At 38.9% G+C, this 70,034-nt stretch overlaps 6 protein-coding genes across 10 annotated transcripts; 3 read left to right on the top strand and 3 right to left on the bottom strand.

The window, feature by feature from the left end:
- Positions 1 to 19,955: 19,955 nt before the first annotated feature.
- LOC112556154 (heparanase-like) lies at positions 19,956 to 28,000 on the top strand. Of its 2 annotated transcripts, XM_025224879.1 has the most exons (10): positions 19,956 to 20,672; positions 21,456 to 21,645; positions 22,390 to 22,563; positions 23,309 to 23,482; positions 23,825 to 23,875; positions 24,578 to 24,784; positions 25,040 to 25,151; positions 25,761 to 25,870; positions 26,157 to 26,294; positions 26,944 to 28,000. In XM_025224879.1, exons 5-10 carry the CDS (start codon positions 23,832 to 23,834, stop codon positions 27,092 to 27,094), a joined length of 762 nt encoding a protein of 253 aa, XP_025080664.1. In that variant the 5' UTR covers positions 19,956 to 20,672; positions 21,456 to 21,645; positions 22,390 to 22,563; positions 23,309 to 23,482; positions 23,825 to 23,831; the 3' UTR covers positions 27,095 to 28,000. The 2 variants fall into 2 exon arrangements, with proteins under 2 accessions (XP_025080664.1, XP_025080665.1); XM_025224880.1 differs by lacking the exon at positions 21,456 to 21,645.
- On the top strand, positions 20,509 to 23,451 carry LOC112555823 (heparanase-like). The gene is made up of 4 exons (XM_025224353.1): positions 20,509 to 20,676; positions 21,456 to 21,645; positions 22,390 to 22,563; positions 23,309 to 23,451. Exons 1-4 carry the CDS (start codon positions 20,509 to 20,511, stop codon positions 23,449 to 23,451), a joined length of 675 nt encoding a protein of 224 aa, XP_025080138.1.
- A 126-nt stretch (positions 28,001 to 28,126) lies between the features above and the next one.
- LOC112556155 lies at positions 28,127 to 34,910 on the bottom strand. Of its 2 annotated transcripts, XM_025224883.1 has the most exons (6): positions 34,658 to 34,910; positions 34,331 to 34,421; positions 33,704 to 33,874; positions 29,895 to 30,116; positions 29,149 to 29,323; positions 28,127 to 28,880 (listed from the first exon to the last, which is right to left on the bottom strand). In XM_025224883.1, exons 3-6 carry the CDS (start codon positions 33,740 to 33,742, stop codon positions 28,762 to 28,764), a joined length of 555 nt encoding a protein of 184 aa, XP_025080668.1. In that variant the 5' UTR covers positions 33,743 to 33,874; positions 34,331 to 34,421; positions 34,658 to 34,910; the 3' UTR covers positions 28,127 to 28,761. The 2 variants fall into 2 exon arrangements, with proteins under 2 accessions (XP_025080668.1, XP_025080666.1); XM_025224881.1 differs by lacking the exon at positions 34,331 to 34,421.
- A 2,389-nt stretch (positions 34,911 to 37,299) lies between these two features.
- On the top strand, positions 37,300 to 56,757 carry LOC112556149 (phosphatidylinositol 4,5-bisphosphate 3-kinase catalytic subunit beta isoform-like). Its single transcript, XM_025224873.1, has 24 exons — positions 37,300 to 37,452; positions 38,283 to 38,439; positions 38,636 to 38,731; positions 38,997 to 39,129; positions 39,594 to 39,694; positions 40,568 to 40,696; positions 41,377 to 41,556; positions 41,753 to 41,822; positions 42,259 to 42,425; positions 43,051 to 43,242; positions 44,569 to 44,698; positions 45,087 to 45,190; positions 46,605 to 46,658; positions 48,068 to 48,250; positions 48,473 to 48,597; positions 48,952 to 49,095; positions 49,319 to 49,490; positions 49,792 to 49,910; positions 50,292 to 50,401; positions 50,806 to 50,884; positions 51,379 to 51,543; positions 51,901 to 52,018; positions 52,343 to 52,485; positions 52,778 to 56,757. The coding sequence occupies exons 2-24, from the start codon at positions 38,299 to 38,301 to the stop codon at positions 53,037 to 53,039; spliced, it is 3,117 nt and encodes a 1,038-aa protein (XP_025080658.1). The 5' UTR covers positions 37,300 to 37,452; positions 38,283 to 38,298; the 3' UTR covers positions 53,040 to 56,757.
- On the bottom strand, positions 56,611 to 60,618 carry LOC112556150. Of its 2 annotated transcripts, XM_025224875.1 has the most exons (6): positions 60,321 to 60,618; positions 59,913 to 59,940; positions 59,364 to 59,567; positions 58,558 to 58,671; positions 57,754 to 57,849; positions 56,611 to 57,302 (listed from the first exon to the last, which is right to left on the bottom strand). In XM_025224875.1, exons 1-6 carry the CDS (start codon positions 60,414 to 60,416, stop codon positions 57,277 to 57,279), a joined length of 564 nt encoding a protein of 187 aa, XP_025080660.1. In that variant the 5' UTR covers positions 60,417 to 60,618; the 3' UTR covers positions 56,611 to 57,276. The 2 variants fall into 2 exon arrangements, with proteins under 2 accessions (XP_025080660.1, XP_025080659.1); XM_025224874.1 differs by lacking the exon at positions 56,611 to 57,302 and having other exon boundaries at positions 57,503 to 57,849.
- Positions 60,619 to 62,755: 2,137 nt separating this feature from the next.
- LOC112556151 lies at positions 62,756 to 65,658 on the bottom strand. Of its 2 annotated transcripts, none has more exons than XM_025224876.1 (5): positions 65,169 to 65,658; positions 64,844 to 64,950; positions 64,087 to 64,170; positions 63,666 to 63,757; positions 62,756 to 63,381 (listed from the first exon to the last, which is right to left on the bottom strand). In XM_025224876.1, exons 1-5 carry the CDS (start codon positions 65,342 to 65,344, stop codon positions 63,289 to 63,291), a joined length of 552 nt encoding a protein of 183 aa, XP_025080661.1. In that variant the 5' UTR covers positions 65,345 to 65,658; the 3' UTR covers positions 62,756 to 63,288. The 2 variants fall into 2 exon arrangements, with proteins under 2 accessions (XP_025080661.1, XP_025080662.1); XM_025224877.1 differs by having other exon boundaries at positions 65,238 to 65,658.
- Between the last annotated feature and the right edge of the window lie 4,376 nt (positions 65,659 to 70,034).

Genomic DNA, 70,034 nt, shown 5'->3' with positions numbered 1-70,034 from the left:
CACGATGTTGTAGGCCGCTATGGGCATCACCAATCCGCCAGCAGCAGGTCGGCCACCACAGCGACAGGGTGGAAGGTCATGGAGAGGCTGTAGGACGAAGGCCTGCCCTTGCCCAAGGTCAAGGCCAAAAACACGATGATGTTATTAACCAGGGTGACGACTGTGATGAGGACCAGCGTGACGAGGACCAGAACATAAGAGCTAAGAGAGCGATTCACGTGACCACTGCCTTTGAACTCGAGAAACTGTTGGCACCAGTCGGAAGTGGTGTTGTTGTACTCAGACATTTCAATTCTTCGTCTGAAAAAAATCCCCAATAAAGAGACATTTACTAATACTCTAGTCCCTGCCACCACAGTCGCCGGGGTTGGCAGTGGTGAAGTATTTTTATATCAACAAGTTGGATGCAGGAGGACATTTTAATATCCGACACTATTAATCTTTGTTTCGTGCCAATCAATGAACAGTCGAGTAATAATATTTATTAGCTTTTTATATTATTAATATTTATATTATGACGGTTCACAGAACACACTTATTTATTGGCCTAAATTGTTGTTCAGAATGTCCAATAGAAAAAAGGAAAAACAGACATTGTAAGCAAATATGTACACGTGGAAATAACTAACACCGTTTTGGCCCGGGGAGACTTCAGTAAACGAACAAGGCGCTGTGAAAAATGACAAATTGGAGCAGTATCACTATAGCGGCAATCGAAAATGCAATTAATAAGACACACGAGCTGTCAAACGGTTGGGAGTTTTATCAGCTAGGTTCTGGAGAAAGTGAATTGAAACATACTGATTTGACCGGTCCCCATCTTCCTCAAAGGGACAGAGAAACGATATGCAAGCACGCACGCACGGACATACACATACAAATAAACACATATACTCAAATAGAGAACACACGCACACACAGGCGCGCGCACACACACAAACACACTGGTTAAACAGGTTATTGATGAAGACATAACATTTCCCTTTCGTTGAACAGCTCTTTCTGCCCTGAAGACACAGCACTACGAGACATTGTTTCGAAAATCAAAGACGACTTGACTCCCCTACCCTCATCCCCAACCCTCCACTCACTGCGCAGCATCCTCACCACAGGCAGCAGTCAAGTGAGGAAGATGGCGCCAGACGCACGGCCTCCCTCGTAAACTCCTCCCTTCCTCGTCTTTGTCAAGTGTCGGAAAGGTTGCGGGAGTGCAGTTGCTTTCTTTTACAAACTTTCCCCGACTTGCATCGCGAGAGTTTAACTCTTTGCGTTCTGTCTGTACACTTCTGTCTGTCTTTACTTTTTTGTATTTTACTTTTTCAGTCTTCCTCTTTGTGACTAGAAATTCTGTGATCGGAAGAAACATCATGCCTCCGTCTGTCTTTTATTCTGTCTGCCTGTCTAGTGTTTCTGGGCTCCAAGCTGACTGTTGGTGATAACGAAGCTTGTAATACTCATATGGAAAGCAGTTGTGACGAATGTTTATGGAAGTCTGCCCAGAGCACGGAGGTATATTTGTTCGTGCCCCGAGCGGTTGTCAGCGACAGCTTATTGACTTATCTTTCATTTTCAGTCCTGCCTTGAAGGAAAGTATTTATGGCATTAGTGATATTTCCTTCAATTATTTCCTCGTCAACATTTCTTCTTGTAAACAAGTATTTTCGGCTGCAGTCTCTGCCATACACAAGCTGGTTGGTTGATTGAAATGTGGAGGGGATTTCGCACAGTGTTGGGAGAGCAAGGGATTACTGGAAGCAGTGGTACCAGGAGCACTCCATCCCCACAGCTACCCTTGTGAACAGGTGCCACGTTCAGAGAAAGATTGTTTGTCTCGGATCCAGATCGGTCTTTGTATCCATGTGCCGCCGAATCGTCTCGCGCAAGAAGTCTACAACTGTCAAGGCTAAAATATTTCTTTTTGGAATGGTTTTATTTTGTCTGTCTATTTATTGAATCTTAAAAACGACGAGCATGGATTTAATATAGACCTGCTTCAATTGCCTGCCTGGTATAAATAAATTGTATAAATGTATGTGTCCAGAAACAGCAGCGTGACTGCAGGACGACGACAACAGTCTTGTTATCGGAAGGTCAAAGGTTAATGGCTGATTGTCTGACCTTTGATATTCATAGTTCAAAACACACGCACACACACAGAGGTAATGTCTTATTAATCTGTCGAGGTGACATGAGCGGCTTATTGTCAGCCAGTGTTTCACGCCTTAAGCAGACTACAAAGAAACTTTCCTCGGATTGAAAGGTCTAGGGACACTACGAATAGAAGGGCAAAGGAGAAGATAACAGTAAGTCAAGAGGAGGAGAGATCCAAACTGTCGATCCAACATTTAGAGAAGAAACTGCCAAAACCTGCTCATCTTCGGACTGAGTGCATGCATGCTTGGGTGCGCGCGCGAGTGCGTATGTGTGTGTGTGTGAAGAATTTTTTTTTCTGCATCTCACTTTGTCTCCGCACACGTTTCCTTATTATATTGTAATCTGTCCATTTTTCAATGTTCTCTTTGTTCTATACATTGCTGTGAAATCACTGTGTGAAACTTTCTCTTGTTTGGCAGGTCTCTAGTCCTTGTGCGCCATCTAATGTAAATATCCCACTAGATGCTCCCTTCTCCTTTAGATATACAGATATTCTGCTCTGGGAATATGGATAAATTGATATTCCTTTTGATATTTCTTTGACAGAAAGAAGACAAATAATCTAGCTTTTCCTAACCCCATCAAACATAACATAACAATAACAAAATCATAGTGAAAGTACAAACCCCACAATCAGCTGACAGAATCCATTGAAAAATTTTCTATTACAATATATTTCTGCTTTAGTTCTCTGGAATCGTCCGTCTCTCTGACTACCATACCTGCCTTTGGTGCACATCGCAACATGGTCAAGGGCTTCATTCCATCTTCCTTATTTCTCCTTTCTGTGAATCTAGTCTATGTTTTATTGGCTTTGCGTCGGTTTGGGTTCGCGGTTCATGGTTCGTGGAATTTCAATCACCACCAAACACCTTGGAGTAGACAACGAGTCGGTTTGGTTTTCTTGGCTTGGTGTGTCTGCTTCCTTCACCCCGATAGATAACCGCGACAGTAAATGAGAAAACAGATGGTGCTATCACAAATTCCTCGAATGGTATTTGCCTTACCGGCAAGTTTGCTGTCAGAGACTTTTTTATTTATTTATTTTTTTAGATTTTGTTCCTTTGGCTCTAATGTATAGTTTGAAGACCCTGTATTCGACCTTCTGATGTCGACTAAAACACACTCAAACGCTTGGCTAGATACCAACTCTACGTATATAATCTCAAAAATGTATGTTCCCATACTAGTTAAATAATCGTATAATAAAAAGAAATTATCAGAATTGAAAGGAATCCTTACATCTCATTTCCCAACCAACCAACCCACCAACCCTCTCTCTCTCGTCATCTCTTTTCCTTTTCCTCCCCATCTTCTTTGTCGCTCTTTCTCTCCACTCTTTCTCACCTCTGTCCCGCGCCTTTTCTCTACTATCATTACACACGTCGTTTATCGTTGCCCCCGTCGAACTAATAGGAGACAAGGGCAACGATGATGATGTCGGCCTGGTACAATCAGGCTGCAGCAGGCCATTATTACCACCCGGACCCAGAGACACGGATTGAATAATTTAACCTCGTGCAGCTATCGTCTCCCTCCATGAAGAAGCTGTTAACGTATCAGAACCTAACAGTTCCACACTACCTCACCACCGTCGTCCAAAATGTTACGGTTGATTGAACCTGAACGGTACAGTAAGCAGTTAATGTGGTGTGATGCTGAGGGATTTGGGGATGTACTGGGGGGTGGGGAAGGGAAATGGGGGGAATAACGGGTATCAATCCTTGAAACGACGAGGCAGATGGCAGACAGAGACAGAACTCGATTAAACACAGAGAAACCGATGAAAGTTTGTAATTCAAAGTTTTCCGAAAACTGTTCAAATGGGCCGCTGTCTCTTTAAAATAAAAACTTTCGATGGTTTGTAGAAGACAAAAATGTTTCAGTTCAATTTCTGCTTAAATACATAAATATCTAGCAAAAGCTTTTCACATTACCTTGAATAATACCTGAAGTTTTATATTAACATCTTACAATGTCCTCAAGACGGGAAAGGTTAAAAAAAAATTAAAAAGCGAACTGGAAGTTTATAATAGAAACAGACTTCAAAAAAGTATAATTTCAGTAAATATAGAAATTAATGCACAGAAACCAATAAGTGAAAATTTACAGTAATGAAGAAAACTTACCTGCATCAACAAAACACAAGAAAGTCCAGAGAGATTCTAATCGTTTTCACTGCTCACCATTTCTTGTAACACAGAGACCGCAGTGGTGATGATGAGAGTCTGGCGTCTATCAGACCTGGTGACCAGCAGCGCCGCCAAGTTCCGGTTAGTCCTGGAAACTGCGCGTGCGGCTCGTCACAATCTCCTCCCGGAGAGACGAGCGCTGGACGGTGTGCGTGCTGGAGTATGAAAAACACGGCTAAATACCCTCTGATTTCTTCTACCAAACCTACTTTTGTTATAACAGGTTGGCGTTTGATATAGATTTATCATGCTGTACCCTTCCCTCACAATTCATATCCTGATTTATTTATTTTTCTTTTTTTTATTCATTTATTTTATTTTTTTTTTTGTTTGGCTGAGGCCGGGGGTTATGTACAAGGCACGCGCCTTCTGTCAGGGGCAGCAACGATGCAAAACAGTAACCTTTTTACACATGCGAGGGCTTCTGGAACAGATTGTTATGTCCTGGTTTGACAGGTTGACTGCTCGCTTGACTGCCCCTGTTGCTGAAGCCTGCAAACGCTACAGTTTCGGAAGAGTGGTGTCGTAGAGTTCCAGACAGTCCGGAAGAGGAATTCAAACATTTGTGATGCACGTGCCTATTTTCAGTGTGTGTTTTGGAAGCTGAGTAACCTATCTGTGTGTGTGTGAGTGTGTGAGTGTGTGTGTGTGTGTGTTTTCGGGTGTGTGTTTAACACTAAAAATAAGCTGAGGTGGACGTTTATGAGATAGGAGGTGCCATTTGTCAGAGGTGTAATATTTAGTGTAGATTGTTTTCTGGATCTTGTTTTATTTAACGCTGTAAATAAGATTGACCCCAGAACTTAAGTATTAATAAACCTCTTTAAATGCATAATGACAGCATATCATTCGTGTGATGTCATATGTACTAATGTTTTTTGTCTGTAGAGGATAATTCGTATTTTTGAAAACCGGTTTTTACACTGCAGGCGGAAAACATAGCTGACTTGCTGACTGTAAACTATTCTTGAATAATAAATCTGTTATCCCTCGAGGGATTCAGATTTCTTCAACTTCGTTTTAAAGGATTTTTATACTTCGGAGGACATATCAGATCGCATAAAAAGCCCCACAGTTACGCCAGAGTGTGGTAAATGATTTAGACCAGGGATGTACAACCTACGGCCCGCGGGCCATATCCAGCCCGCGACGCGGTGCCATCCGGTCCGCGAAACTTCTGCCCACAGTGCAGCAAATCGGCATGTTAGTAATAAAAGAAGACCTTAAAAAAACGAAAAAAAAAAGGAAGAAGAAGTATTTATCCCCACGTAGGGGCGTCTCTCAATCTTTTTTTCGATGGACGAACATTTCGATTCAGTGCTCCGACTTGGTGTCTCTACGATGAGGCCGGACATTCAGAAGTTGGTTTCGGGAAAACAACTTCAAATATCCCACTAATTACTACATAATTAATGGTAAGTACAACTTGCTTCTAATAAAAAATGGTATCTGCTCTATTTTTTTTTCCTTTTTGTATTTTTGCGGTGAATTAAGTGGCCCGCGACACGGTTGTCCGAAATGGATATGGCCCGCGACACGGCTGTCCGAAATGGATATGGCCCGCAGGCCGAAAAAGGTTGTGCATCACTGATTTAGACTAATGTTTGGAAAAAATGTCACGACAAAACCTCACATAAATTTTACATAAATTGAATAAATAATTATTGAATTTTTAATTTAAGCCTGTAACCAGACAAAAATCTCTTAATATATAAACGATAATAAAGTTATTCATTCAAGTCTTATCAAAATGTTCGTTAGACGCTGATTTACAACGGAAATAACAAACGTTTCAATCATTTAGTCCACGCGCATGCGCAGTAAGAGTTCTCACGACGTGGAGAAAGTGAGTTTCCTCAACAAACTCCCTTGCCAGAGTTTTAAAGTGTCAACAATAATAGAGAATTTGAAAATTCCATAAAGAACATAGTCAATGAATTTCACAGGTAGAACTTGAACCCTCTTCCATCTTCTGATTCACAGACCATCAGACCATCACAGACCTCGATTTTCTCCCATTTCATCGCAATTTCCGTGAAAAACACGTTCCAGTTTAATTTCAAAATTCGCTGATAGTGGAAATTGTCTTTTTATAGTTAGCAATGGTCATACTTTGCGAACTGCCACACCTGCTCTTATCCTGTTTTTTTTTTTTTTCAATACGAGTTTTTTTCTTCGTGCAACTGTCGATTCACATTCTCGATTTTCACATCACTTTCAATTTTGTTTCTAAGGAAATAGCCATATGAGCCTACTTTGAGTTAGCTGAAATGTTTTCGAGTTTAGCTATATTTTACATCTGTGGTGTATTTTGAAAGGTAAGGGGTAAAGTAAACACTAAAATATAAGACTTGCCAGTGACAGGACAAAAGCAGATGGCTGACAAGTGGACAAACACTTCTTCTTAGAGCCACTGTCTGCCAACATGACCTCGGTGCTGATATATTTCTAGAAATCGTTTGCGGTTACAAGAGCCTGAGATGATTCGAACCTTATCACTTGGGGTCAACTGAATCACATTTGCGGGTATTTCTGCACGTCCTGCGCTAGCTTCATTCACAAATTGTTACTTACATTTTTTCCCTTTTCGCATATTGTATTTCATTTTTTAGAATTTGCTTAAACATGAATAAACCGCAGATCGACTATAATTAGTTACATAATTATGTATAATTACTTTAATTAGAAAGTTCTCCTAACGTCTACCGTGGTTGATAATCGTACTGAAAGATCAATCTAAAACACCCGCTTACGGTATAGACGAATATAGACACCATAGTGACGTCATCATTTGGAACTTTTCTGGGCAAAAGATTAAAAAGTCAGCAATTAATGGCTTTCAGCTTGATAAATGGGAGGATATTTGCACACATTTTGAGGAATTAGCATGTCGTAATGAAGTCAACACACATTTGATATGCACGTTCTGCATTCCGTTTGGTTACTGAGGCAACACGCTCGCCCTGAAACCTTATCCGAATGATGTCAGGGTTAAACATTTAAAATAATCTGTGTTCTCTCTTGGAAAGTATCCAAAATAGCCAATACCTCGTAAGATGCTGTTAAGATCAGCACAGTCTCCAGTGCCGTATTCATGGCCATCATCGACTTACCCTTTGGGTAAATTGTCCTTACTTGGATAAACGGGTAGAGTTAACCTTTGAGACAAACTAATTTCCGAGTCATGAGAGACTGAATAGGTGAAGTTTACTAGCGACTAGAATAGTGGAAATTCTAGAAAAATGGTAAGAATGTGCATATGTTGTTTGGTCGAAGCCAAAACAAAAATTACGACAAGGAACAAGCAAGAAACTGTCGGAAGCCAGTTCTATTCATTCGTACTAAATAGTCCTTTGGAGCAACAAAAAGTGCCCGCGGGTAACAGATTCATCCAGTCTTAATAAGCTAATGTGCTGTGTATAGGTTTTGAATTAATAGCCCAGCAATCTTTGACCTGATGACCTGATTGCAAAGTGATATCAGCAGGGTCACTCTCTCTCTCTCACACACACAAACAAACAAACAAATAAACAAACAAACAAACAAACAAACAAACGAACAAACAAACACACACACGGGACCTCAAGTATCGGAAATTTCAGCACTTGGGTCCTGTCAAGAAATATGTCGGACAAGGAGGACACTCTGGTTTAGACTGCATTAACAACAAGAGACAAGAGATAGCGGAGAAGCATTTACTAACGAGCCAATAATGAGAACACCAGATAACACAAACCATGCTAATAACAAAACCAAGCCCAAAACAAAGTTAATGTTAGGAATTGGAGGGGGGAGACCTCATTACGGATCGAGGATGATTACAAGGCATTTCCAGCTCTTCTGCAGGATGTTAGGAAGAGATAGGACAATACATCACCACAACCAGTAATGTAAGTTCTCTGTATGTGTGTGTTTTTCTTTTCCCCCACTGTGTCTAAAACATTTGTCTAATTCGATCTACACACATGCATGCACATGTACAAAATCAGAAAGACGACTTCATACTCTGGAAATAATTATTTTTAAATGTTATTATTGTACAAGAGATAGGGATGAAGTAATTTTGGAAGTGGTATAATTTGTAATAAAATAATAATTAAACTAAAGCTCACCAGGGAACTATTTTCCTAATGGGCAAGAAAGAAAAGCCTACGAGGATTGCGTTGTCAACACTTACTGATTCATGAGAGAGCGACAATTTTTACAGGTGTCGTGGGGATCTGGGGAGTACCAAGACATATTTTGCTATGGCTTATAAACAAGGATTTTAAAAATGCATTTTAATGATATGATCGTTTTTAAAGAACGCCAGATACAAATGTCATACGGTGAAATATTTAGAAAAGTTGCTCTTCACGCAAATAGCCTTCGGTCTGAATCGTTAGAAGCACCAGCATTTATTCTTAAGCTAACTGAATTTCTCTGGAAGCGAAAAGACTTTTTTTAAAGGTTCTAAAGCATAGATAGATATTTGATAAGAAATAGTTAAGATGCTTTTAAATGACTAATGATTTCACGGCTGTGTGTGTGATTTTACAAAGGACTTCATATTATCTCCTTCAGCTTGCTAAGAACCCCCTAATTATTAATTAAGTAAGCCTCCAGCGTGTTTTCATGTTGTGTACAGAAGACTGTTATTCCACACTTTGATTCTTACTTCACGAAAGTTAACCTGACGTGGCATGACACGATGTCACATAATATGAAGTATAATTACAACTTTGATAAACAACAACAACAACAACAACAACAACAACAACAACAACAAACTCAACACACAAATGCAGCTCCTACAGGAAGCCCACAGAATGAGTTCTCCTACAGAATCAAGCCCATGGCCAGAACACAAATACATAAACTTAATGAGCAGCGCATATCGGAGGAAGCTGAGTTTATTCGTGTTTTAAGGAATAATTTTGCCGAAAGGGAAATAATCTCCCGTTCCGGGAAAATCTTTGCTCGGACACTTCGAACTTCGTGCGTGCGTGTATGTGTGCGTGCGTGCGTGCGTGTGTGCGTGCATGCGTGCATGTGTGTGTGCATATGTGTGTGCATGTGTGTGTGCATATGTGTGTGCATGTGTGTGTGCATATGTGTGTGTGTTGAACTGTGGGGAATGCCACGTGTGGTCTGAGGTGTCGCACGACCGACGCCGTAGTTCAGAAGCATAAATGCTATGCTCAGTCCTCGCCATTCATCTTTCGCTTTGATTACCTGTGCTTTTACAGACGAATATTCCAATTTTTTAAAATTGTGAACCGACTCTTGTGTGACATCGGAATCGATAGTAAAAGGGCAAAAGGCAAAAGCTACTTTCTGTCACAGATTTTAGTGTAAGAAAAGGCTGTTTTGTTAAAGATCATAAACATTTAAGCCAGCGAGGAGGCTTTCAATTCTGCTATTGAAAGTCTGGCGATTTCTGAGAGAAATAATGTATCTAAAAGCTGAAGAAAAAGCCAGGTGACAATGAACGGCAACTACGGAAGTAGAGCAAACAGAACATGTGAAAGTCTGTAGAGAACTTTCAGAGATATTTGTTTTTGTTTTGGTGTATATGCACGTCCCTCTGGTTGTAACTTATTACTTACCAAAAGTTTTTCATGCTACTGCAGGAAGTTTGGAATAGTAAACCAATATTTCGCAGTACGTGCAATGCATCTGGTTAGTGGGAAACATTTGTCGTTGATAATGCAACCTTCAGATATGCATTTTCTTTCATTTTCTTCCTCTTCTACCTGCCGAATCAAGGCGATAATAGGTAACATAAAAACAGAGTGAAAAAAAAGAAGGAAAAGAAGGAAGGATTGACTGATATAACGAAGAAATAAAGGGGGAAAGGAAGAAACAGAAATAAATAAAGGAAGGATGAATAGAAGGAATATAGAAAGAAAGGAAAGATGAATGGAAGAAAAAAATGAAAGAACGGAGGAAAGATAATGGATGGAAAGAATTACAAAGGAAATTATGAGAATACGCAATAGCACGTGAGCAAGAAGCTTCAACAGGATCTCAGGCGGTGCGTGCAGTTGGTGCAGAAATCTGGACTCGGCTCCTTTCCTGTGAAAATGAAGTCGTGGTCCCGTCCAAGTTTGACTTCTGCGTGTAGAACTTTATCCATCACTTGTTGTTCCTGAGCTCTGCTGCAGTCCGTAAATATGCATGTGATAAACTTCTTCTGACTCTAGAAAGGAGAGCAAAAGGTGTTCCTTGCAGGTGTTCCCGTCCATTTTAGGACGACCAGCCCCACTGCCGCCCTCCTCCACTCCGCACACCCCACCCCTCTCTTCCTCACTGATTACTTTCTCACTTCAAATGCGGCACCGTAACCTCAGATGATGGCGCTTTTATATAATATTTGTACTGAGAAATTCGAGTGGTGAAGTCAACCTACAAGCAGAAGAAAGGTTTCCTGCTAACGTAATAATAAAAATTGACGATTTTTCCCTAACATCCATCACCATTAAAAAACAAACAAACAAAAACTAATAACATCAAGCAAACAGCAGGCCGTCCTTGCTTCCCCCTCATTTCACTCCCCAGGCGACTGTCCTGTATCCATTAGATGATTATGGCTGCCATCAACAGTTCTGTCAGTAGAAAAGGACATCATCAACTGTTACCAACCAGTCTATACTCAGCTTTAAAGACCTACATAGTAAGGGGACTGTAGTGTGAAAATACTAAATATATCGGACGTTACTGGGACAAAATAGAAATACTTGTTTAACTACTAATTATATAATTTATGTATTGGTATATGTAAATTTTTCATGAGTATTTTTTTGTACAAATCTTCTGTTTCTCAGAACTCAATTATTGGTTAAGGTTACTGATCATTAGATATGTTGCTCTGTCCCTGTATGTTTATTTGTATAACCGTAACATCTCTGTGCCTGCTGTCTTCACGCCATCCGTCCGTCCATCTGTCCATCAACCAGTTTTCTAGGCACCACCACTCGAACTTAAACCTTTCCCCGTCCGACCAAACGCCGTAGACCTATACCCAAGGGTCATTTTCAAAGACCAGGTGATGCTGGACCGAGGACTGGCGCTGCGCTGTTCATTCCGCCGAGCTCGAGAGAAAAGTCACATCTCATGTAAATGGATGGCAGACGACCGACAATGTGTCACCGCTCTAACCAGCCAGACATTGCTTGACGGCCGGGCTGCTTCTGATCAGAAAATTATCGATTATCAAGCAGAAAACAGATCGCGGATGTGTCCTTCGTCGACTGAGTTTGCATTCCGCAGCTTTAAGTTTACGTCCAGATGATTTGGGTTTTTTTTTTCCTTCCATCTTTTTTTATTTCTGTCTGTCCTGCGCCCATCCTGTCACTTGCTAGCCGTTTGACTGGTGCACGCAATTTTTTTTTCCCCAATTTTCGGTGCCCGACCGCAGGGTGGTCAGACTGGTCACTTCGTTGTTTGTGTGTGTGCATGTTTGTGTGTGCGCTTGCTTGCTTGCAGGAAGAGCTTAAAATGTGTTGTTTATCATCATCAATCATCATCATCATCACCACCATCATCATCATCATCAGTAGCAGCAGCAGCATTTTTGTACCAACGTGTTCATTTACATACAGACTTTCACACTTGTGCATAGGTACAGAACTCACAGGGGTATGCGACAGTCTGTCAAGACCACGAGGCGCATGCTTGCGATGCACGGCCTGTTGTTTCCTTTTAAACCCTCGTTAAAGGCTCCGGCTTGCACAACCGTTAGCGCCACCTTTTGATACATTAGACTCCCTAAAACTATCACGGGATGATCGAGGATGAATAGCACCTTTCTACATGCAATCGATTCTCAAACCCTCGTGCAACCTACCCCGTAACTATTTTCGCCATTAGCTATGACTATAACTCAAAGCCAAAATAAAAGGACATAATAAACGGCAGACGCCCAAAAAGCTATTGTTATAATTATTGTTGTAATTTTTTACTGGCGCTTTCCAAAAGTTAGTGAAGTAGCTGCACATTATAGTCAATTGGGGTAAGGTGGGGAGGGGATGAGGTGGGCAAGAAGTTACGATGCCCTTTACAGCACGGGTAGGTGCGGAAGCTGAGTAGCAGGGTGAAGATTGGGAGGCTTAGGACGCGTTGCGTGTGAGGAATAAACTCCGAGATGAGCTTCTTCCCTTCGGGGTGACAAAGCAATGACGCTCGTGCACTCGTTCTTTGTACGGCTTTGCATGCGAGCGCGAGCACACTTTTTTTGTGTGATAGTTAAAGGGGGAACAGAGTGACCCGAGAACACCGTGTCCCACTAAATCCCCTTTTACAGGTCTTTTTTAACAGAGTGAAAACTCAAATATTATACCATATTTTTTTTTTTCATTGTCTGGAAAACTGGTAAACGGAAAGACAAGGAGGAATAAATGAACAGAAAAAGTCAACTTGTGCATGCTTCCTTTTCCAGTGTGATTTACTTGTAAACAAAAGTTTCTTCAGGATGAATCTTGATAAAGATAACAAAAATTCAGACAAATTGAAATAAACAATGTAAAACAGTGAGAGACTAAAAAAATTTTCTTCTGTTTTAATATATTTAATATTTTTATATCTGTATTTTGGAATGACAATATACCTTAAACGCTTTTTATCTTGCAGGGATACTGACAAATGTGCTCACATACAAAAATAAACAAAAGAGTAAAATTAAAGTAAGCAAAACAAGTGCTAGTTACAAGATATTACAAGATAAGAATAATGTTGTGTGTCAGGGAAATGTCTTATTTCCCGTGTAAGCGTAGTTCGAGCGTGTGTCTACTGCGTGAGAATAAAAGAGAAAAAAAGGGTTTAATCCAAAAACCCCGTGCAGGAGCATCACTGATGACACGTGACACTAGTGACGACAGTTCACCTCCAGGTTTTTCGCTTCGTGAGCAGTGTGTGACATTCCCAACGCAGCCGCCGAGGGGGATGGGGTGGGGAATTGGTGTTTTACGCCGTGCCAGCAGCTGAGGCTATATTACCTGCAAGGCAGCCAGCCCTGTAAACAGATACCACGTGCAGAGAAAGAACAGCGTGCCCGAGACGAGAACTGAACTCAGGGCAGCCAACCTTCACTGTATCGGTGACAGGCGTTGCACCACCGGACCGCTTTAACGCAGCGGCCGAGACGGTTGGTCCTACCTGTACAGGTGTGAATACAGACAGGGGAATCTGTGCATTTAGTTCCTTGCCGAGTAAAGGTAAACAAATATGTTTTTATATATTTTATATCCTGAATTCTAAATTCTGATTTCACGGCAAAAGAATTGTTAAATTGTTTCATGAGAAAAATCTTAACGCTCGATAAGAAATCACGTGAGGAGTTTAACGGGAGGGAGACTAATAGTAGCAGTGAATGATAGAGTCTCATTAGTCACTAAGTTACAGGAACTAATGTGGAGGAACAGTTAAGGAGGACCCGCTGAAATGGATCCCTAACTATAGGAGGGCCTGAGAACCTTCTTCCTACACCGGACCCACCCAGAGGTGACTGTCAACCGATGGACGACTGGGTACGTCGAACCGATCCGGGTAGCCCTGGGGTTTCTTCCCTTGTCGGTCGCCGAGGAATCGAGCACCCTGTCGACGTTTCCACGAATGTCCTGGCCAAAGATTCTGGAAGTGTCTACCAGCATTGGTGTTGCCATGGAAATATGTGCAGTGGCGTGTTAGTGTAGTTGCTAGTGTGTCGGCGCACCTGCCTGGCAGTGACAGGGTGGAGGAAGAGCATTCCTGGCGTGTTGTAGGTGTGCATAGGAATGTCTTGCCCATATCTCTCATTGCTGTTTATTACAGAGAAATTGCCATTGTGGGCTTTATTGTGTATACTGAGATTTGGATTTGAAATGTGTGTACACTCACTGCTTTGATTGATGATTAAGTATAGTTGTTTCCTGAATTGTTTTGATTGAACTACTTTGAAGTGTTTACAACTCTGTTTGACTTAGGGATATTTTGCGAATCATTGTGAAGGCACGTTTTGATGCTGTGATTACATTTCTATCCCGATTGTATTTGTGAGATAATTTTAGATGATTTATTTTATTATTATTTGCTATCTGTGTGCAACATGGATCCCCCACTAGTATTTGATGTGATCTTATGTGTTTTGTTGTAAGTTATGTAAACTTTGTTGCCCCACCGCAAATCTGCCATGATGATGATGATGATGTTTTATGATTGATGATGGATTATGTTTGTATGACGATGAGTGACGATGAATTCCGTCTTCGCCATCCGCCAGGGTGGGGGCTCTTGCCCAGGGGGCGCTAGTCCCTCCGTTCCCTGTTCGTGAGGTCTTTCTTGTCTACCAGGTCGCGTCTGACACATAGCATGTCAGCGCCCGTGTCACGTACGGCAGTAACCTCATGACCATTGAGGCTCACCTGCGTGCGGAAGTCAGAGTACGTATATAGTACGTTTACAGCTTCCGCCCAGCAACGCTCCGCCCCTCGCCTCCCGATCCACCGCCCTCACGGTAGCCAGAGTAATCGTACTCACACTGGCGACCTTGTCGTCGGTGCTCTTGTGGAGTTTCGGACATTCCTTCCTGAAATGGCCCTCTTTGCCACAGTGGAAGCACATCTTGTTTTCTTGCTTCTTATCCTCCGTGACGCGGGGCTCACTTGGTTTTTCTCGCTGCTCGCCCTCCTGAGGACGAGTGGTGGGGTGTGCGCGATGGCTCCTCGCTGCCTCTCTCGCCTCCGTAAAGTGTTGGGCCAAAGTTGCCGCGTCATCTACGTCCTTAGGCGTTCTTTCTCTGATGAACGTGGCCAGGTCCAGGGGCACACTGTTTAACAGTTGCTCCATCAGCAACAAGTCCTGCAGACTTTCAAAAGTAGTTGCCTTGCCTGCCAGTTCCATCCATCGCGCAAAGTACAGGCGGATCCTGGCTACGTATTGCCGGAAAGTTTCCCCTCCTTCGCGCCGGGAAGCTCGCAGTCATCTGCCAGGGTGGGGGCTCTTGCCCAGGGGGCGCTAGTCCGACCGCCCACCCTTGCCACGCTGTCCCCCCACGTTTGCCCCTCGCCACCTGGTCAGGGAGGGTTAAGCGGTGCTGAAGGACTTCGCGAGAATCGAAGCAAAATAAAGCAGTTGATAAGACGTGGAAGACAATTCCTAGCGGGGAAATTTGTATTATTAAGTTCAGGCAAGCGCTAGGTAAGAGCAATAGGCATCTGAAATCTTTTGTGCCATCAGCAGTCCAGCTGCTCAGTCATAGATGAACTGTCAGCGATGTGTGCGTGTGTGTGATGTTGTAGGTGAGCATAGAATGTCTTGCCCATATCTCTCATTGCTCTTGTTAGTGTTAATATCTCTATCCCACTGCATCGTAATTGTAATAAAGCAGAGCACACCTCCCACTTAAATTGCCCATTGGGACAAATAAAGTTGGCTATTATATATTATTGTATTGTGTTTTATTGTATTTGTATTGTACTTGTATATATAATAAGACCGATGAAATTAAAGACGAGTAAGAGGAAGGCGAAGAATGATGAACAATAAGGAATAAGAGGAAGAATAAGGAAGAATGACGAGGAAGAGAATGACATCTAACTCTTATAGTTGAAATGTCACCACATGTCGATCCCAAGAGTTTGTTCGTAACCACTAGCATACAGACACGTTGCTCACATCGCAAGGTCGCTGACGTCGCGCTTCCAAATGCTCCCCAAGTTGTTCCCTTCATTGAGACCTTTACAAAATAAATAAATAAATTAAATAAATAAATACATAAATAAATAAAATAAATAAATCAGCTAGCGGCCCTGGTCAGAGAAAAAATCAGTGGCCACTTCGTCCGCCAATGTCAATAAAACCAAGAGGTGGCCCGTGATATTCTCACTAAACATTGTAATGCTACATATAGCTTACTGCTCCAACTCTTAGTCAATACAGCGGACTAATTAACAAGAAACACAATTATAATACTACATACAGCCTACTGCTCAGACTCTATGAAATTAATACATCTTGCGGTAGATCGTTCCTTGTATATAAAGCTTGTATTTGAACATCGTTTCTTAAATTTTACCCTGTGACGGGGTGGGGATAAGATGGTACTTGTCCAGTATGCAAAATTCTTTTGCAGACTACAAACCAGAGCGAGTCGATGGTCCAGATCACATCCAGAAGTCATTTTGTTTGGTTATTATGCTACATGGTCAAATTCGTAGTGCACCAAAATTCAAGGATTTTATTTGCCACATTTTCCTTTGTCTTAACACAGCACAGCATAGCAAAGCCTAGCATGTCATAGCATAGAATAATCATGTTGAGCCCTCGCGCAAACATGCACTCGTACACATAGACAAAACAGCAATAAGCATGCATCTCCAACATGTTTTCTATGCAAACAAGACCTTAAAAAAAAAAACCTCAACGAGAACCTCGTTTGTTTTCATGTCCCACCTCTCCTACCTTCTCTCCGTAGGCTAGGCGAGCAGTGTAATCACACATAAAAATCATGTAAATATGGTAATTCGCGAAATGTTGCTGCAGGAAACTTCGCAATTTTTTTTATAAAAAAACCTGATTTCTATAAACACGTCTATCCCCACTCCTTCCCGAGCCTCCTCCTTATAAATAGATGTCAAAGGTCAGTTCTAGAGGTTAACAAAGAGCGATAACGAACAGCCTGGTGCTTGCCTCCCCTCACCATCCTCCCCTCCCCTAGTAACTTCACACACAGGCAGAATAATGAGAAGCGGACAGGCGCTCTTATTCTGCAGCATCTGGCCAATGACATAAGCTGGAGTGCTGATTGACCTTCTTCATCAGGCCGTTGAGGCACGTGGTTATACGCCGAACGACTTCAGGGATTTGTTTACCAATGTGTTGACGTAGGTTGTTGAGCTTGAAAGGGGAAAGTGTTTTTCCACCTGAAAACGATTTTGCAATGTGCTTGTACTTCTGAGACAACCTGCTAAAATATTGAGCGCTGCATGCGTTAATTATAATTACAATGCCTATCACCTCTCTCTGTCTTCAGCTAGTCCACATAAGATTGTTGGATCTGAACCTTGTCGAGTGCTCCATACGAAGCATGTGATGTGGCTGGCGAATAGCCAAAGATGTATAGCTCATTCGGGCCTGTTTCTGAGGTCTGACTCTTATTAAATAGTGTGCACTTAATTATTGGAGGAAGAGGATAACCCGCCACACACACGTGCAACAGCAAATCTACTTTATTTTCCTGAAATATCCGACATGCGTAGAAACGCGCCATGTCATTTGCGACGGGTATATTGTTGACAAAATAATAGTAAACTGTTTTCTGGTTAGCAGATAATGCGCAGATGAATAAAAAAGAAAGGACAAAAATCAATTGCTGTTTTTGTCACTCCAAGATAAACAGGTACAATCATTTTAATTAGGATGATGAATGTTTTATGTGGCTCTGTAGGAATCAGAACAGACCCAGAGGGGGAAAAACAACATTGATCGGTGTATTTATCACGGGGTGGGATACACTGTTTTGAATTACGTACCTACAAATTGCATATTAACATCCGAAATAAATGATGTTGTATTCATGTTGTTTTTAAGATCATTGCAGAAATAGGATAACTGTCACAGTAAACGGCATCAGACGAAGTAAAGTCTGTCTACGGCAATAAGAAAACAAGACAGTGAATGACGCTCACTCCATTCGGGTAAAACTGCAAAATGAAGTATGTAAAGTACTCTAATATGTGGTATTCGTGTGGTATATGTAAACTGTGTCAGAATGAAGTCTGTAATCAATGCTTTTGCAATTTATGGGATGACACCGAAGCCTAATGAGAAAGACAGAGCAGGCAAGAGAAAGACAGAGCCAATTTTGAAACATTGAACAAAGCTTTTAGGTTTTTTTTCCTCCAGTACAATGCAAATAATGATCTTAACGTGTCGCTTGCGTGACAGTAATCATAACTGTGCGAAAGATTTCCAGAACTTTGATCATGTTTTATCATATGTTTGGGAACGAAGTGTCGTTCTTCACGTGGGAACCCTGACGGATTGAGACGCGATGCCAAGATATAAGCCTTCATGGGTGGTTTCCGGGTATTCCATTTCACGAATGTTTCTGATTCCCTAAAGCTTGTCTCGACCTCTGAGTTCATTCTTTATTTCAAAACAGCCACATGATACATACACTTTAAAAATACAAACGTTCTTCGTCAAACTAAAATACCTACAAATAATTAGATGTATGGCTTTGACCTGCACTTACTAGCACCTAATGTCTTTAGTTAACATGACAAATATGAACAAACGTGGGACCAAGTTTGTCAAAGTTTGTATATGACTATCAAACGTATTTGTCCGATTAGTAATGGTTTTTATGCATACACTAAAGTGCCTGTAAAACTATTGAAAAACATCTGCTGGAGAAACGCCGCAGGCCTCCTTAATCTAATTAATCTGATGGCCTTGATGTATAAGCTCGATCGGTTGGTGTGACAATAACAAAGGGGAAAACCCAGCTTCAGGGCGTGGACAGCCAGTGAGGAAAAACAAAGGGATAAGAATACCCATATGAATCAACCTTGGACAGGGAGGCAAAAGTTCTTTATGTTTGAAACTGAATTACGCATTCCAAATTGGATGAGCGTTCCACAACAGGAAGCAGAACCATCAACAATCAGTGCCTCACCGATAGCATTGATCTACTTGGTGACAGAAACAAAACAACAATGATTAAAGACTACAATTAAAGTTTGTTGACTTGCTGCAAGTTTGAGAGCAGAGCTTAAACTAGAGGTGAGCTCAGCGAACTAAGTCGGGGATGTAGGAAAATTGACACTAACACGACCATCACTGTGAACAGGAGCCGACTGGAATAAGTTGGAGTTTTCTCCTTCATTGACTCATCTCTCATAAAGGATGACAAACAGAGTTCAGGATGAGAATTGTTCAGACTACAGCAGTGTCACGGACACACCCAACGCTTGCCACATAAAACTAAGTCCACACATATGGTCTTTCATTCAACAAAACAGAGACCTGCCAGTGGACTTCCGCCGCTCCCCTAAAACATCAGATTTAGTTTAAATTCTTCATTTAAATTAGTATAACACAGATATTCATGGATAAGCATTTGAAATAACTGATACTGCTATGATCCGGTAACAGGGTAGCATGCTCGGAACTGGCTTATGAATATCAAAGAAAGGACTATAGTCGTCTTGTACGTGCATGTAGCCAGTGTAGCACCGATCACTATCGCCCAAAACAAGGATTGGCAGACCGTGACTACTGGTACCAGTCAAGGGGGCGAACGGATGAATAAATGAGATTCTCCAACACTTTTTTTCTCGCGTTGTTCTCCCAGCGGTGCCCTGCCCTGGACTTGACGACCGTATATGATAAAAAATTAATAGAGATCGTCTCCCATTCTCTGCGATACCGCAGTTTTATTTCCCCAGGTAAAACGTGCAACGCGATCTCCGTCAAATTTTTTAGGATCATAAGCAATAAACAAAGACGATTCGCTTCGCCTAAACGGTTCAAACGAAAGCTGGTGGCATCTATTTAGAGTGGTAAGACTTGGCCCGACAAAGGACATGTAAATGACGATCGCTGAGGGATAACTCCGAATGACTAGAAAGTTTAGCAGAGTGACTCCGCTTGCCCCCAGTAGGCACTGACATTCAGCGAAATAGTGGTGTGGTTATGTTTGAAACTGGCAAAGTTTTCTTTTCCTCATTAAAAGTTTCCTTGAAGATTAAAAAGCAATTGAGCAGAGATAACATCAGTGTGAATTTTGTGTGCAATTAACGTGTGTGTCATTTATGTATTGAGTAGTTAAGTTTTCTTCGCAGGAGAAAGAATATCGCAAACGAGATATCGGCGTTATCTACAGTTTAAATAAAGGGTTAAGTCGACGATTGGCATCTGTCAGCGTGAGCTATGATGAATTACTGGGTAATACTACCGAGCGAGAGCTAAGTCTTCATGAACTGTGATAGTACACATATCGTAAATCTTAATTATGGCGGAAGCGACGTTTGTTATTCTAACGGCAATGTTGCTGGCGACGATTGCAGACGGTCGTACATTTTTTGTGGAAAAGATGAATATGAAAGATACTTATGATTCTGTCAACGTGAAAAAACCATTTTCAACAAGACACACTGGTGTGTCAGTGCTTGTTTCAAAAGTGCCTGCATCTTCGGTTAAGATGCCATTAGCAAGTGAGCCATGGGAAGGATGGACGGCTTTGGATACGATTTTTAACATCTCGGCTGATCTGCAGCATCCTGTCAGTATCACAGGGCCAAAGTTTGTGGGCATAACTCTAGATCTCAGTTTCATGCGCAGAGAATGGAAGCAGTTTGATATTACGTATGTATTTTGTTTGTTTTTATATGGGTATACACACAAGCACTAAGTTTTACAATATAACCAAGAATATATTAATTAATGGTGTCTAAGTATCCATTTGAACATCAACTAAAGCTTTTTGGCAACTTTAACTCTAATGAAATATAGGAGAGTAACCGATTAGCCCAATCTTTTTGAGTTGTTGCATCCTTTTAGGGGATGTCTCCTAGCTGTTTAAATGTTGATCATTCTGTGTCCTATAAAAACCTTGTATGTTTGAGAGTCATGTTGGAGAGTCAAGTCACATTTAACAACACATTTTTTCCTCGAGTTTCAGTTTTAGGTGGATATTCCTCATTCTCTGTATCCTACCTTCCCACTCAATTATATCCTGCATGCTCTGTCTTGCATACTTTTTTTCGTTTTTATTCACCTTTCAGTTCTTGCATTTTTTTGTTTGTTTTTGCAACTGTAATGTGTGTTTGGAGCTGCTACTATAAGAGGTTAAACGCTTTTTATTCAGCTATCACCATTATCATTGCTCACTAACTGATTCTGTACCCATGTAAGCATACTTCACCCAGCTGACCCACCTGTTGAATAGGTACCTGATTGGGGTTGGGGTAGGAAAGGCAGGGATAGAGAGATGGGTATCAACCTCACAAAAAGCTGACCTCAAGAAAAGTGCAGTAAATTAAGTTTCTAACACCTTACCCTTCATCAATAAAATCTTAATTAACAAACTGTCTTTTTTGTTGTCATCATCATGAGCATTACTAACTGCTTGTGCAACATTCGCTACAGATCAAAGTCTCTGCACTCCCTGGCTACAGCACTAGCACCAGTATTTTCCGTGTTGGTGGTACAGCTGCAGATTTTCTTATCTTCAATTCAACAGCAACCGATTCAGATGCTGATGCTGGTGGTAATACAAACAGAAGTGATGATGAAGTCCTGGATTATTCTGTTAAAGTCAAGAACTTTACAATCAATGGTATAGAACTTTTGAATTTCAAAAGGAATCTTCATGTAAATTCATTCTTCCCCATCCCTCTGAGAAGAGATTGTAACAGTAATCTGATTTTAAGAAATAGGATTTATCTAGTAAAAATTGATGAAAAGAGTGCATTTAGTTGTTTTTTTGTTTTGTATGCATGTAAGTTTTATTTATGCTTGATACTTTTCCTCCAACAAATCAAAACACTGCCAGATACTTTCTTTTTGTTTTGTTATCTGTACTATCCTGCCTTTTGCTGACCATTCAAGCATAATTTCTTTTTTGTGTCTTTTATCTACATAAGAATATCACTTAGGCTGGTTTATTGACTCAAAAGCATGAACTAGACTTTAGGCAATGCATGTATTTTAATTACAATAAAGAAGAAATTGCTAAAAGGACAGCTGCTTGAAACGCTTTATCACAAGAGACAACATTAGAATCATTTTCGTCTTTGGAACATTGTTACTTAACTTGACATCTGTCCACATTTACCAGTCTTTAAAATTATGACCCTGTTACAATTTATTTTCAAATAGTAAATATTGTTCTTTGTTGTGGCCCTATGCTCCTTAAGGAGTAACAAGGACTAAACAAACAGGTATCATTCTTAAAATTAAGCAACTACATCTTAAATGACACATTAAATAATTTCCATTTAAGCCTAAAAAGAGCTAAGGTACATGAAAACTGTAGCTTTAAATGAAACATCATACTTTTGTGGATTTATTTATTTTTCAGGCACTGATTGGACACGACTTAATGAGCTAGTAAACCTTGCCAAATGGGATCTCATTTTTGACTTCAATGAATTTTTGAGACAAGGTGATTCTTGGTATCCAGACAATGCTCGTGAACTTCTGAAGTTTTCACAAGAACAGGGCTACAGAATCCCATGCTTCCAGCTTGGAAATGGTAAGGTTGATGAGCTGCATAGGGCATTACTGTTCTTGATTCAGAAGTGTTGCAAAGTGTGTACTGTGTAACTTTAATAAATCAAATCAAACCACTTTTTTCCAAAGTGGATATTTGTAAAGAACTTTCCCCTTCATTTGAACATTTCACAAAAAAAAATTATGTTTAAAAAAAAAATTGCGATATATTTGCTTATTTGTTTGCCTTTTAATTCTGCAGCTAGTTTTCTTGATAATATGTCCACTTGCAAATGATATATAGAAGTATGCTTTTGCAAGAATGATCCCTTTTAGATAAAATGTTTAGCTGCAGCTTGCTGTATAAGATCATTTTTCTCTGTCTCAAATTCACCATCAAGATTATTATGTCTATTAGTTTATGTCTATCATGTCTGTTTGTGAGTAGTACAAATTTAGTTTTTAGGTATGATAAATAGGTCAGTGTGAGTCTACCACTTCAGCTTCAGCCGCCATCAATAAGTAATTAGCAAAGCAAGGTTGCATTAGCAAACCGTGTCCCCTGGTTAGGACTCAACAAATCTTTTGTCATGACAGTGTACTGTACTTGAGTAAATATTATGTATCTATGTATGCAGATTTCTCTATGATAAAACATTGAGTATTGTGCATGGGTAAAGGTAATTAGAAACTTGGAATCATGACAATAAATGTTGTAATCTATGAATTTATCCTCTTTTTTTTAGGGTGTTTCATGATGTTATATCTCATGCTTTTTTGTGCCCCAGAGCCAAATGCCTACTATTTAGTTGCTCATCGCAACATAAGTGCAGCTCAGTTGGTAAAGGATATGCAAACATTGAAGTCATTGCTGTCAGAGTTTCCACTCTATCAAACTCCTGCATTGTTGGTCCTGATGTCACTAAAGTAACAAAGAACTCTGCAGCAAACTACTTAAAAGAGTGAGTCCTTTCATTTTGATTCCCATGATTATTTTTTAAGAAGGTATTACATGTGCTTAAAACAACTTAATTTTTTCGGACTGCCTTCTTTGCAAAGAAAGCTAATTTTATCATACTGAGGAGCAAATGGTGAGACCATCATATAGATCTTAACATTTGTAATTATATTCTTCCTTCAGAGCTACTTATTCTTTCAAGACAGTCCGTCTTTATTTTCCAGAAGCATTTTCATTGCAAAGGCTATAATGGCTTAAGAAAAATCAAACTGCAACCATTTTAGTTTAGATACTGAGAGATAATAATATAAGAGGAAATATTGTTGGTGTGTTATATGACTTTCAGATTTCTTATGTCAGGAGGACAGAACATTGTCTCTGCTGTAACTCTTCATCAGTAAGTTTAATTTGGGGCTCAGCTTCTGCCTGTGATGCTTTTCAAGCCATAATTTTATGTCTGTTGATAATGTTTAGTATAGTAAGTTTTTTCTTACTATCAAAGTCTGACAAAGGGATGTTATACCTGCTAACTTGTTTAAAAGCAATTTTTTCAGCTCACACATATTCACTGTCACAATCAGACTGTCACACTGTGCGTCAGATTGATTGCAACTCAGACAAAGCAAATGTGATGCTGCTGAAATTAGAGAAATTCTGGCACAGAAAACATTCAGATTTAAGACAATTTTTTGGAAAAAGATAATACATACCCATTGAAAAGTTTATTTAAGACTGTCTGTTTGACTGCTCAGTTAGCAGGCTTTTTTTTTTTTTTTTTTTGAGGAAGAGATGGAAATGCCGTAGTAGTCAAATCTGTTTTATAGGCTTTTCTAGGATTATTTTACATGCAACCTCAAGATCTTCATGTTAAAAAAATATAAAGAGCTACAAGAGAATCTCATGAATCTAGTTGAATATAAAGAGCACCCTGAAACCTTTATAAATCTCGTATCCAGCTTTGACCCTTAAAGTAGACGATCTTTCAGTTTGTTGATCTATTTGTCTGCATATCTGCATCTGCGATAAGTTTAATGTCTATTCTTGTTGACACATATTACTTGATGAAGAACCTTTTTTTTGTTTTGTTTTTGGCATTCAGTTACTACTTCAGTGATGAGGATAGGAGAGCCAGTATTCATGATTTCGTGAATGCTTCTGTACTGGATAGTCTGAAAGATGAGCTGTACAAAGGAACCTTGATTGCACATACTTATGCGCCATCACTTCCTGTCTGGCTGTCTGAGACTTCTTCAGTGACAGGCAATGCACTGCCAGGAGTGACAGATGGCTTTGTTGCAGGTTTCATGTAAGTCATCTGCCATGATGTCTGAAAAGAACTAAAAAACCCAAAATAAATCAAAAAGAAAAGAAAAAATATTGGGAAACATCACATCTAAAATAATCAAGTGACATTTATGGAAAACACTATTTTTTTATGACTGTGTAACATTAAGACAACATGTCTGAGTTTGAGTTGAAAATATTAAAAGTATGTTTACAGTTTGGATGTTTGTGCCATGGAGCTATGATCAGTTTTCTGAGCGCATATTCAATTGATCAGGTGGCTGGACAAGTTAGGTTTGTGTGCCCTTTATGGCCTTCAGGCAGTTGTTCGTCAGACATTCTACCATGGCACCTACCCCCTTGTTGCAGATGACTATACTCCTAATCCTGTAAGCAGTCCTTTAATTATTAAGAAAATACTTTTCTGCTTGGTATCTTGTGAATCCTTCTTGTGTAATGTTTAAGTACAGCTTGGTAGACAGTATTTTTATTTGGATTTTATACTAGTTTTTTTTTTTTATATCACTCAATTGTCCGTGTACAAGTCTACCTTCACAAGGTTACAGGCCTAGGTCCCAAAACCTTTTGGCTTCATGGGTATGTCACCCCTCTCCTTCTGCCATAACTTATTACCTTCCGTGAAAATCGGACCTATCACAGCTGGGGTCTAGATAGCTTTGTAGTCACCAATCCAAATGAGGTTCAGTGTGGAAACCTGCACCATAGCTGAGCACACTAACCATAGAACTACAAAGTCTCTTAAAATTAATGCCAAAAGATATTTTGATAGATTGGCTTCCATCCTTTTTTGAAATTACATAGCTTAAATGATTACCAAATTAATTTTTTAAGCCATGAAAATAGTTTGCCAAATATTTTTGTGTTCTTTTTTGAGGAAGAAGTGTTAGTTGTTTATGTAAATTTATGTTTATTTAAGTGAAAGCAGCAAATTTGAAGAATACACATATTTTTAACTCTTCTTTCTTAATGATCTATAGGATTACTATCTGACTCTACTGTTCAAGCAGCTAGTCCAGGGACCAGTTTTTAAAGTTACTGGTGCATCTGAAAATGTTCGTGTCTATATGCAGTGTGCAAACAGGGAAAGGTAACTTCTACCACTCTAATCAGTTTTCATCTCATTAAGCATAACGCAGAAGGTATATAGTTGGTAGAGGTAACAGCAGACTCAGAAGTTGTTGAGCATGCCATTATTGCTGCAGGTAGAGAATGTCATGTAATCGCTTTCTCAATAGCTGAAACCTACCAAGTTTGGTATTAAAAAAAAAGCTGAAAACAAATTCTGTACATGAAGATGTACTTTAATTAATTATGTGGTAGGAGTTAATATCTTCTTAAAATCATATTTTTGTATTGATATTACAATTTTTCAGTTATCCAGCTGGGTCTTTAGTGGTTTATGCACTCAACGTCCAGAAGAAGGCAGCAGTCCTTAACCTGACTCAGTTTGCAGAGAAATCACTTGACGTGTTCCTTCTGACTCCAGGAGATGAGCAAGGGCTTAAGTCAAAGTGAGTTTTAAATTATTGTTTACACACCTAGGCTTTAGAAGCTACAGAGTTTAGATTTAACTGTAGCTGTTAAACATCATTAAGTTTTAATTAAACCTCAATCATCATTTACATCTTGTCTAGTTATAGAGATTTTTAGCATTTCAAAGGTAGTGGTGTTGACTATTTTTCAGCTGAAAATACTTCTTCATAATTTTTCTGCTAACTTATAATTACTTATTTTTTACCAGAAATAATACAAATTGCAGATTAAGAATAAAGCAGTAACACAATTATATTTATGAGCCTAATGTTTTTTAGGTCTCTGCCTATATATATGCCCATGTCAAACACTTTGTCCGCTTAGTTCGTAAATATGCTCATGTTTTGAATAGTCAATACTTGCTTACAGCCAAACATGCTACACTAATTTTTCTTCTGTGAGAAGGGGAAAAAACTATCAATGTTTCCATTGCTCTTCTGTGGTTAACACTTCTGGAGTTAAGAGTTTTTAACTGTAATGCAAAGTAAAGGTATATAACTGTACTTGCAGAAAGTCTTAGGCATCCTGTGTTGTCTTCCTTGCTTTAGAAAAAAAAGGGGGGGAGGGACCCCAGAAAACCTAGATCTTTGACATAAATGGTATTTTCAAAAACTGAATTTTTTGCAGGTATGTTGCATTAAATGGAAAGAAACTTGAGATGGTTGACGAAGAATTGCCTCCCTTACTACCTCAGACGCACTCTGGGCCAGTAACCATGGCCCCCTATTCCTTTGCTTATATAGTCATTCCTGATGCAAATGTAAAATCGTGTTACTAAAGGTATTTGTCTCCTGTATAGTATGCATGTAGATACATTTTGATTATACTCATGTATTTGTAAACCTCTTCCGAATACAGTTTGTGCAACACGTAGTTCATCACATGGGTAAATGGTTTGTTTGACCAGCTTTTAATAGTTGAAAAATGAGCAGCCATTTGTCTACAGCAGCAAGCACTTCGTTTGGCAGGCCTCCCCTCTCCCACCTGCACGATTAAATACTCGCTCGTTGTACTGAGGTTGCATCTAAACTGGTGTGTAGTTAGGTGACAGTCATGGCTTAGGATGACTTGTAATTTAGTGTATGCATTTTTATTTCATCAGCAACCTGGTGTAGATTGCATTGGTAAGTAAATGTGGAGGAAGCAGGAGGATAAGCTGGATGCACTAATGGGCTATAACACTTAGAATGTGTGTATGAGGGAGAATTGTTTACTAGACTTTCAGAGAACTTCAGATATACCTGTGCTGATGCCAAAACTGCTAATTGATAAAAAAAACCTTAAGCTTTAATTTCTTTTTTTGGGCAGAAGTCTTGTGAAAATAGAATTTGTGAAAGTCTCACTCCATTTATTCTTCTATTTTGCTGTCAATTTGAATATACCATGGTGCTTTTATATTCCAAATTGTGTTATATGCAAGACATGGAAGTGCAATACATATTTATTTTTTGCAAAAATGTCTGTAGAACCTGTTTTCAGTATTATTGTATCAGTTTAGTTTCAGTCATTTTAGCCTTTATTTTAAATACATTTGAAGAATTGCTAGATTCATATAAAAAATATAGTTATAGAATAAAAGCTTTTTATATGGAATCTTCTTGTGTTTTTTAATTTGACTTGAGAGGTATGGATCTTTGTAGATCATATAAACTTATGTGATCAAGTATTTTAAGAAGTGATGAGTTTTGGCATATATATAATTCATTTCATCAACTGCTTATCGTTGACAAGTATTTGTTTTTTCAGCATAAAGCTGTATGCTTCACTCCATTGCTCTCCAAGTCAATATTGCTAGTTAATACCAAGTTACTTCATTTTATCACTTTAATTTTTTATTTACCTTGAGTATCTACTACAGCTGATCTTGAATGTATAAAGCTATTAATCATTTTGACAACAATCTTTGAATAGCTCAATATGTTGAATAATCTCTCTTATCCATTGATCATGTACAGTGGTAAAAATAATTTTGGAAAACATTTAGTTTTGTAAGTGTAAAGACAAAAACAAATACAATAAACAACAACAATGAGAAAACTTTACATAACTTTGATATCCAAAATGCTATGTTTTGTAATTACTATTTCTCCATGCACGTATACCTGAATCCAGACAGATTAGGACAGAATGAATATTTTTACTTTTATGCAGTCTGAAGATGTAGAGGTATTGGTAATTCTTAACTGATACAGTCAAGATTACAGTATCATCCCTAGTGGAACATTCAGCAAGACAATAATGCTGTTAGCTGAACTTTTAAAGTATTAAAATGAGGTCATTGTGGTATTTGTCATGCATCATATCCACTGTACAGCAATTTGAGGTAAAAGTTGTAACGACATTTAACATTGCATCCAGTGATCAGATTGATCCATCTTAGTCCACTTGTTGACATCAGCACCATGCTTGAAAGCTTTCTGCACTTTGCTGGTGCTACCGCTCTGCTTAATATGTGCAGCTTTCAAGAATGGCAATGTCGGCACAATTGACAAAGGTTTCTTGTGGGCCTAGCCCTAGACCACAACGTTTCTTCTGACCACTGCCTTCACATCCCCAGTTATTGCCTGTATGAGATGAAACAAAGTTGCACTGTGATGTCCCATGTTTGTTTAAAGAGATACAGCATGAAGCAATGTGAATGTCTGCACATAGCTGTCAGTTGATATACATGAAATGAAGCACTAGACAATCTTCTTCATTTGCTAGCTCACTGTTTGAGAATTATAGTATTTAACATTCTCTCTCTCACTCACAAAGGACTACCTCTTCTTATCTTACCAACAGAGATCTCCAAGCAGTCAAAGAATGCAAAAATACAATACAAAAACATACCAGCAACATAACGCCATTGGAGGACACACTGGGTGCATCTTATGCCAGGTGGCAATAGCACTTGAAGCTCCAGGGTAATGGGTCTGAAGTTTGTGATGTTGTACTGCGTACCTATCCGGACACCATCAGGGTCTTCAATCTGAAGGACAGTCTTATCCAGACAATCTTGGGTTACCTGAGAATCAGTCATGAAGATTTATTACCTTGAGTCTGTACATTGTGTGCATGTGCATGCATATGTACATTGTGTGTGTGGGCAAGTGCAACTGTGCAAGTACATATATTTTCCTGCATGCTTGTTTATGCTTATGTGTGTACTAGTTTGAGAACCGTCTACAGGAAACAGTAATAAGTATGATGGAAGCAAGGGAGGTGAGCCACATTTATGGAAGGTCCACTGATATTAACAGTATGTGAAGTTCGCAGTAATGAACTAATTGTGGTTTTTTTTGTGTTACTTGCAAGCTCTTGTATGGTTTGAAACTTGGACCCAATGGTCAAACGAAAGCGACCGACCCTAACCCACCCCCCTTCCTCCCTACCGTCATTGTGCCCAGAATCCTTTCAGAAAAAATGATAATTAGAAATGAGAATGTCAGGATTTGACTGATGCAAAATACTGTTAACAGCCGAGGGAGAGGGTAAAAAAAAAAAAAGAAATCCACCTGTCTAGAGGAGCTAATCTCACCGGCTTTCGTCTAGAGGAGCTTATCTCATCGGCTTTCGTCTAGAGGAGCTAATCTCACCGGCTTTTGAAAGTCGTTGTTGACGCACAGGCGAAAGTCGAAGTAGCCGAGATGGCTGGAGGTGAGTTGCACGGTGGCGCTGAGGTAGCGTGTTCCCGCCAGGTAGCAACGGCCCACGATTCCCGTGGCGAAGGTTCCACTGGGAGGTATAAAAAGCGGCTTCACATCGTCGTACGCATCTCCGCAAACGCCGCATCTGCCCTTGTTCGTCTCGTGTTGTCGCTGCATCAACAGAGGAGGCAGGATAAATGTCAAATTGTCGGGGTGGGCTAGAAGGGCGGAGGAGGAGCACAAAATATCCGTGGCATGACATTAGGGCGCTCGAATACTTAAATATTGAAATTCATTAACTATGATCAAGTAGTTTAAATTTATTGCAACATATAAATTCATTTACATGTCTTCCGTGTCCCGCTGTTATATCTCGATCGGGATTGGGAGGGGGATAGGGAATTGGTGTTTTACGCCCCCAGCGAACTATAAGACCATATCACGGCAAGACAGCCAGCCCTGTAAATAGACGCCACATGCAGAAAAAAATAAATAAAAATAAATAAAAAAATAGCGTGCACGAGTGCTGAACCCAGGACAGTTAACTTCACTGTACGTCTTGGTGACAGACGCTAACCGTTGCTCCACCGGACCACCCCTCCCGGAACTGGGAGTCGAAATACCCGATAATTGGGGTCACCACGCACTTGGAGCCCTTCAGTTCCATAGTAAAAAAAAAAGTTTTCTTCAGGAAAAACAAGTTTTACCGATGTATGAAGTGATAACTTTTACCTATCTTAATTATGCTTTATCTGTACTTGAAGCGCGCGCACACAAACACAACCACACATACGCATAACATTGTTTAGTCTTTCAGTCTACTGTCCATTTTCGTAAGCTCTGGAAGTTTTATCTGTTATATGTATATCTGTAGAATCTTACTTTCCTCTTGCTTACGTCAGTACTATAAAACAAACTTTTCGGCGTAAAGCTCTATTACAGGTCTATGATCATACACATGCACAGCTCACACAAAAAGGTCAGAGATGAATACATGATGGTATATAGTGTGACGGCTATAACTGAACGGGTGAAGTTATTTATATAAATTGATATCAAGCCACTCAGGAAATATCGTCTTGACACGATGGGCTTATATAACTATGAATGAAATAAGTTGATGACAAGATGTAAACCAGTATAGACTGACATCGACTGGCAGAGCTATATAAGAATAATATTAACTAAGTGATATAAATGCATCGATGTAAACTGTTAAGAGAAAAACAAAATCACGATGATAAGCTAAGTTTGCGAGCGCGCGGGCATCCTCCTACAGTAACACACTCAAGCGCGCGCACACACACACATATATCACGTATAGTTTCCCTGAGCCAACGTACACATCCTGTTTGTTTCCCAACTTGTATTGAAACGGTCTTGAAAACAACACTGTCACAATGAATGCGCACAGAAGAGTACTATACCCCTGGTTCAAAAAGGTTATATATATGTCGGGTTGGAGTTTCGGTCTCCACGAAACAATTAAAACACTACTCTTACAATTACGACAACGAGTACGCGCTGGCTTGTCTTCACCCTGCGCCATGGCAATCAAGCTCTGTAGTCTTCACCTTGTCCTAGCCACCTCAAACACAGCACCCGGTTCACTCGGTATTTATTTCACACCTTCCTCAATCGGCAAAGTGCCAAAGCGAAACCCTCCAAAGTACCCTTAGACCCGCTGTAATAGAAAATGTACTGTAATGTATTAGCGAAGCAATTCAAGTGTTGACCAAGGTTCCAATGTCCCGAGCGTTCTCCACAAAACCATACACTTCTTGTGACCTTCACCTACAAACTTCTCGACGACGTTGAGTTAATTGTAAGAAAAAAAAAATGAAAACCCCCCATTATCCAAAGAAATTGAACTTGGGTGTATGTGTGTTTACTTTTATTATGATAGCAGCAAACAGGAAGTCTGGCAGTCCTATATCAACCTTGTTGTTTACTTGAGTGGCTCTGCAGCAGTTTTTTTTTTTTAAGTGCGCATTTAAGACAGACAGTAATCCAAAATTGCGAGGAGCACAAAGTTACGGAATGAATGTCATTATTTTAACGATCAATTGCCGAGACAGTATGGCGCCAGGAGGACGTAAATAACTGAATGCATTTAGCATCGGTATTTAGCGACAGATGTTGCCTGGTTTCATTGACATCGCAATAAGCACAAGCGTCCCCCAGCACGCGTCACCGTAAAAAATGTGCGCATCACGAATACATCAGGTCAAAGGTTATGCAATAAGGACTGGTATTTATTAAAATGAAGCAAATAAAAATATAATAAAACTTGCAAAAAGAAAAAAAACAGCAAAACAAAACACCACGTATACCGGAAAACTTGAAACTTTTGTTTTCAAGATGACGGATACATATACGGTCATAAACATAAACTTTACTCGTAATGGGCAAGGAAACAGCAAGAGGCGGCTATCCTGTGAAATTCTGACACTGATAAAAGATGATGACTCTCATGACGAGATCGCTGATTCGTCGTTCATTGTAGGAAATAGGATATTTACGAAGAGCAATGTTTATTTGTTGTTGCTGATGCGGCAACTGTTGACGTCCGTTGAAGATTAACGCCGTTGTTTTGTATTTTCTGTTGACCTCTCGCGATATTTATAACACGCATTGGTCAATCTTTTGAAAGTTTAAGTTAATGTCAAGTTTTACCCATTGATTGCTCAATTTCGTTTCCTCTGATTTCGGAGCAGAGAAAATGTGATGTCGCCTGACAGTTTTTTTTTCCTAGTCTTTGATTTTGGTTGTTATCGTGCTTCGTACATTATAGATTCATGAACCCATGACCCTGTAATACTTCAATTAACTTTGCTTCAATACTTAAAGGAATAGCAATCTCATCTGTACTTATTCTTTGTACATCGGTTTATGGGTGGTGAAACCACGTATGTCCTGTCAAGTTTATTATCGAAAATTGTATTTTTATTACTGTGCGCAGGTAACCGACTTGCCGGTGACACCTGTGGATTGCCATAACTGTAGCTCGCGGTCAAATAACCGCCAAATCCACCGTGAAAGCCACCGCAGATAGCCGACACAGGCCGCAGGTCATTGCGTTTATCACAATCATAAATCTTTTTCCTCCAGGCAGGGTCATGTTAGTTCGTCCCGAGAATCCCGAAAATCTTGTTGCCTGTTGCTTTCGGGAATATTTGGGCTCCTTCTCTCACGCACGCACGCAAGCAAGCAGAGAGAAAGAAATTATCCTTCATTGCTTCAAGCGCATTAGTTACAGCATGGGTGTGGGAACCAGTTCAGTGTTAATATCTTTAAATATATATGAATAATATGATTGATATATATATACATGTCATGTATTATGGCTTGATAACACTAAAAAAAATAAAAAAATTTTTAAAAAATCTGGAAACAAATGTAGGTGGAACGTTAAAATGTCTATCTGGGGGACTTTGATGGTGAGCCGAAGACATGCTCCAGCCTCAAAGTAGTTATTAACCTTACAGCATACCTTTGGCGACAATACCGAAACATTTTCAGTAAGAACAGAAAGAAAAATGCTTTTTAGATCCCTCTACACCTTTCTCTCTCTCACACACACACATACACAGGATAAATGATTTTCGTAAGCGGACGCACTGTCAAATATACGTGATCTGGTTTGACAAATGTTTACACTACTGTCACTTAAATAAATAATTTAAACAAGCTATACATATCTGAAAACACGCTCCCCCCTAACATGAAGAGAAATGAATCATCAGATATTCTCATACCGCCCAGCCTCCGCAGTTGAGTTGATTGTCGGTGTGCATCACTGGCGCCTTCGTGTTTTCTCTCCAAAGGGTGTTGCGCGCGGGGGGCACGAGCAGACGACCGTGGGCATGTGCGTACTGCACGAGCAGGTAGTGGCAAGGAGAATCAGATACGTTTTCATCGCAACCATCCTGAAAGAAAAAACAGTGATCTTTTGTTTAAAGCAAAAGCCTGATGATTAGAAATCCACTAACAAAATCTTCCTTAAAAATAGATTATTACAATACAACCTTATTTATTTATCCCAGGGACAATTTTAAGAGAGTGCTCGTACTAGCAATACATATAATGATATAAAATAGATAATATAGATGTACATGTTGAAATAGTGTCTCTCACACACATATTCCCACCTTCCCCCGCAAACACACACATTCCCAACAACCAGTAGAGTTTATCAAGTTTATTATGAATATGGTTGGTATTTTTTTTTTGTCGTTGTCATCATCACTACCACGATCACTTCATGTACTTGCCCCACCTTTGCTCCAGTTCAAGCTAACACGTTACCTGCATCATCTAAATGTTTCTAGCATGGTGGACAGCAACATCAACAACAATAACGATCACGCTCTCCATAACCTCACCTTGTAATCAATAGAAAGTAGAAGGTGATGTTTACGTAACGTTTCTGAAACAAATGCACGGCACTACGACGTCTCGACGCTACTGATAGGTCTGACGACGACGACGACGACGACGACGACGACGACGAGGAGGAGGAGGACGACGACAAAGAAGATAATAATAATGTAAATTCTAAAGGCTTTCCGAGTCATATCAAAATATAATTATACATTGCCACTAGAGCCTTCAGGTTAGGAGGATGTATGAACAAACACAATTTGAAAGAAAAACAAAGCAAAAAAAAAAAAACAACTTAGAAACATTCAACAATTCAGCTCAATCTTTACCTGTACTCTTTTAAAAAAATCTGAGAGGATCTGGTCAACCGCTGGATCGTCAAACCAACCTGTAGTTAACGTAGTGCAGTCCAGTCTCAAGCCTACTGGACTTAAATGACTGAGCCCACGTTTAACCACGGCGAAGGAGAAGATTGACACTAGTGGTGGTGATACTAAGAAAGTACTAATAGGTGTGGCTCCAGTTGACAAGGACAAATGTTCCAGAAATTCTCATTTGATTGACGGCCATCAGTCATCCGTGAGAGCACACCATGACCAGACCCGAGTTCAGGCTATTGTTCTAGGAGGGATGATGTGCTAGATCACTTAAAAATTAACTTGTATAGTTTATATTATATATAATTACATATAAAGCAATGAGCGTGTACAAGTGGAATATACAGTCTTGAATCGATTCATTAAAATAAAAATTAACAAAACCAATCACTAGTAATTATTAGGTTATAAATAATGCCAGACTAAATGTGATGGTTCCTCGTCCTCACTCCTCCTAAATCAGCCTCTAGCCACTATTATCATTGCCCCCTTCCCTGGAGGTAAGAGGGGGTTAACTAGACAGGTAGGACCTCCAGCTCTCAAGGAAGAACAGAAAAAAGTCACCACGACAGGTATAATGTATGCAGATGCTATCACTTCTCTTCTATCATGAAATCGTCTTCGCTTGACCATGCCTGAAGGAGGGGGCCGATCAGTGACTCGTACAAGATTCTCAAGGTTGACATCCTGGGAGCCACTGGGAGCTAATGTTTATGTAAATAACGTCTAACGTAAATACAACCATTAGTTCTATACGTGCTTTTCTGTTCGAGTGAGTGTACACTGAAAATGTACGTGTGTGTGTGTGAAGAGAGAGTACATTAGTATGACATTGACAGTCAGCCGGCGAGCAAAGGGCGGAGTAATTAAACATAATTGTGAATAATAAGTTGTAAAACCCATTTCCCCCTGTCTATATGAATTTTTTCCCCCCAAGACAAACCAGTGCTCACGGGCGCCCAAAATATATATTTTTAAAAAAGTTTGGAACTTTTGGTGGGGTATTAATTTTTTGTTTTGAATGGTAATGAACAGTTTTCGGTGAAGCAATTAGTTATATTTCGTGTCATTGGTGCTGTTTTGAGTAGTGTTATAGGGACAGCGTTTTGCAACAGTTGTCCACTGACCGTTGGTGAACTCTTCCTCCCTCCTCTCCCCAGTCAGAAGAATACTGGGAAGGTACATGCAGCGTTGGTTCAAAACGTCATAGATATGAAATTCCATTTTCCTTGCAAGTACAACACGTACTGTATCTCAAAGTGCACCATAGTGAAACATCTGCCACTTTCTGACTTTGTACCTTCATGAAGTCAGAAAAATGGCATTTAACATCATTTCAGACCAAACACATCTTCTCCATCCCAAATTTCACCGGTTACCCTCGGGCAGGAACTACAAAGAGCCACGTGCGCGAAAAACTGCCTACCAGAGGTCCTTCGTGCTAGCAGCCATAACCATCCTGAATAAAAGGATTTACCATATAATTATTACCTGCATTCTCCTATAGGAGGTTCACATGTATGTGTGAAAAGGTGTAGGTGTGCGTTGTGTGTTGAATGACTTACATAGGTATGTCTGCCTATTTCTGTCTTGGACTTTCTCTGACAGACAATAAAGCTTGTTCTGATTTGATCGCTAACAAACCCCTGTTTCTGTTTATGTTCAATGCCCACCGGTAGGCGAAGTCTCGGATTTCTTTGAGCTATATGCAAATTATGGCGTTTTTTTTCAAACCACAGGAAGATGGCAGGGTACGAGTTCAATCACAGATTTTCTTTTGATGTTTTCGCCACCTGCGCACGACAGCACGGAGATATACTTCGTGGTGAGAGCGAGCTAACAGCAGACGAAAATTATGTGTACAAAACGGTTGGCACTTTGCGTTTACGCAAGCATATTTACATGGAAGTATGAAAAAGTTAAATAAAAATGATTACAATAGGTACGTAACTTTATCAAAGCATAACAGTATGACCACGGACGTATATACGTGTAATGTAAGCAGTGTTCATCCACGTACGTCAAGAATATCAAGATCGAAACACGACGATTCTTCATTTCTAATAGATAAATACAGTATTTTATTTTTAATTATTAACTTCAGAGTCATCTCTATTGCAAGCATTTATGCGATCTTATGTATAGTTAAGGTACTAATATTAAATGATCTCATGTAGTTGTTGCTCCGAGCCAAAAAAAAAAAAAGTGTTGTGCGGAAGGGTGGTCATCACCCGGAAGTTTGCTGAATACAGGCATGTCTTGCCACTGACAAATTTTTCATGTTTCTCTGTCAGACATACTCGAGTGATACACTGCGTAGGCATCCCGCAAACTATGATAAACACACTATTAGTTAAATATTATTGCTTCGACTTCGCGTAAACAACACTTTGCATACTTCGCCTCTGTTATGCTTTCTCGGTCGTATTTCTACGCTGTTTTCCTTTTCAGCTTTGCAAGCATAATATGAAGTACCAACATATTTAAACGAAACAAGATACATATTTATATTTTGATAGATCTTTATAGCAACCATAATTTAACGTTTAAATTTATTAACTCTCAAATATAGTTGAGATTCTTTTTTCCCCTGAGCGTATGTGCTCTGTTCCGCTTTGACGTGAAGAGGTCAACGAGGAAGTTGTGTTTACAAACAAATTTGGCGGAGTGTTCCTCTCCACACACGATTGTTAAAGATCATGACATAACCTTCCTTTGAACGTTAGGTGCAATAGATGGACGAGGAGGTGAGTGATACATAAGATGAAATTAGAGTGATAAGAATCCAGAGTTGAATTGAAACATTTAGCTTCCGATTAGATCGACCTACACCACACGTTTTACTTGCTCTTGCATTTTTGTCCGATAGGCATGCGGTATACTTTTTTCATTACACTTTACTGAATGTCACCATTGGCATTTACTTGAAGGAAAGACTTTAAAACATACGTCATTACCTCGATGACTAAACATTGAAAACCAGATAAACCATCGAACTGAGCATGAAGCTCGACAACAGTTATAATAGAATCGAGAAATATTACATTCATTGTATACTTAAACATTTAAAAGCCTGTTAAGTCTTTAATGCTTACAACATTTTTTGTCTTGTGGTGTTGCAATGTAAACTGAACATACAGTGATAGAAGTATAAACCCAATTTTCTTAATAAAACAATTAATTTGCAAGTATTCTTAGCTTCAGGCTAAACTCTACAATGCAACAACAACAACAACAAATCCCTTACCGGAATATTTGTTTTGTAGTCGGTGAAATAGTTATTTGTACCTCCAGGCTATCAATTATAACTTGTTGCTATAACTGTGTCAGCAGCCAACATGCTTGTCTCATATTTTAGTTAGTAATTTTCTTCAGAAAGGATTGTATAAAGAAGTATAGGTTTGCCTGCAGCAAAAATTAGACCCTTATCATTAGATAAATGATAAATAAAGTATTAATGAAAGACTTGTTTTATGCACTAGCAATGAAATGGAGAGCTTTGAATGTACAAGATATTTATATAAGATAACTGACACTGACAGGGATTTCATATAGGGAATATTTCTTCCTTCTATAGGTGATCGGCAAGAGGCATGATGACTCTAGTACAGGGGCCTGACATTTCACTGGAAAAAGATGACAGTGGACGGATAGATGTTGACTTCCTTCTGCCAAATGGAGTCCTCATTCCCATGCGCATTGACTTCTTCACCTCTCTGGATCTTATCAAAAGAGTGAGTCTGTTTGTACTTGAGGAGCAGCTGACAAAAATATTCGTGGTAACTGGTAGGAATATTATAGATTATTTATAAAGAAAAATCTTTGTTGAGTGTGAATACCATATACATTCTAGGTCAAAGATGGCATCTAGACTACAAGAACATAAAATTATTAAATGATATTCAGTGTATTTTCTGGTCTTCTTTACAGTCCCTATGGCGAGAAGTGGAGAAGTATCCTTTGCATAGCAAGCTCAAACGAGAAGATCACTACAGCTTTTTGTTTGTCAACAGAGTTGGTGAAAAGGTAAGTGCCATTGAAGAACATGTATCCATAATATCTATGACATTTAATTTCAGTTTTTATATGTACCAACATGGGTGGCAAGCTTTTGATTTTACAGTGGGAAAAAACAAATAGTATGCTGTTTGTAGGAAACTGTATAATAGTGTTTTGGAGATACATTTTACTAATTTTTACTCTTTTATTAAATGTAGTTAAAATATAATTTGCATTCATTTAATATCACAGTCAGTTTACCTTGATTATGTAAAAATTACTTACAATGCAGGAAGAGATTTTGGATGAGAGCCAGAACCTTAATGATGTTAGGCCCTTCTGGCCTGCTTTAAAATTGGTGGAGAAGAAACCAAATGGAGGGACCCAGACTCTAGAACGCACTGTCAATAATCTCATTGGGAAAGGTGAGATTATAAAGAAAAAAGTTCATTAATAGAGAAATATCAACTAAATGCTAAATACTACTGAGATAGTGTTTTTAAAAAAAATTTTGCTCAGATAATGTAACTTTATATTGAACCTTATACACACATAGGTAGTTTTACTTACAGTCCTTGGCTATTGAAGAAGGGTAAATGACAGCAGTAATCAAGAGAAGATTATTCTATATACTTGTAGATATGTGAACTTTTAAAAATCACCAATGCAGCAGGAAAAGAAAGATCAATATAACTATTGTACCAGAGTGGTATTTGGATGAAGTTTTTTCGTTTCCCCTCTCAGTTTTAACCCAAAGATGATAAACAGTCATTTTAAAGAAATGGTTGTACTTTTGATTGGTATCATCCAGTTGTTGACCTCTCAACGCATCTACAATTAATAGCATCTATAAACGTGTTGCTTATCTCTTCATCCAAAATCCAAACAGGGCCACAAAAACATGATTCCTTCCAGCCGGCAGAGATTGACTTTTTCCGCAAACAGATGGATGAGCTTTGCCAGGAAATAATAACAACAAGGAGAGGGCAGGTAAGATTGAAGATAATTTTTTCTTTTTTTAAAAAAACAAAACTTTACTGTCTTGGCTTGCTAAGCATTACATTCTTTGTTGATGATTTCCATCATTATGATTAGGGGAGGCAATTCCCATAGGATTTTACCCAAGAATAGGAATAGCTTGAGTCTTCTGCTCCTAGTTTGGAAACTGTTTCTTTGCTGTGTAGTTTATACCTTGTGTTTGGTAGAATCATTGTACACCTACCTATATTTTACTTCATACATCTTTCCTTTTTCACATGTAAATGATGCTATGGTTCCTGCTTCTTTTTATACTCAGACATTTAATTATAAATATTGAAAAATAGTGAAGAAATGCTAATCAGTTTTAGAAAGAATCCCTTATCTCCAATCATCTTGAATGATATAAAGGTAAAAGGCATCTTGCAAATGTTGTTGACCACAATTTAACTTTGATTCTAACGTCAAATCTGTCTATAAAAAATATCCGATGAGGGTCTACTGTCTTCAGAAATTTAGGTCTCAATATAAATGAGATGGTTTTGACAACATTTTACAGAACTACCGTTGAACCGATTCAAACTTTTGGTTTCCTCTATTGTGAGGGTCTGATAGGGAGAAACAAAAATGTGCTTAAAAGGGTGATAAATGTAGATGGAACAGTTATACATGTGCTATCTGAGTGTCAAGTGACGACAAAGACTAAAATGAATCAGGGCAATTTCTGCCCTGTAACAAATACCAGGCACTTTCATCTGTGTTACATTGTCTTAAAAGTAGCCCTCAGAGCAAAAGGGTAGCATTAGATAACTTCTACTTAACATTCTGAGCACTGCGCTAACCATGAACATCAAAACTGTTAGACAAATGCTTGGTGTTCTGTAGACAGCCATGGAGAAGTTTCAATGGCGTCATCCTGTACGGCTACGGAGTTCTCCACAGGTGCCATCACAGCTGGAAAGTCGCCTTGACAATGGGCACATTGTCATAGAAGTTAACTGGCAAAGCTCAGAGGTATTTTGTGTGCATATATATATATCTGTTCATAATTTAGGATTGGGTTTCTGTAATTCTGTTTATAGGTTTTATTAAATGCTTTGTTGGCAAACTTAGATAGGCATTAATTATTTTCTGCTGTCAATAGTTAATTTGAATGAGCACTGTAGCAGGAAAGCCATGTTGTAGATGCTGTATTGGCAGAATGGAGCATGGTCTAGATTGATTATCTTCCTTGTACTGTATAGAGCATGATTCACCAGGCAAAACTTTTCAATGCTATGTAATCAACCAGAATCATGGGTTTAAAGTTTGTATATCACACAGGAAAAATTAAGGCAGTCAGGTGGAAAAATTCTCAGACAGGGTTTCAGTTCTCCTGGCAATGAAGTGTTTGCAATTTTGGGAAAAAATCCATGTGAAACAAGCAAATGGAAATATAAAAGCCTTTTTTATATTCAGTCCAGTAGCTAATAATTTATATTAAAATTATTATTTAACACATAATAAGCATGGAATAATTTGTATTTTGTATACAGCTATATGTAACTTTGTGATTCCTATAGATGATGGATATTAGAAACCCATTTTCCCCTATTTCTTTAGGCAATGCAACAGACCAGTTTCTTTGCTTAAATCCAGAGTAGCCTTTGTGGGAGAGCAAACAGGGTGTTACAGTTTTTTTATATTATGTCCAGAACACTAGTACAAAGCTGAAGCTGAGTGCCCAGTGCTACCCACTAGATGCTGTTCATATGTGTCTGTCCAAACGAGCATCTATCACAGGAGGACCAGTGGCAGACAAAAATGATTATATGCTGAAAGTTTTTGGACTGGATGAGTACATCTATGGAGACTATCCTTTAATTCAGTTCAAGGTGTGAATTGGTAGTCTTATTCTTTGTGCTCATGCATATCAAAAATATACATTTTAAGGTTACAGTAATTCTGTCCCATCATTTAAACAGTTGAATAAATAAGTAGTCACAAGACACGTTATTCACAATGGTTCATGTTTTTGTGTCTATGTCAATTTTCTTGATCAAGTGTCTGATCTTTTTACTTTATTTTTAGTATGTCTACCAGTGCCTAGTGAAAAACATAGCACCACAGTTTTGGCTTGTCTTAAAAGACACTCTTCCAGGTGAGGATGTGGCTCCTGTTGTGGGTATTTTGCAAGAAACTTATTTTAAAAAACCACACTTCTAATTGCTGTTTGTCATAAAATGAGAACAGCTTGTACAGTCTCAGAAAAACCACTGGATCTTTCATATAACAGGATCTGCATATGGAATGAAACATCACATTCTTCTGGGATAAATTTTCTGAAAGAAGTTTACAGATAGATGGATTATGTGTTAAGCAATGACATATTGGGTCTTTAAAAATTGTGAAGACTCTGATCACTTTTTGAATGAATAGTTTCTTATGTACTATAGCCAAAAATTCATGGAAGATGTGGCATATGTCAGATTGAAGTAAATGAGTTGCTGGAAGGTGTGATATACATTCAGTGAAAAATGTATGTGTATTTTTAATAAAAATGTTCAACTTCATTTTGTTTTGAAATACTTTTGCAGATATAGCACCCCCTGTTCCAACTCGCCCCCCACGGCCAGGAACACAGGCACCTACAGCTGTGCCAGAGCAGCAGAGGGATGGAGAATACTGTGTATGGAATGTTGGTGCTCCCTTTAGCCTTAGCATTACAGGACTGTCCAAAGTGCAGCTATCTGACAGTGTCAAGGTACCGTGTTTGGAGGATACACTACAGATTCAATGAAGTTTCATCTTATTCAGACCATTTCTGATAATTGAAATTGATAACTGTAACCCCTAAGCAAAGATTTTAGGTTTTAAACATTTTGTATTCTGAATCAGTCTCGTGCGTTCTGTTTCTCCCTCCCACAAAGACAGTCACATACGGACAACGGATGTTCTCTGTGCTTCTAAGCAGTGGAACTCTTTTTCACATCACATTCACCACTCAGACTCCAAGGCTACATTCAAATGCTCTCTGAAAACATATCTGTTCACAAAGTACTATCCCTGAATTTCTATTCTTAACTCCCTGGCAATACTGTTTGTCATATTAACCATCAAGTACAGCTCCAACTGTTTACAGTATTCTTCATACCTTCATCCTTTGTTTTAAGTTCTGTGCCTGTACATCTCTCACCATCCACTATCTGTTCATTTACATTGCACAGTGAGTGTGATCTATCTTGGTCGTGGTGCTGCGCATTATAAATACCCATTATTATTATCATCTCTTACCATTAATTTTCTTGTTCAGTCCACGATATTTCAGCGTTTCTTGGGTTTGTTTTTTTAAAATGAAAGGCAGGCTTCTTTTAACATATTTATTTCAGGTGAAGCTGTACATTGGACTTTACCATGGTAACGAGGCATTGTGTGAAGTCAAGGAGACTGGTGAGCTATCTGTTCAAGATGGTAGCTGCAATGTCAAAGCAGAGTTATCCTTTGCTATCTCTGTGGCAGACATTCCTCGTTGTTGTCGTCTGTGTTTCACTTTATATGCTGCAGCCAAGAAGAATGCAAAGGTCATTACCTTGTAATAATGTTTTTAACTTGTTTGTATTATTTGTGACCTATGAATTTCACAACTTAATAATAATAATGATCAGTGAGCTTGTATAGCATGGCTCCCTGGCGAATGCCAAAGAAAGATTAAATTCCTGTGGCTTTCTCACTGCAGTAAACGGAAGACTTTGTTTTTGCTCTGCAGAGTGAAATTTTTATAGACAAAGATGTTGATCTAGTAGAGTTAAAATCTATAGGTGGTAAAGGTATTGTTTCTTCCATGGTGAACACAGAAAAGATCAATCAGTAGTCCATAATAATGATGTCTAAAGAAGCTGTTACAATGTCACATAGAATGTCATCAAGAAAGCTGAAAAGTCATTGATTAAAAGTTATCGTTGCTCTGGAGTACATGTGTAGAGATTGTGATCCATTGCAGTTCAGATCTAAATGTAAATTCAGAAGCCGGCTGAACATGAAATCTGACGATATGGAAACCCTCTGACATTAATCCATATATTATCACCTTAATATCTCATCAAAAACAACTACATTTATCGCATAAACATTGTAATTAATAAAGAACTTTGTGACATAATTTTATGTAAATTGTAATGAAACAAATGTGGCAATTTAAATTTGAAATTCACAGAGTGATTTTAGGCCTTGGTGGTCCGAAGTATTTTTTACTTTAGTAAAGTGGTCTGCTGCCCAAAATATTTTGAGAACCACTGGCCTCGGGAGTTGACAAGGGGTAGGGGGGCTTACTGTTTGTTGGTGGTTGAGGTAGGGCGAAAAAAGAGATTTGACCTCTTCCTCCAGAAAAAAAAACCCAGCAACATTTACATCAAACAGGTAATTCAGAAAAAGAAAGAATAGAAAAATACCAAGTTAACACTGTCAGTGGAGTCTGGTTGTAAAGAACAGTGATATCATTTCAGTAATATTATTATCATCATATTAAAGAGAACTGAAATAGTTGGTAGCAAGCTTGATGTACTTCACAAAAGAGTCCAACACAAAAGGCATAAAACAGAGAACTAAAATATGATTGTGAATTGAAAGGGCAAGGAATGTCCACTCATTCATGTTGCTCTTGCATAGTTCAAGATTTCAGACTTATGGTTCAGATCTGTATACCAATGATGCTAGCAGTTTAAAAAAAAATCTGTATATCTAATTATTTTAATCTACATCTTTTTCAGAGGATTTTATATAAGGATAATCTTTCATCTTATATTGCTTTGCACTTCATCTAAATTTAACATACATAGTAGTGGCTCCTCTTTTCATAAAATTGGAAAGGTTATCAGATGTGATTCTAGATTATTACTCTTTTCTGGCAGGATTTCAATCCAGTTGCATGGATGAACACACCTGTGTACGATTTCAAGGGACGTTTGCCCCGTGGGGATAGGGTTCTGCCACTCTGGCCATTTGAAGCCCTTCAGCTTGATGATCTATGCTATCCTATTGGTATGGTTCACTCACTGCAGCTGTGTGTGTGTATAAGATGGTGGAGGGGGAGAAGAATGTATACTTATGGGTCCACATATACTTGTATGTAAATTTGTGTAGAGAAATTTTTTAAGAAGACACTTTTCACACCTTATCTTAAATTTTTATCTTACTGTTACTGTGACTTTGAGGGAAAGCAATTTAATATCTATGAGATTAATAAAAAAAGAAACTCCAGAATATTTCATTAAAATTTGTTCAAAGATCATAATGAATACAGGAGCAGCTTTGCTACAGAATGCACTTCAAGCACTTAAGTTATAGAGTAGATATATTTTACCAGTACCTGCTGATATCTGCAAGCCATTTGGTATGATTTTTTTAAGAATTTTAGCTACTGTTACAGGAACGGTGGCTATGAACTCGCTGGGCCATGATGCAACAACACTGTCCATTAACTTTCCTGACTACAACGTCAGGTCATCGATAGTGTACCCAGCCTACCATGCTGTGAGTTGTTTTAATTGTAGTTTTTATGGTGTTCATAACATCGAAAGTATTCTTGGAGGTCAACAGAATACATTAAAAGCCTTTACCACTGCTGTTTAAAATAAATGACTAAGTATTTGATAATAATTATAATAATAAGGAGTATTTGTATTGTGCTTTTTGGATGATTTGCTCAAAGCACTTTATAGAAATGATATACAAACTGAATCACTAACAACCATGCACCCATATTCATATATAACAGACATTCTCACTTCCACAACAAACACACCTACTCATGCACAAAGTAAATACACACATTATGCATGCTCATTGTCATGACAGGGTCACAGTGAAGTCGCTGTTCTGAAAAGATACATTTTAAGTTTATACTTGGAGGTGGTAAGATAATCAGTGTGATGAAGGCTAACAGGTAATTTGTTAGAAGTTGATGGGGCTTGGTAGGAGAAAGACCCCTGCCATTAAGACATCAGCTATAATAATAATAAAGGTTAATGATAGAGCAAGTTTCCCTAATGGCTCAAAGCACTTTATAAAAAAAATGTAAAACCCACTAAGATAATAGAACAGCATAACAAATTCTGCATTATCTTCATAATCAAACACATACAATTAATCAAAAGCAATCACAAGTGTGCCTTCAGGGCTGTCACCAGTATGTGTGTGTTCATCCAGCTTTTTGGAAATGGATTAGGGTTACAACAGGATGTGCATGAGGTGGAGGGTATTTTGGAAAACTTCCCATGAAATCTTTTGTAAGTAGATGTATAAAGAAAATTTACCAGACTCCTAAAAGGGTTGGGTAACTTAAGGAAGTGAGGAACAGGAAATCGCATTAACCACAGAAAAAAGCTAAAACATTTATGGTTCTAACACCTCACTCTCTTAATACCAGAAGGTTAGACAACAACCTTTGTCTTGTGGAACATAGGTAGTACATATCTTTCTTTAAAATTTATAAGTGATGAATAAATTTATACAAATGTAGTCCCACTAATGTATTTCTCTGATGGTATTAAACACATGTTTGGTGTAGGTAGTTATTGATCAATTCACTCACTTGAAGAGCTGTTCAACTGTAATCCTGTCTGGTCAAAAACCAACCTGTTCTTCTGCTAACAAGTCAAGTTAACAAATAGTCTTGAGGTGATTGTTGGTTACTTTGCGTTACTGTGAGCATCACTTTTCTCCACTGGCTAATTAGGCTAATAGTTCTGATGGTTCATTAGCCAATACTGTCTCAACAGTCTTAGAGCATAAACACTTAAGTCAGACTCATTACCCTGTACTGTTTTGAAATTATCTTCAGATGAAACTTTGATTTAAGTTGCAAGGCAGTAAAATGGTGCAAAAATTATTGTTTTTAACCATTAAATTTTTATGTTAACAAATACTGAACAATTTTCAATGGCAGGTGAAAGAGTTTGCCGCTGAAAAGATGGAGCCCGAGGGAACACCAGGTTCACCTGTGAGTACTTAAGCCATAAACAACAGTTTTTATTATAGATTTTCTTTTTGTTGATATATGGTCTTCCACACTGCAGGATTTTTGTCATTTGCATTTTATCAGTATTTCTCATGTGAAGAAATAGGGCAGCAACACATTTGAACAGAACTTCAGCTGTCGCATTTTGATAGAGAAGCATCTTCAGCATCAGTGGCACCCCTATCACAACTTCATCAACTTTAAAAAGGCTTTGACAGAGTCAGGTACAAGGGACTTTGGCATGTGATGCAAAAATTCAACATGAAAGAGGTCATCAAAATACTGTATAAGAGCTCAACGAGAGCAGTACTACTGGATAACCAAGTGGAAGCCTTCTTTCACATGACAATTGGCCTCTCAATGTCAGTAGTGTCCCCTGTAGCCTGTAAACAGCTCTAAATATTTGGGAACCACCCTCTCCAAAGACAGCAGCTCCAGATTAGATATCCACATCAAGATTGTGACATCACCGGTAGTGGTTGGATTGGATAGGGTTTGGTGCAGTCATAGCATCAGGTTTATTACAAAGTAATGTCACTACAAGTCCCACATAGTTCCAGTTCAGCTTTACAGATGTAAAAACATGGATTCTACTTGCCAATACGGAGAAAAGAATTGAAGCATTTGAAAACAAGTGCCTCAGTTGGCCTGAACATAAAACCAATGATTTTGTTTGAAGCATGGTCAACCCACTTTTAGAATATCTGGAACCCCTACTTGCAACAGGCAGGCAGCTTAAGCTGGTCTGGTTAGGCTTTGTGATCCACTCACCATTGCTGAATGTGTCATAACTACAATGTAACTTTATTAGCTTTGAGAACTTGACATCCAGGAATTTTCTGGTTTTGTAAACTTTTGTAAAATGTCAAAGAAGCAGCTTTTCAGACTTTTTAGGACACCTGTTCTTATTCACATGCCTTTTCTTATTTTACTTATTTTCACTATTTAGAATTAAAATTTTTTTTTAGATAGTTACCTTGGTGCCTTATTTATTGCTCGATTATAATGGTTGTCTTTATTTGTTTAGCTTTTTTTGCACATTGTCAAAGAGGATAGTCTATTGTCAGAATGATGTATTCTGAACCTTCACACACACTAGCCAATCACAACCTGTGTGACACAGTGTACTTCTCCTCAGCTGACACAGTGTACTTCTCCTCAGCTGACACAGTTGTAGAGTGGGCACCTGACTTTGTAGAGAGTTGGGGAAGTTTAATCAATAAGGGAGAGGAACTTGCACTCACAAAAAAGTTTGCCCTGGGATAAGTGTGGTCTGTGAACACCTCGTTTCACAGCAACCATCAGATAATGAAATTACCTTTACCTTTTCCTTTGTTTACACATGTTATCTTTTCCCGTCTTCCTTAAAGGGGATTTATTTTGTTGATCAGTACATGAAGGTGAGCAAGCTTCATCTGGAGCAACTGCATACTGCCCTGCAGCAGGAGGAGCTTTTTGAGCAGGACAAGGACCTTCTCTGGGTGCTGCGGTATGAGATTCGTGAACGGTTCCCTCACCACCTCTCCAAGCTTTTGCAGGCAGTCAAATGGAGCAGTCATGTCGATGTTGCCAAGGTTGACACTTTGTATTTTTGTATTAATATGGAGTGGCTTGCATAAAACCAGCCTGCTTATGCTCCTATTATGGTCATAGGCAGGCTGTTTTTTTTTATGAGCCACCCTGTGTATGTGTGATATGTTTGTAGGAGTGGAGAGAAGAGAGTAAGAATGAAGCAGTAATAACATAGATGATACTTTAGAACATCCTACAGTAGAGCATGATACTGCATTTTACAGGTTGTAATTCTAATTGAATCTTGGCCTCGGCTACCTGTGGACTATGCTTTGGAGCTTTTGGACTGTGAATTTCCTGACTATCATGTCCGCAAGTTTGCAGTGGAGTGTTTGAATGATGCATTAGGGTGAGTACTATCCATACTTTGTTGACCCAAGGAACACAATTTATTGGTCTTCATTTGTCTTTTATTAAATGCTAATGTTTGTTTAGAGCATACTATAAACTGTGATTTACCTTAATTAGCAAATGGTGGTATATTGTAATGCTTTTGTTCTTTCTTTTTCTTTCTTGTGTGTGTGTTTTTTATCATTATTTGTAAGTAGACTTAGAGTTCAGGTAGACTTAATCCCTATCTTTTATTGTTAAAATTTCTAAATCTCTCTGGAATGTATATATTAAGTGTTGACCCTGGCTTAAAATGTGTGTTTATAAAGATTTTTGTCCATAAGTCATTTAATAGGCATTTTGTTTTCTGCAGAGATGATGAGTTATCACAGTATCTGCTACAGCTGGTTCAAGCTATCAAATATGAAACATACCTAAGTTGCCCTCTTGTGAAGTTTCTCCTGACACGGGCACTGAAAAATGAACACCTGGGACACAAGCTTTTCTGGCTTCTCAAGTATGTTCAATTATTTTTCCACACATAAATTAATGAAGGTTATCTAAGCAAAAAAAAAAAAAAAAAACAGCTCTCTTCTTACTGTGCATTGTCATTTGTGAATTATGATTTCATCAAGTACGCTTACACTCTGAAGCTTTTTTTTTAATACTTTGCATTCTTTGCTGTTTGAATTTGTAAAAAATTTGTTTGATGACAGTGTGAACTACTGTTGTCCTTACAGGTCAGAAATGCACAATCCAGCAGTAATGGTACGATACTCCTTGATCCTGGAGTCATATTTACGAGCTAACCGAGAACACCTGCTGGCACTGGTCAAACAGAAAGATGCCCTGAGCAAACTCACATTTGTCAATCAGCTTATCAAAATGGATCGCTACAGGCTGGAGGACCAGGTATTCAATGAAAAAGTGTTGCTGACTGATAAATTGCAGGGGTAGAAGTATGTTGCATATTGGACACGGAAGAGGAGGATCTTCCCAAAATACTTAGGTATTTAAGAAGTGTTGAGATGTTGCCGGAGTGACGGTGTGAAGATGTAAATACCTTGCTGGAATGATTTTATGATGAAGTTAGTGTGTTGCATGGGGATTATTGTGATAAATCTATTACCAATAATTATGCAAGAATTGTCATGTGTCTACTGTTTTCATGAGCTAACAGTGAATTCATGTCAGGGACTTTAATGTCTTGCAGAAATCACGTGAACAAGCACTGACAGACATGAGGTCTGTGCTGAGCCAAAAGAATTATGGAGTGATTCTTTCAGATCTATACAGCCCCTTGTCTCCTCTTTTCAAGCTCCAGAAACTGGAGTGAGTGATATTAATAATAACACCGACAGATTTAAAACATGAGTAATTGGAGTAAGTGATATAAATGACACCGACAGATTTAAAACATTAGTAACTGAAGTTAAGTTAGATTTAAGATATTCCCATCCATTACATGGAGTTCAGTACAATTGTAAAGAGCAACAAGATTTTGAAGCAATCCAATGTGTACAAAAGTGAATAGCGAATGAGAATATATGAAGACTGTGTATTATATAGTGATATCAAAGGAAAGAGCCTGTAAATAAGGCATAGATTGGAGTACAGAATCTGTGTATGTTTGTGTGTATGAGAGACTCAGTGACTGAAGGATTGTTTATCAGTTTCTACATACCTGTGTATTGGTATGTACATTATCTTCAGGGTATCACAATGTCGAGTTATGAACTCCAAGAAACGTCCTCTGTTCCTTGTGTGGTCTAATGCGGATCCTGTTGGCCCTGACATTTGTATTATCTATAAGAATGGAGATGGTAAGAACAGAAACAATTTTATGTCGTTGTTTCAGACTTGATAGAGATCCTGTCTTTCTCTTGATATAGGTGTGTGTGCGCGCGCATGTGCATAACTTTAAGAACAAGAGATGACCTTGGGAGTGTCATAATATTTTTTTAACATATGTTTATGAAACCTTTCATGGGAAGTTTTCCAAATATCGTCTTTATCATGCAGCCAACTGTGGATTGTATGTGCCTATTATTTTTTTGTGCTGTTTTGAGAGCAGTGACTAAATATTAAAGGGAGAGTACTGCTGTCAGATTCATTTCCTTTTTTCAAATCATTCATTTGCATGCTTCATTTGTTCAGAGCATTGTGTGAATTGGAAGGTAGTAGTATTATTATAATGTAAAACTTGTGTATTGTTATTAATCTATAGATCTTCGTCAAGACATGCTGACATTACAGATTTTACAACTCATGGACCACATCTGGCAAGCAGAGGGTCTTGATCTCAGGTAAGGCGGATTACCAATGGCTATCTTATCTGTGTTTTTGAATAACTTATTGGATGTTCTTTCTGCCTCACATGAAAACTTTGTAAACAATAGTAAGTACTTATCATGAAGAGGTTTTATGAGCAGTACTTATGCTACTTTTGCTTCCATTGTCTGCAAACTTTGGGATGTGTGGAGGCAGATAATCTAAATATTAAACACTGATATCTCAATCAGAAGACATGTACACCAGCCAGTTGAATACCCTTATGATTCAGGCTACTTTTCCCAGTTGGCCTAGCTATAGAGTGGGTACCTGACTTTATCAGTTGTTGGGGAAGGTAATAAAGAAAAGGAGAGATGGGCACCACCTTCACAAAGAACAAATCTACATGCATTGTGCATTAAATGCATCCTAAATGAAGCCATTCATGTATGGAGAATAGTTCCAGTGTACATGTCATGGAATGAACCCATTCATGTGTTAACAAAATAAAGCCATACACCTGTTACAGAATGAACCCATACATGTGTATTGCCACTGGGCCGGAGCAGGGTTTGATAGAGGTGGTGACAGAAGCCCAGACCATTGCTGACATCCAGAAATGGTACAAGAATAATGCATTTGACAAGCGTGCCTTGTTTGAATGGCTGAAAACCAATCACCGCACTGAAGAAAGGTAAGGCACTATGATCATGGGTGTGTGACTGTGCCTAAAAGAAGGTGGAAATCACTTGTGTACAGTCAAAAATACTCATTTTACTAAAGGATTTGCCAGTTAGTCATTTCGTAATAGCAGAACAGAAGAGCTGAGAAGTATGGCGGGTAAATGTTTTATCCCTCAATGTAGGTGATGTTTTAAACTTTTATTAAAACTTTAATATTTATATTCAAGGTAAAGTAAAATGTTTAAGTTTTAAAATGTTAAAACTTTTGATCTATGGCCTTTTGGTTCAAATTCTTCTGATACAACAATTATATGTGTTTGACTTTTAAAATGGCAAAGGCTTAGTTCTGATGCCTTGATTTATTTTAGTCTTGACCGAGCCGTGGAAGAATTCATGCTGTCATGTGCTGGCTACTGTGTGGCAACATATGTTCTTGGCATTGGTGACAGACACAATGACAACATCATGATGAAGAAATCTGGACAGGTCAGCACTGTCATCATGTTTCCATATTCAGCTGTAACTGGTCTCATCAAATATGTACAATAGTTTCGTATGCAACAGTAGCAGTCATCACATGCATCCAAACATCCACTACCTCTAGCTGTCTGGTGGTTTGAATTTTCTACTACACCTTGTGAGATATGCCAGAATAGTTCTTGTGAATTGCTAAGAACATACATGCACCTATTATGGTTAGATACTTTCCACATACTTTGTAGGAGGCATACAAAGCATGCTGTAAAGTTATATGTACATTTTTTTGTCAAAATTATGTGCAGCTGTATATGTCTGTTATCTTTTGTCCAGCTATTCCACATTGATTTTGGTCACTTCCTTGGAAACTTCAAGAGTAAGTTTGGAATGAAGCGTGAGAGAGTTCCTTTTGTTCTCACCACACACTTTGTGCATGTCATCAAGAAGGGAGAAACTAACAACTCCAACTTTGAGAGGTAAGAATATGTGTTGAGGTAATAAAGAGAAGCAACTAAAGGAAAGCTAGTGCTGAGTAGTGTGCAGTCAGCCTGTGTGGAATCCTATTTTTGTCCTGCCTGTGATGCAAAGCTTTGTGTGATGCTCATCCCTGAGTTACTTAACAGTAAGAGTCATATTTCAGAAAAATGCCTCATTAGATTTTATCATTGTGTGAACATCATATAAATCTATATGAATCTATAAACATGCATAGTAAATCCTCTGTGTGGGTGTGGGCATGTATTTTTGCATGTGTATGTGTGTGTGCAGGTTCCAAGAGACCTGTGAGAAAGCCTACCTTATACTGCGAGCAAAAGCCCACCTTCTGATCTCTCTCTTTATGATGATGTTGTCCTCTGGGATTCCTCAACTCACCTGTCGTAAAGATGTAGACTACTTAAAGGAAACTCTGGTGCCACACCTGTCTGAAGCTGATGCCAGAGAACATTTTCGTGCAAAGTTTAAAGAGGCACTGAAAAATTCCTGGACAACAAGTGTAAACTTCTGGTTCCACATCAAGGCCAAAGACTAAATGCATCTTAAAGCCATAGAACTTCAAGACTGAATATGTGTGTGTGTGTATATATATATACACACGCATACATATGCATTTTTTTCTGAGTTACTGTTAAAAAAACCCGACATCCTTAAAAGAGACTGTTATTTGATTTCTTCTCCAGAACTTTCCAGAATATGCTGCCATAGGAGGATCACCAGAACAAACCAAATTGTAATGATTGTAATGATTACATTTCTGAAGGATTTGTGGTGCTTTGCAGTCAGTGTTTCTGCTTGAAGGAGGTATTGTCAGATCAGCAGCACCAGTCACAAGACATTGCTGAGCATACAATGGAATGATTCCCGGTTTCTTTACACATTTAGAGAAGCAATTGATCAAAACTGTGTTTCAGCAATGTGTTCATGGGTTATAGGATGTGTACATGCATGTGCTGTGCTTGTGTTTAAGTAGGCATGTCTGTTTTTGCATGAGTCTCCAAGCATATGAATGTGAATATGGAAATAATGTCTATTAAACAGTCATTCACATTCATCAAAACTCCTCATCAAATCTGAGGTCATGAGACTGTTCCATGTTGAATAGAATAACTTTACTGTCTGATATTAACTTTTTGTAAAAGATATTTGGACTAAAGAAAATGAGCACAAGATTAATAAAATAATAAGATACTCAAACTGTTTCTCAGAACAATTTTAATGACTCATGACCCAACGATCAAGAAACAAAATAAGATATAGTTATCATACCAGTTTAAGCATACAAAGATTGTTATGTTACCAGAAAAGTGAATTTTTTATGACTGTGTGATATGTTTATCTGCCTGAAGTAAAGAATTATATTTATCATAAGAAAATAACTTTGTGCTTTTAACCATTAAAATATGATGTTGGAAGCTGCTAGCAATATCACTTCTTCCAGAAATAACACATAGTATGTTAATAGCATCATAAACATATTGAAAAAAACCTTGGTTATAAACCCAGGCTGTTTGTAGGCTGTGTATGCATTTGTGTGTGTCATTAACTTGAGCACAAGAATACTTTGCATTCAATTGTTTTTTTTTTTGTAAGTTCTTTCTGGAACCTCTAGTATTACTAATGCATTTGTTTTGTCAGGCAGGATGACTAGAAGTTGATTGCTTTTCAATATTTAGAGTGGATGTTATGTACTCTGTTATCTGATTTACCTGTCTGTATGACTGAAAATTACTAGATTTTTATGGAAATGTTTTTGAAAGTAAATTTAGTACAACAGTAGGCTTACATGGTTAAATTTATCAGAGCGAATAGTTTATCCAGTTTTACTGTTGCATGTCTTTCTTAAGGGATGATTTAGCATACTGTGATTGTCTGCTTAACGTGACACAACTTTGGGTTATACTTTGTGATAATTTACTGCAGCAGATATATTATAAATAAGCCTGTTTGAAGAGATTTGTGCCTGCAATGTTATCAGGTGAGCTGCTAACTCTGCTAATTTAATCAAACTTATTATAACATTTTTACAGAAGTTCTTCCTTTTGTTTGAGAAAAGATATAGGGTTTTGCATCTTTCTTCCCAGTTTGTGACAATTCATGAGGATGTGAACTATGGTCTGTTCGGAGTGTACACGAAAATGTATGATGGTCGGTTGATGAAACTGAATAGCAAGATGGTTAATGAACCATTTTGAAATGATCATACAGTTTCAGTTTCCATGAATAGAACATCAACAGAAATGGAAAACTTTATCCAAGATGACATAAAAGGTATCACATCAAGATAACATGTTTATGCTTTTATAAACTCTAAAATTGTTCAGCAGGTGATTTCAGCATGTAGTTATTTTATTTAAATACAAAATCTGCTTCCAACCGAAGTGCTTTAAGAGATGGCTACCTCAAGTAAAAGTATTTTTTGTTTTTGAATTAAGTAATTTTTTCCCTATTTGTCAGCAACTAGACAGACTGTAGTTTAAGTGTTAATTTACATGCAGCTACAGTGTTTTTAGTGTGCTCTACATGAAGTTTCTAGAAAGGCATAAATATTTTGACTGATACCTTCATTTTGGAGGATTTTAACTCTTTGTCACATTCCACTAGAAGCAGTTCTGCAAATGTTATGAGTAGGTAAATAAATATTATAGAAATGGCATTTGATCCCATTCACATTCCAGAACTGGTAAGAACAAAATATTCATGATGTCAACCATATGCACATTAGGATGGATCTGTTAGAATGTGGTAAACAGTAGTTGCACAGGTTTTAACTGTAATAGCTTTCAGCAGATACCCATGACTAGATGTTGGTGTGTAGGATCTGCTGCTTGTGTGTTGTGGTAAAATGTCATGATTATATATATATAAGAACACCTAATATGAAAGCAGTTATGGTTTATCAACACTGATCTTTATTGGGTTAAGCAATGTTGAATGAGTTGGCAAAAATCAAAATGTGAAGATAAATGTGCTGGAGGTGTTCTTTCTAAATAAAACATTCTCCACGAAGCGCCAGTTTCACAAGTTCAGTTATAGCACAAATAAACTCTTTTGCACAGAAGTTACAAAACTAATTTTAGATTATTACAAGTGTAGTTGCACTCCAGGCACAATAATACATTCAGTGACTTCGATGTTACTTTATTTTATTTCCACTGATTTGCACCTGTATTACAGGACCTTGTTATTACACGTTAATGAAACCAGCGACAGAAACAAATCTATGCAAACGAAGATAACTTGTTTTCGTTATATCAATTTCAAGCTGAGAAATGTTTGGGTTTTCTTTTGGTTTGTACCTCTCCTTAATTGTCAGATGCTCTCATACTTGCTTGAGGCATTTCATGTATTCATGATTTTATGAGGTAAAACCATCTTGTATTACCTCTTCAGGAAAACAAAACCTGGAGGGTGGGTGGGGAGAAAGCAGGGACAAATGGGCACCAAATCGTGTCTTCTAAAATGTGTCATGTCTTATACAATGGGAACTTATTTTCCTCTTGTGGAAGGTCTGTAAGATTCTCACTGGTGTTGATACTTGTTGAAATTCTGGTTATCTGCTAGAAACTGTGCAACTCAAGTAAGCTACGTACCATAATAAAAGCCCACATCTGTTATACATCGTTGTTCGTTTTTCATGGCTTATTATTATTAAAAAAATGGTGCTTATGTTTTTCTTTCACTATCTTGCGTGTGTGTACATACATGCTTGCTATACGAGTCATATGTCACATTCATTCAGATGGCATACATAGTTTTATTTTATGGATTCCGAGACCAAAAGTTTGCAAAAAATACAATATGTACTGATGGCCTGATCTATCCCACAAGACTTCTCTGTTAACACACATCCTATACAGTTTGTGAACTTTACAGTTCATGATAATGGGTAGTTTTTTTCTTACCACCAGTATTTTTAAGTAGAACTCTCTACTTGATAAAGTCTGTTGATAAATATATCATGAAGTTTGTTCATACTGCTAATGAATTAAAGTGACACATAGTTCTTAAACTTTATTTGCTGACTATTCAATTATTGTTATCAAATGGAAGGGTACCAGGCAACTATTTTTATGTTCTATTCATGCAATTCATTTTTGAAGACATTTTTTTTTTAAATTGAGAGCATTCACACTATTGTTTGTACACATTACTGCACCAAATAATCTATGCAGGTTAAATATGATATGCCTTCCTCTACCAGTCCATCAAAATGTCATATTTATGCAAATATCAATAAAACATTGTTGAGACATTGAAGTTCAGTGGTGATTGATTCTGATGGGTGATAGCTGATTGAATGTTTATACATATTAAAATCATGTGTAATATTCATGTGAGAACTTAAAAAATTGATGAGGAATGTACACAGTATGGGCTGTATGTGAATGAGTGCAAGGAGAATTGGAGAATAACTTCATAAAGTGGCTGGAACTGGTTATGCAAAACAAACAAACAGAAATAATCACCTTTTTTTTTAAAATATGCCCAAATTGTATGTAGTGCAGTGTTTAATATACAATCACGGGATGTTTTGGAAAGCCAGTCAGTTTGCTGTTGCAAAAAGGTTTGTTCTGAAACAAATTTTACCTTGAAAGACCCCTCCCCCCCAAAAAAAGTGAAATATTTGAAATAAGGTTGTGCTGTGATCGAACATATAGCTTCAAACATACCCACATTTTAAAATTTTGAAGTTTTAAAATTTTGAGATCATCATGAGAAGCTGCATCCCTTAGCTGACAATCTGGCTTGGAGGCTTTTTCAGTTGCCGTTCACCACACATAGTGAACCCATGGAGCTGAAAATACAAGACCAACAAACAGAAGCTTAAAAAATTAAATAAATCAACATTTCACTTATTTGCAATCCTTGATTATGTTATGTCTTGCATATATAGGTATGTGAGTGTCTCTCTTTGTGTTGCTGTGGCACCTGAACGCTGACATTTAAAAGTGATTTTTCAAGGGTATTAATTTCTTATACCATGGTGAACAGAATTCCAAAGATGATGAACCCTAAAAGATGCAGGTATATTGTGAACAGAAATGGTTGAAGCCCCTACCCCACGGTGAACATTAAGGCAGGATGGAGGTAGAGAGTTTGAAGGTATAGATATATCTTGAAATGAATTAAACCAATCATTTGGGACAAAGTTAACTCTCGTGCAAGCCTTTAATTCCTGTTGCTTAGAGGCATGTAAGCCCGACTGAAGAATGTCTAGGTTAGGCTTCTGCGGACTGAGGACTTACCGTACTGACAGATGTAGCCGCGGGAAAGGTTACAGGGCACGTCCAAGTACCGGTAACTTGTGGCTGTGTCTTCTATGTTTCCACAGTTTTCGGGGGCTGAAAATAAGTCAAACAAATAAGGCAGGGTTAGGGTTAGAGATTACGAAGAGCAGTCGTAATGGTAGTAAAAACAGCTATAGAGGTTCAACAAGTACGATGGAGAGAATCTTAATTAGTAGCTACAGTCGTAGTCGTAGGTGTGTAGTCGTAGTCGTACAGTCGTAGTCGTAGGTGTTGACCGACGGCAATGCTGTGAATGGTGTACCAACGTGACGTAGTACACTGTTATCAGCGCTCGTTGATAGCAGGTGCGAATTGTAGCAGATAATTAATTAACGGATGGGTTTTGGTAGCTGACATTTACAGTTTAGTTTTATATCGCCTATATATCTACTGATATCTGAAAAAAAACAACAACAACAAACAAACGCAAACCGTTCAGGTTGGTCTTCAGCAACGACTTTGCTATGAGAAAGTTCGTTATCCACAGTAGCTGTTACCGACATAGCAAATATTATCGAGCCTCGTTTTTTAGTCTTGACACACTTCGGTCGACATAAAAAAGTAAAAAAATCGACAATTAATAATTTCTTAATGAAGGCGAGGCTGCATGAAATTATAAGCTTGAAATTGCAGGAGACATTCAGCATAGCTGTGAGGCCAAGATGATTACCAAAAAAACAAAAAACAAAAAAAAAAAAAAAAAAAAAGAGAAAAAAAAGGTGAAAGAAAGACGAAGTAAACAGAGGTATTGTGCTGACATACCACTTCCGAGCTTGTAGTTGTCCGGCTGACCGTTGTACCATGGAGGTCGTTGTAGACTGCAGACTCCTCCTGTCGCGCCCCAGATTAGAACACCATCAGACCTGCGGACAATATCTGCACCAGACATCCCAAAACATGGGTTAGTACAAACGATCCAGTCTGATGACAAGTTCAGTCTCTCTACCTACAGTAGAACCTGATTACAACCTCACTCTCTTCCCCTCCCATCTCTTCCTGCAGGCATACATTTATACGATGCGCAATGCTCGTGATGATGTTTATTTTTCATCATTTGCCTGCCTTGCAGTAGTTTTGATTCTAGTGGTCTGTGGAATAATAACAATACAAATATGTAAGACAAAGTCCTAAACCCCTTTTAACATTTATAGAGCTATAGACAATAAAGCTAGCATAATTCATCATGCAGTCTCAAATTAATATTTTATTTTGCGTACGAAAGATGTATTGGCAATAAACATGTATCAGCAGGATATGTATTTACTAGTAATAAAACGTGTTTACTCATAAAATCTCATAATTAAGGTGTGTTTACTATAGCTGGTAAGTCGTTTATTCATAATAAACGCGTTCACTATATACAAGGTGTGTGTTTCACTTAGCAGCTATGTAGGGACATGGCAGGGTGGATCGGGTACCAATATATAGCTTTCTAGGGGCATTACAGGGTATTAGGATGTAAAGTTTGCAACCATGGGGCAGGTGTGCCGCCCGGTGACTGGTGGTGCTGTAATGAATATTTGACCACCTCTTAAATTTCCATTGTAATGCAGGGTGAGGTACATTACCGATGTAGTAGTTCTTTTTGAGCCCGAAGTTTGGCAGTTTGCTCAGAATGCTCTCTAGAATAGGAGAATCAAGAACGGCCAAGCGGCCGAATTTCTGGCTACAGATGGAGCGCGCCTGGGACCAGTTGACAAAGACTGGAGGATCTGGCACCACCTCCAGGCAGGTGTTATTCAGGTACAGGTGACCATCGTAGCAAGGGGATGCTGTCCAGAAAAGGACCACACTTTAATTTGCACATATCACATTCCTCTATGATGCTCACTCACCGTCCTCATTCGTTCGTTTACTTTACATCTCTCCATCGTCAACTCATTTTTTCTACTCATTTGGAGAAAGACCTTTCCCCTTAACTGAACTACAGTCACTTTGTTTCTTTTCCTCCTTTCTTACAACCAACACTGCCTCCTTCGATTTATATACAGATATTTATATATCAATCAAAACTATATTAATTCTTGTAAAAGTATGCAATGGCCCTCCTGAATGGGTTTACGTGTTATTTATATATAATACGCGTGTATACAAGAAAAAGAGATCCATTACCATACCATTTGCGAGTTCCTTCAGAGTAACATCCTGAAAGAAACATAAGTTTTTTGTTTGGTATACGTTGTCTAAGCTGCTAAAACATATTATCTTGCTTTCAAATAAATTGGTTTCCCTTAAATCCCTTTTAACTGATTTGAACAATAAAGACAACACACACAAAAAAAAAAATTTCGACGTGAGTCCACCTCGAGCAATATTTATGGAATGAGCAGAATGTAAGTTTCTGATGCTAATTTCACTGTTTTAAAATTCGGACAAGCCACGAAAACTGAGAACATGACAGGTGAAATCATCTTTCTTGACCCACCAGCTGTTAAACAAGTCGAAAAGATTAATGGATTAACATGCAGTGACAGAAAAAATTTTTTATTCTCCTTCACCGGAGAAGCCAACCTATCACTCAGTACCTGCGGACCTGTCGGGATGACCTTCTGGTAATAGCGGAACTCGGGACCGGACCTCGAAATGTTCACATCGTTCCACCTGTCGTCTGCATTGTTCATCTCGCACGTGCCATCGTCGGCGCGATGGTTGACGGTCCAGCACCCCGTCTTCTGCGTGCACGAGGTCAGGCATGACACGACTGACGACGGCTTCCGGGTCGCGATCACGTGACCCAACAGCCGGGCATTGTCGGTTGCCGTCCAGCTCCAGGAGTGATGATAAACGGCCGCCGACGACCAGGAGACGATGACACAGACGATAGTGGCGATGATGTTCAGGTAAGAAATGTTGTCTATAATGCCTCTAGCGTAGAGTTTGCACGGGGACATCTTAAAACTGTTCCTCTCCCGAAATTCTTTGCAGGTCAGAAGTTCGCTTCTGCTCGGAAAAAGGGGAGTTAAGCAGTACTAGAATGGGATTTATTCTGAAGCCAGGGAAAAAACCAACTAAAAAAATCTTTGAGCTCAAACAAGTAATCTAATAAAACTCACAAATAGCTGTATCTTTTAAAACCTCGTGTTTGTGTAAGTTCATTTTAACTTTACAGTTTACATAGTTGAAACTATGTTTGGGGTTCTGCAGAACGAGGTATATAAAGATCCCATAATATACCTCCGGCTATATATATATATGCTACTGGATCAGCGAATAGTTTAATCATTGAGTTAGCAAGCGTGTACTGTGTTTCCCAAGGAATAAAGTCGAACAATATGGAGGCCAAGAGTATGCGAGTATTTAGTGTAATCAGTCTGATAATATTTAACTTAAGGTGAACGGAGATTTACAATATACTGATGCTGAGATTGAGATGCATTGGCTTTGATGGTATTTTTTTACACTGATTTTTTTTTCATAATTTAAACCTGTAGTTCTGCTGGTATTGTAGATACAGTACCTATTTGTTATCTCAACATTATTTGTCCATCCCAAATGTTGGGCGAGAGGCGAGGGTAGCTTTATAAAGAACTAAGGGTACCATGGGGAAAATCCGTTCTATCACAAAGTTTGTCGAGATGTAGGGGAGGTGAAATAATGGATGGAGACATAAGAAGTTAAGATTGTAAGCAGGATGAATGTGCAAGCAAAGTACACTCAGTTGAATATATTGTATATATACACACAAGCATACACACATTAAATGTAAGTGGTAATAACGGTAAACTCTCTTACCTGATTACTCTGCTCCCTTCACATACAAAGCAATCAGTATTTCAGCAGTGTCTGGCACTCTGCTGCTTTTTATCCGCAGGATGTGGTGCAAGACTCCAAGCGACAAATAAATGACAAGAATAATTATCGATGTCTTTAGTGTTATTTACCTGGCGGTATGTCTCAAAGTCTGAGGGCGGGACCATGTGCCATGTCGCTGTCCTTGGCATCGTTGTGCTTCGATCCGATGTAATCAGTGTTTGTGAGTCCTCGATGCTCTTTTGCATTTCATCTGACATTGTAGACTGAAGCAATCAACGACCTTCGGTCCATTGACATGATCGCTGTATGAGCTTAGTTCGCGCCATTTTGGATGGAAGCTGGGAGGAGTTTTTTGTTACGAACGCGCGCGCTCACACACACACACACAAACGCACCCACAAACGCACCCACCCATTAACACACAAACGCACCCACACACAAACACACACAGAACTAAATGAAAACACTAAGCCATTTTTTTTCCAGCGCACACAAATAAACTCCATCTTAAAAGCAATCCAGTCAACATTGAAGAAAGGAGGTCTTCGAATTTCACAGTCACGAGTTATCAATCTTTAGTGTTTGTGCTGATTAGGTTAGCAAACAATTTCATGAATGTTTTCGCTGTGTTCAAAACCCTCTCCTGGAATCGCAAATATTAGATCTTCCTGGCAGCTGCATATTCATCGAGGGCGAGCAGAAAGGCACTGGGCGCGCATGAATTTGATTTACAGACCTCGCGGACATGATCTATCATCAGCTTTCTGCTGGCATTTAAATGGAAGAGAGAAGCTTTGGCTGCAGTGATCCCTAGAGAACAGCCATCGCACTCGATTTTTATCTAGTTTTTGTCCTTTCTTCCTTTCCTTTTTCTTTTTTTTTTTTTTTTGTTTTTTCTTTTGTTTTTTGTTTTTTGTTGCCAAGACGTTGAGTCGTTTACCAGTAATGCGTTTTTTTCTGAAATTTATATATAAAAAAAAGAATTTCGCATGTATTGTCGACATGGGTCATTAACTTGCTCAAATCCTTTTAAGGTCATTGCGGGCTTCTTATCTCTACAAACCAGTTTGTAAAGCAAGTTCAGTTTGGGAGTGTCCTGGTCTGTGTCTTCATTGTGTTTTCTGACTTTCTTCCTGACTAACAGACTGACTGATGATTTATTCACTCACTGATGATGCTCATATCCACTCAGATAAAGCACATGGGAAACCTTAGGTAGATCTTTAATGCCTTCACAACCTTTAACAAAAATTCGAGCCCACAGCTTTCCGTCGTTATCTAGTGCACAGATCGTCACAACATCCAGCAATATTGTGAAGTCAACGATTTTTTTTAAATATTTAGCTTCAATATTATGTAAATATATTATTAAACATATTAAAACATTTGAAAGAGTGAGAATGATTTTTAAGAATATTTATATATTAAAAAGAAAGTAAGCACTTATGTCAAACAAATAAGACAAAGTCTTTACTTGATAGTACAATAACCAAGTACATTTGGAACATTCCAGGCTGTTTCTTTGCTAAAATTAAAAAAAAAAAAAGAAATTTGCTGTTGAATGATTACAGCTTTCCCTAGGTCCCAGTCGTCTGAAGATATTTGATGCAACACTTGCTGTGTGGGCAGCGGAGAGAATTGAAACCATAACGAACTTCATCGGCATTCATGTTTTTTTTCTGTGAATGAGACCGTTAGGTGTGTGACGTACACGTTTTTCGATGAGCAGAGTTCACTGCCTCATTGCCGAGGCGGCTGCTGATTTGCATTGTTGTCCAAGAAACTTGCAATCACCGTGTCGTTGAGATCGGATGTTGACAACACTTTGTTGGTCTGAAACAACAGTCAGACACCAATAACAGCCGTGACTTGTAATATTGTCTTCGTCTGCTAGTATTTCTATGTCACTATTGCCACAAGCAGTTCCTGGTGGAGATTAGTCATTGTTATAGATAGCTTGACAATATTGTACATTACAACATATTACAGTAAATATACATTGTTGGTAGTAAAAGGGTAAGTCGTTTGCTACAGATATTTATTATGATGTTAGAATGTATTGTGACTAATTATAAGAACCACGAGAAGATTCAATGCGGTACAGGAACCTCACTCACCCAAACACAAAAACATTCCCCATTGTAGCAAAAGGACACGCCTGTGGTACAGTAGCAGTCACCATGGTCGGTGCATTCTTTCTTTGGACGATCTGTAAAGATTAGAGAATCAGTTGTTAGTGTATGAATTACTGTCAGGTAAATAATTAAACAACATCAACTGGCGGCATGTAGGTGGCTATTAGAGCCTCACATTCCGGGGAACGGGGAGGAAGCTGGGGTAGGGGTAAGTAGATAATGTTTTACCACGGAGAATCAAAAGGCAAAGAAAGGACGAATTAACAGCAGCAACAACAACAACTTCGTCCGTAAGAGAAACCTAACCATGCGGCAACCACGCCATCACCATCCTGCTTCTTATCATGTTGCTATTTCGTTCATGTATACTATGAAGTTCCAAGGAATAAATTCTGAAACATACTCGGTATAGCGTAGATGTCCAAGGATGATGGAGAGCTGGAGTCAGTGATATTTGAAGTTGCTTTCACATCTGAGCTGCCCGGAACTAGAGAACAGAAAAGGACAATTTCACCTGTTTGACAACGACTGTTTACTGAACAATGTGAGGAGGAGTTAAAAAGGGATTAGGGGGTGGGGAGAGGAAGGGGTGGGAATCAGAAGACTGGGGAAAGTGAATGGAGAGGGGGGGAGGAGGACTGAACCACATTTAAACATCAATTCTTTTCATTGGCCCCAACCACAGTATGTTAAAAGCATTTAACAGACCCCAATTCCATTCCAAAGAGCTGTAAGGATTCTTTACATCTTAAAAACAGATAATTCACAAAAGAGTGAGTTTATTAGATCATCTTTAAAAAAAATGACCTGCAAGGCTCGGTTTTAAATTTGATAGACCGATGAACTCTCCATGAATTTCAAACGATGGTAGGATTTCTGGTAAAAAAAAGAAGACAATTATTCGGAGGATTTTTAATCATGGAATTGAATCGAAGCAACCAGCGATGACACTAGCATGCCAGACAAAGAAAAACACTTCCCTGGACAATCATTGCATGTGTGTGTGTGCAAAGCCTGGGAGACAATGATCATATCAGAAACTCTGAATGTGTGGAGGAATATTGCTAACATTATCATTATGGCAGAGCCATGTTATTGAAAATAAAAAAAGATATTTGACGAATACCTTCGCGCATTTAAGATAGAACCGGAAGTCTTACCCACGGCAGCTGATGTACTTAAGGTCATGTGATAAACAAGGGTTAGGGTACAGCAGACGACAGTCAGTTTCATTGGCATTGTTACCAGAGTGCAAGCTTCAGAATACCTGGGAAGATATTTAATAACATTATCAACAACTAGAAGGTCCTACAGAAATAGTCTTAATAAAATATAGAAACATGCGTTCACGAATAGCTGAAGTTCTATTTCATTATCTCTCTCTTGTAATAATCACTAAATTTTCAAGGCTTTTAGTTAACATATTTAATTTACAATTCGTGGGTTAAGTACGCATGTATAAAGTATATTGAAAACAATTAATACCTTTTATGTTGAGGCAATTGTTGATAGTAGTAATTATGAACCTGTTCGGTACCGTTGCAAACCACACACCTGGTTGTGAGGAGCAGCACGAGCGGCTGAGAAGAAAGGCTTTTCACCTGAGGGCGTTGTCGCAGAAAGATCTGGAGATTGGCTCGGTATTTAAAGGTGTCTGTCATGAGTGAACACTCCCCTCGTGCTGTAAACAAACTGTGCTGTATATCATCTTAGTAACCTCACAGCTCGTATCTTACACAGCAGTCAGGACATGGGAGAAACTCAGAGGTATGTTGAGGCTTGGTCCTTATCAGACTACAGTAGTTTTGACAAGTGTCTTTTATGGACTATTTCCGAGAGGATGGTTGCTAGGCAAGAGGCGTTAGAGCATTAAATTCTGATATATGTCAAGTTACTGGTCTTTAGGTTCATTCCAATAATAAAAAGGAAGAACCTGTGAAAGTTCAGTAACCTCCAGTGCAGTCCCCATACCCTATCCACCCCTGTGTTTGTGTGTCTCTGGCAGGTAAAGACTCAGTTACTCTATAAGTACAAAGACACTTCGCTCTCGTCAGTTGGCCATCAGGACAGTTTTAAATCTCTGTCACACTCGACCCCAGACCGAGCCTTAGAATGAAGGGAGGGAAAGAGTACTACGGGAACTCGCGCAGCAGTGAAGCGGGTATCTACCCAGCGATAGCCGCTGAATGGATGTTGCTGTATTGTGGTGTTGGAGGCTCTTATTAAGCAATTAATCATTTTGCTGACGTGGCGTTTCCTTTGAGAGTGAAATGCACGGCACTTGAGGGGTCAACAGGAAAGACAACTCGGAAAGTCAAGCCTCATCGGAAGAGGTCAAGGATGGTGTTGAGACTTCAGTGTCCGACACTTTGTTCACTGCTGCTGTTATGATTCATCAGAAAACTGTTTCAAACTGTTGCTGCAGTTGTTTCTTGTCATTCTACAAAGTGCAATTTTTTTGGTAGTTATCCTCCGCGGCCGTATAGACATTTGTATCATGGTGTGTAATGCCTAAAATTGACATGGTAAACAGATAAACTAGCAAACACAAAGACAGGTACACAGAAAGACAGACACTTCTGAATTTGAAATATTATTTATCAGGCCTTCGGCTCATTTAAAGGGAAAAAATGTAACCGAATGATGTATCCTACACCACAAATCACTGTACTTTGGAAAAAAAGCATAAAATGCAATTCCGATTCAGTAACATCAGGCGGGCATCTACATAAGACAGACACACAGAAAACCATTACAGCCAGACATCAGAACCATCCCATACTAAGCCACTGCTTAAATGATGGGTTGGGATGTAACATTAGTTTTACAAGTGTCAGGGATTTGTGGGTTCATTCACCAGAGGAAATGTCACTGGGCACAAACACACCTTAACAAGAGGCAGTTTCAAAGACTAAGTGGACTCAAAGCTGTTTACCAGTCACCCCGGGTGCCTTGCTCCACGTCAGAATGAAGGTTCACCTTAAAGGCTGTGGATGAAAGGGGCAAATATTGAGCAGTAAATTAACCCCTCTTGTGTGACTGAAAAGCCTTGACCTGATCTACTCCAGAAAGTTTCAAGCTCTTAGATGGGAGGGGAGGGAGGAACGAAGGGCCGGGTCCCGTGATTATGTTCTCTACTGCACACTCTACAGTAACAACAATTCATTTCTAGAACTTGTTGTGGGCATCGGAGTGGAAGAAGATCCAAGTTCTAAAGAATTATGGTAATTACCCTTAACGCGGAAGCAGGACACAAAATGTTATCATCCTGCACTTGGCAACAATCTATAACGAGCCGGTGCTCAGAGCACCTGTCCTCGTCAGCGGTGTCTCAACATTAATGATGAAGATTAGACAGATTTTATTTTGGTCGAAGGAACGCGCGGTCTCTGCTCAACAATCGCTTAATTGATCTTGCCGATGGGGTTGGTGAGTTTGATGACGCAGCGGCCAGTACTCCTGGTCTTCTTCATCTGCAGGGCTGCCGAGGGCATGTCTGGCCGTGCAGAGTTATCATCTCCTCCATCATGTTCTTCGTCGTGTGTTTTCATTTCCTGGAGACATTTATTGAAGCAGTTTCCTTTCCCACTCCCTGAAGCAAAATGCCGCTCAACGATGACTCTGTAAGCAATCGCACCCATCTGCTGGCGAAGGGACAGCACTCAGTTCACAGACAAGAAAGACACAGACAGTGTATTCTCCCCTGTCCTGATATCTCCCGTCGGTCTGCGTGTAGCGTTCGGACTTGAATGTGGTTAATCCGTTGGGGTGTCTTTACCTTGCGATCAATTCTACCTTACAAAGATATCAGTCTTACATTTCCCCCTAGTTCATGCACTTCGGAGAGACTGATTAATTCCGGTTTGTACAGTTACTCAGTATTCTGTTGTCATTAGCTGTTTGCGTCCCCTCGGCAGCTGATTAATTCCGTCTGCCATTTCCATAGCTGTTTGCGTACCTTAGCAGGCTAGTTAATTTTATCTTACGAAGTCTTGCATTGCTATGGTTGTTTACATACACTAGCTTGCTGATTAGTTTTGTCCCTCACAGTCACGATGTCTTTCATTTTCAAGTTTGTTTGTGTAGACTTTTGATTACAAAAAAAGTCGAGTGGGTGGATTTCACCGTAAAACACAGTGTAAGATGCGATTTCCAAAAACCTGTGGAAGGGATTGTTTTATGTCCCTTATGTTCAGGAGACACAATCTTCGTGTTTGTTGTTGTTGTTGTTGTTGTTGTTTTTTTTTTTTGTTTTTGTTTTGTCGTGAGATCTTTTATTGTGAGCTTTTGTGTTTTTTTTCTTTGTGTGTGTGTCCTAAGTTTGTGCGGTTTTTATGAGTTTGTTGGTTATTGTATACAGTTTGTTTTGTTGTGAGTTTGTGTAGTTTTTCAGGGGGAATGTGTCATGTGGTAACTTTAGTGGGACATGAAAATTGCCTTGGTTAAAAATGTAGACTAAAACTGATCACGTGTCCCCAGCAAGAGACCACCTAGCCAATTAAAATAGCCACTTGTACAGATTTTTAGAGAGGTATTATAGAGACGGCATTAAATGTCCAGAAGGAGCCAGTCGTGAACACATTTCCCATTTCCTACCTACCACCACGCTAGCCAAAGGGAAATGACCCTAGTGTATTGTGGCCAACATTAGGAAAGATAAAGGCTAAGGGAGTTAACTCCTGTAGAAATAAAGTGTACCTACGAAAGCCCAGAGCCTGTGTTTTTGACTAGGCCGACTCATGTTCAATTGAAGAGGAAGATGGTAGGGTTATGTTGTATCAGGGTGGTGTTCATTCGGCGGCTGTACGTGTGTTCGTCCAGGTACATACCCCTGTGTAGTCGGGTGGACAAGCGGTCTCCGAGGAGACCACGTGCCGTCCCTGGTCGGTATCCGTGTCGGCAAGGGAGTAGTCGTCACTGTCTGACGTGCGTTAATCTCCTCCATGACACGTTGTTCTTTGTCTGCATGTGACATCTGTTTACCTGTCGGCTTGAGACCTGTTACTCATCTCCAGTGTGCAAGGACTGAGACATAGGAAGAATCTGCAGTACGAGAGCAAGTTTCCACATCTAATTAATATATGCATAACTGTGAGAGTTGATGGTGGTTATAACAGGAGCTAACAGTTCTGTAGCATTAGAAGTACGGATAGAACTGGGACCCTTTAAGATGAGGCACATTGTTGTACAATGTTGCTCACATACTTTGAATGCTTAATATACCTTTTGTGCTCTTTGTTTTATACAAGATTCGTTCAATGATGTTACTTCTACACTTTACAATTTGTTTAATGATGCTTTTTCATATAATAACTAGTTCTTGTAATTGTGCTATTTCTACGATACAGGGTTTGTGCTCTTTGTTCAGTAAGGACACATGAACTTATGGTGTTTGAACCTGTATGTATTTATGGCGACTTTTTCACATATAATATTGAGCTAATGCTATTTGCATACTATAAAGTGTGAACTGATGATATTTGTACACTTTTTGCGCTCTATATGATGCACATACACATGCTGTGTGCACACCGCAGGACATATTATGATGGTGCTTAGATACTACAGGACACATTGTTTACACATTGCAGGGTGCGTGTACGAATCGTGTTTGTTCACTGCTGGAGGGTCGTCCTAATGGTGTTTATACATTACAGGGCGCAGTCACTGATGGTGATTGTACTCGACAGGGTTCCAGTAGCAATCAGCAGCGTCTACAAGTGTGAGACTGAGTGTGCGTGTGATCGGTATTTGTCGAATAATTGGCGACCAGCATCCCGTCAAATTCCTAGTGTACTATCACTTGGTCATTAAATTAATGAATTCTTATTCTTATTCAGTACTGATGGTGTTTTCACTCGACAATCTGGCTCGAGGGCTTCTGTGCAGCATCAGCATCAGTCAGCAATGGCTGTCCTCTCGTGACGAGTCACCCAGGTCTGCACATTACAGCTGACACGACCTCCACAGGTCTAGAGAAAAGCTGAAAGGTGTCAGCGAGGATTGTCCATCACCCGAAAGATTGTCCGTGGTTGAGAGGAAGCCATTTCTTTTCATCTTCTTCTTCTTCTTTATCTTCAGTCCACCCCTTCATCCCAGATTGGCCGTAAAAGCAGATTTAGCCACAACTTTCGCCAACTTTCTCCCAGTTATCCGCCATTCTTTGTCGAGCAGGCCATTCCACCCTTGGAAGTTGTCTGCCCACTTCATCTTTTGTTTTCTTCCTCTTCTTCAACCACTCTCGACTGGTCCCTTCAGGAACATCCTTACAAGTCCCGATGATCTCGAGATGTGTCCTTGCCCACAAAACTGCGTAATTTTCTCTGAGCAGGAAGTGATCAAAGGGCCAAA

This window comes from Pomacea canaliculata, linkage group LG2, assembly GCF_003073045.1.
Source record: "Pomacea canaliculata isolate SZHN2017 linkage group LG2, ASM307304v1, whole genome shotgun sequence".
Taxonomy (NCBI): Eukaryota; Metazoa; Mollusca; class Gastropoda; order Architaenioglossa; family Ampullariidae; genus Pomacea; species Pomacea canaliculata.
The sequence above is the reverse complement of the archived record's forward strand: the minus strand, read 5'-3'. Positions and strand labels throughout refer to the sequence as shown.

Bases quoted from the DNA above. Each gene is read 5' to 3' on its own strand.
- LOC112555823 (XM_025224353.1), top strand. From the start codon at position 20,509: ATGCCATTAGCAAGTGAGCCATGGGAAGGATGGACGGCTTTGGATACG. The intron at 20,677-21,455 runs GTATTTTGTTTG...CATTCGCTACAG, and splicing joins AGCAGTTTGATATTACGTAT to ATCAAAGTCTCTGCACTCCC. The intron at 21,646-22,389 runs GTATAGAACTTT...TTTATTTTTCAG, and splicing joins CAAGAACTTTACAATCAATG to GCACTGATTGGACACGACTT.
- LOC112556150 (XM_025224874.1), bottom strand. From the start codon at position 60,416: ATGAACAATGCAGACGACAGGTGGAACGATGTGAACATTTCGAGGTCC. The intron at 59,941-60,320 runs GTACTGAGTGAT...TGTTTCTTTCAG, and splicing joins TCATCCCGACAGGTCCGCAG to GATGTTACTCTGAAGGAACT. The intron at 57,850-58,557 runs GTATGTCAGCAC...ACTTATTTTCAG, and splicing joins CAACTACAAGCTCGGAAGTG to CCCCCGAAAACTGTGGAAAC.
- LOC112556151 (XM_025224876.1), bottom strand. From the start codon at position 65,344: ATGACAGACACCTTTAAATACCGAGCCAATCTCCAGATCTTTCTGCGA. The intron at 64,951-65,168 runs GTATTAATTGTT...ATATCTTCCCAG, and splicing joins CAATTGCCTCAACATAAAAG to GTATTCTGAAGCTTGCACTC. The intron at 63,758-64,086 runs GTATGTTTCAGA...TAATCTTTACAG, and splicing joins GGACATCTACGCTATACCGA to ATCGTCCAAAGAAAGAATGC.
- LOC112556155 (XM_025224883.1), bottom strand. From the start codon at position 33,742: ATGCACACCGACAATCAACTCAACTGCGGAGGCTGGGCG. The intron at 30,117-33,703 runs GTATGAGAATAT...CTGTTGATGCAG, and splicing joins TCAACTGCGGAGGCTGGGCG to CGACAACACGAGACGAACAA. The intron at 28,881-29,148 runs GTATGTTTTTGT...CATCTCATACAG, and splicing joins CCAATGGCGTTATGTTGCTG to GCAATAACTGGGGATGTGAA.
- LOC112556154 (XM_025224880.1), top strand. From the start codon at position 23,832: ATGTCAGGAGGACAGAACATTGTCTCTGCTGTAACTCTTCATCA. The intron at 25,152-25,760 runs GTAAGCAGTCCT...AATGATCTATAG, and splicing joins ATGACTATACTCCTAATCCT to GATTACTATCTGACTCTACT. The intron at 26,295-26,943 runs GTGAGTTTTAAA...AATTTTTTGCAG, and splicing joins GAGCAAGGGCTTAAGTCAAA to GTATGTTGCATTAAATGGAA.
- LOC112556149 (XM_025224873.1), top strand. From the start codon at position 38,299: ATGATGACTCTAGTACAGGGGCCTGACATTTCACTGGAAAAAGATGAC. The intron at 49,096-49,318 runs GTATGTTCAATT...TTGTCCTTACAG, and splicing joins AAGCTTTTCTGGCTTCTCAA to GTCAGAAATGCACAATCCAG. The intron at 52,019-52,342 runs GTCAGCACTGTC...TCTTTTGTCCAG, and splicing joins TGATGAAGAAATCTGGACAG to CTATTCCACATTGATTTTGG.